Genomic DNA, 71351 nt, shown 5'->3' with positions numbered 1-71351 from the left:
CAGGTTTATGGCCAGGACCCCTCCCACCTCTCCTCTGCCTGCTGAGGCCAAGGAGGCTGCACATGGCTGTCAGGCCCCAGGAGGCATGGCTGGGAGATTGGCTGAGAAAGTGGGGAAATTACAAAACTGGGAGGTGAGTGTCCACTCACCTGTGGTCTGTGTGATTCCTCTAAGGGTCTGAAAGTCGTGCTAACTTCCCGGGTGTGGGGGTATGGGCTACTGAATTCTGATCAATGTGAGATCCTGCAGCCAAATCATTTTTAGGTGCTGTCTTAACCAGGGGTTCTCACTCAGCGCAGGAACCAGGAAGGAAAGTAGCTTCTCCCTCCTTGTTGCCAAATGATGGTGGCTTTTCTCTTCCTCCACGCATGCATGGCCACCCCGAGCCACTTCCACATGTTCTTGATACAGGCCACCAGCTTTCTGCCTTCCCCGTGTCATTCATGCCCCTCTTCACTAGAACACCGGCCCACTTTTCTCTAGCTCCAGAAGTTCTACCCGTAGCTCCAGAGCTGGCTCAGGTCGTGCCTTCTCTAAGATTCTATCAATTTTGTCCCCCAGGGAACATTTGGCAATGTCTGGAGATATTTTTGGTTGTCATGACTGGAGAGGGTGCTACTGGCATCTAGTGGGGAGAAGCCAGGAATGCTGCTAAACATCTTACAATGCACAGGATGGCCCCTCGCAACAAAGAATTATGCAGCCCATAGTGTCAGCAGCGCCGAGCCTGGGAAACACTGCAGGTGAGTGTCCAGCGCATTGCCGCTCCACAGAGTCATCAGTTCACTCTGGCTGAGCCTCCACCCTAAAGAAGGCTGGTTTACTCGGGTTCAAATCCCAGCTCCTCTGCTCACTAGCTGTGTGATCTTGGACAAGTAACTCAACCTCTCTGTGCCTGTTTCTCATCTGTAAAATGAGGCTAATAATAGTACCTCCCTCAAAGTGTTGGGAAAATGTATGTCTTTGTATGTACAGGGTTTAAAATCATGCCTGGCTTGTAGAAAGCATTCATTATATGCCAGCTATTGCTATTCTCATCAGTGGTTCTCACGGTTGACTCTCTCGTAGGGAGAGTTCTGGAAATGTGTGTGAGCCTTTCATGGTGATAGTGGTGGGAATATGATCTTCCGTTGTAGTTGTGCCTAAGCATTTACATACCAAATGCAGTCATTCATGAGCATTCACATATCGAAACATGTTGTTTTATTGTAAGTTACTTTTCTCCATTATAATATAGTTTAGAGCATTACGCTGATTAAAAAATATTATTATGTCTGCAGGTCATAGTATCCACATTTACTTTCAGGTTGTAAAATGCTTATGAAATATTTAAAAATAAGTTTTCAAAGGAGCGTTGTTGGGTCTCATGGGATTGAGACCCACAATTCTAGATGACCGCATTCATATTGCTGCTCTTGTTATTTTTAAGTGGGGGCACCGTACCCCCCAAACTTGGCACGCACACACACATTTACACAACTCTCCCTGGCTCTCCCCACCACTTCCATACACACCCAGGACCGACCTGGGCCAACTCTGTTCCCTCCTCATCCTCCCACCTGCCCCCAGCTGGCTGGTGCCCCAGCCTTGCAAGCACAGGCTCACGCAGCACGTGTGCATGCAGAGCCAGGCAGGGGTAACCAGCTGGTGCACGCACCCAGCCTCTCCTGCCTGCTGTCAGATCTAGAAAACAGACAGACGACTTCCTAGGAGGGGCGTTGCTTCCTACCACAGCCCCCTGCCCCTCAGCCCTCATCTCAAAGTGCCAGCCTTGACACTAACCTTCCCCATCCCCCTACAGAAATGCAGCTTGGGGTCTTCTAGGTTGGGTTTGTCTTTGTTACAAAATGATCACTGTAAGAAAAAAGAGACAAAGTCATTGAGTAGAAACCACACCTACTCCTGTTATCCAGAGAAAGCCCTTACTAATAGTTCGATTTTTTTCTTGGAAATCATACCTCTGTGTTTTATTTTATTTTTTAACAACCCATCTGCCCATGCTGTTTTGTAACCTGCTTTTTCTCCCCTCTCACCCAACCACATATCTTGAACATCTTTCCAGGCTATTAAATATTCTCTACCAAAAAATGTCAATGGCTACCCAGTATTTCATAAATAAAACATTGTTTATTTAACCAGTCTATTGATCGCTGGACATTTTGTACCTGATTTTGACCTTGTCTGAATCCTGGCTCTGCTACTCAATAGCTGTTGATAACAGGAAAGTCACTTCTGCTTCCTGAGCCTCAGTCTGCTCCTCAGTCGGTTGAGCAGTCCAATGCCCCGATGCCTTTGGGCTTTGCTTTGAAGGTCCCTGAGTTGTTGCATGATGCAGCTCTTGGCACGGTGCCTGGGATATGTCCCCCAAAGTGTTTTCTAATGAGTTTCTCTGCTGTACCTTCTTATGCTAGTTCAGGAGTTCCTGTTTTTTCTTGGCCACCCTGAAAGATCGCCCCAGGGTCTTCCCGTGACTGTCATTCTCATTGTACAAGTCTCTCTGCTGGTTCCTGGCAACAGGGCAAGAATGAGAGCTTTCCTTGGACTCTGGACTGAGAACTAGCGCCCAGTGGGGACTGGACTAAGATGGCCAGACCAATTCCTTCCATGGCTGAGTTTGGTGTTCAGACAGATCAGATCTCTTAGGGCAGAGCCTTTGGGAATTCCCATGATGTGAATCTCCTGTACCAGCAGGGATGGCTGCCCACTCACCTCTGCCAAGGCGAGTATGATGTCTGCTCAGGTCCCTGGGCACATGCCAAGCTGTGTGCTTCTACCTTGATGTCCAGAGATGGGACTCTCCTGGACAGCAGCCATAGTCCAGGAGCCTTACACACCATCATGGGCCATTCTTTCCAGGGATTCTCTGTGTGAAGGTCTGAGCATAGCTGCACTAGACCAGTTCGGGGATCCTGTGTCCCCAGCCAGGCCTTCCCTATATGCAGCCTCTGGTGTAACCCATCACAGTGCCCATTTCTCTGCAAAAGGAAATGCCCAGGTCCACACCCCTGATTACAAAAGAGGCCTCTTAGCTAAGGATCTGCTTCCAGCAACGGGAATGCAGACCCTAAATAACCCCCAAGTCAAAACCCATGTGTAGAACCCATGTGCACATGCACACAACGTACGTTTCCTTGCATACTTCCCAGCTCACGTACTCACTTTCCAGCGCTCCCACGCTCCCTCCACACGCTCACACATCTGTGCCATGCATGCCACCCCCCTGCGCGTGTGCCAGACAGCAGAAAATCTAACTCGGTGGTGGTTTTGGTCATGATGTTCTGAGGAAAAAGAGTAGAATCTGACTGGAGAGACCCCAGATGCCACATTGCAGTTCTTTTCTAATGATGACTCATAGATCAGATCTCGGTCTTCCCTACCCCTGAAGGGGTGAGAGAGAGGGAACACCACTGCAAACAGGAAATGAGACAGAGACCTCCACCTGTGACACCCTGGCCACCTGATCGTCTGCGTCATGTGCAGGGCTCTGAGTGGGATACGGAGATTCTTAGCTCCTCCTGACCTGCTTGATAAGCTGGAAGGGGAGCGGAGGGGTCATGGAAGAAAAGACCCACAGGCTTGGAGACGGCCTTGAGGTATGGGGAGGATCTCATCAGAAAAGGCTTCAACCCCCATTCCCTGCCAGTCCAAAACCAGTACAGAATCAGCCTAGAAACCTTTAACATCTAATTGAACTCAACAGGTATTTAGAGAGGGTCTCCTATGTGCCAGGCACTGTCAAAGGGTGCTAAGGGAAGAAAAAAGTCTCCTGTGCTCTGTCCTCCCCAGAAGGCATTGTCGTCCTTTGGGTGTACATTTCCCATGCTTTCTTTCTGAGACAGAGCCTTCTCTCTCTTTTTTTTTTTTCCTGCAGCTGGCCAGTACAGAAATTGAACTCGACCATGGTGTTATCAGCACCACGCTCTAACCAACTGAGCTAACCAGCCAGCCTGACTGGGCCTTCTTGGATGGGGTGGTCAGTATCATTCTGCTGCTTCTTGGGGGATATCCTCAGGGTGGTAGAGGGCAAGAGAGCCCTCTACCAGGAGTCGGTCAAGGACCTTGGTCCCAAGCCTGGCTTGAGACTTGGTCTCAAGTCTGAGAATCTTGTCAATCCTCAGTTTGGTCATCTATTAAAAAACAACAACAACAAAAAGATGGGGATAAGACTTTGTCCTGCTTTCCTTGCAGATGGAGGAAAGTTTCAGGTGATAGCGTACAGGCTAGGCAAGCCCTGGGTCAGCATGACACTCCTCTCTGCAGTACGCAGCTTACCCCCAGGGCCACTGACATGCACTGGGCTCTGTCCCTTAACTCACTGGCCTAGGCTGTTGCACTTTTCTGGTTCTTGTGAATATTTTTGAACCACTTCTCATTCTCTCGCTACAGGGCAGTGGTTCTCAACCTGGGTAATTGTGTCCTCCCAGGACATGGGGCAATGTCTGGAGACATTTGTGGTTGACACAAATGAAGGGGGTGCTGCTAGCTTCCAGTGGGTAGAGGCCAGGGGTGCTGGTAAACGTACTGCTGTGCACAGGACTGTCCCACAACAGAGAATTAGCTGGCCCCAAACATCATAAGGGCTGAGGCTGAGAAACCCTGCTGTGGCAAAGCAGTTCTGGCTGCTATTATTGCAGTTCCTTTGATAGCATCTCTCCCCAGTTCTTTCTTTTTTTGACAATTGCTGTTTATTGAATACAGCACTGTGCATTTTGATACTTTCTTTCATCTTTTTACAAAATTTGAGATGAGTTGCTTACTATAAAGTTCAGCCATTTATTTATTTATTTATTTATTTGATTGCTAAAAAGAGTTGTGTTTATTAATTTTATTTTATGCATGGTTTGTACTCCCAATGTCACAATGAAAATGGCTTTCTTCAAACAGTGAAACTTATCATGGGAATCATTGAGCCAATTACTGGATTTGATTCATTCTTGAGTAAACAATTAGAAATTTTAAAACAAAGTGACTGACTGATCCAAAACAGTTTACAAAATCGTAACTAGAATACCTGGAAAATGTGTACAAAATGAATCAGACAATCAAATATGAAAACCAGCTACTTCCTCATTATTGTAAATTCCACATTAGATATGACAAATACTTATCAGTTGGTGACTATTGTGTATTATAGTCTTATAACCTTCTGTGTGGTTTTTAACTTTTTTGCCAATTGAAAGCCATTTAAATCTGTGACTTTATTTAATAAAATGAAACAAGAAAATTCAACAATTTAAAGTGAACAATTCAGTGGTTTTTAGTATATTCAGAGTTGTGCAACTATCACCACTACCTAGTTTTTCTTGATCCAATTGGGCTGCTGTAACAAAATACCATAAAGTGGGTGGCTTATAAACAACAGATATCTATTTTTCACAGTTCTGAATGCTGGGAGTTTCTCCCCATTTCTATTGTGGGAATTCCAATCCACTGTGGGCTGGGAACTGGTTGATCAAGCTTGCTAAGGCTGGCTCTAAAATGAGACAAAGAGGTGCTGAATCCATCCCCAGGGACTAGTCTGAAGTCAAGTGCATGAGCTTTGTGATCCTGACTTAGATTTGGTTGGGGTTCAGGACCTGGGCTTATGGCTCAGTGGCTCTAACAAGGTGGGAGGTGCCAGTGACAGAGGCTGGGCTTTCAAGAGGGGTGTTCATACACAGAAAAACCATGCTGGGATGTTACTCAGGGCTCTCTGGTGGCCAGAGGACGGCTGCCTCCCACCTGTGGTTTGTGCCTCTTCTATTGGCTGTTGCATCTGGCATCTCTGGCTTCTGGTCCTCAGTGGTCCAATTCCTGGCCATATCCCATCTTCACTCCACTCCATGATTTGGCTCTGATACTCCGTCTTTCCCCCTGGCTCCTCCTGGCCCTTCCCTGCAGCCAGGCAGATAGAACAATAGGCCCTCTTTCCTCCTTCTGGGTTTTCTACAGTGTTCTGCATGGGCAAGGGGGTCACACTCGTGACCTCTGGGCCAGTGAGGCTTTACCATATTTGGTTGGGAATGTACCATGAATATGATGTGCCAACACTCTGTTCTTGGCTTGGGCTTGCTCATTCCAGAGTTTTTAGGACTTCTTTGGTTGCGAGTGATAGAAATCAACCCTGGCTGTGTAAGCAAAACAGGAAATCTACTGGAAAGACCCCAGAGGTATCTCAGGAATTCCAGGGCAGAGTGCCGCTGGGTCTCAGGGATGGACTAAAACCAGGGATAGGGGCACTGTGGGAGCACAGAGTGTCCTCCCTCCCCTCTCTGCTCTCTGCTTCCTGCTTCTTTCTGCCCATCTGTAGCCCTGCTTTCCAGGACATTCAGAACTTGGGGTAGAAAATGTCCATTGAAAACAATAGCAGCTGAGTTTACATGCCTTTCATTCAAGGAAGAAACCAGCCTGGGCTGGAATCTCTTGGTCCTGATTCAAAATTCCTGGGGAAGGACTTCAATGGTAGCTATGCACACAAACTATTAGGTATCCATGGTGACATTTATATTGATGGCCAAGAGGGGACACTGAAAGAGAGCTTGTCAAAGACGCAGAAGGAGAGCTTCTGTTTTGGGTAATGAGCTGTGAACAGCTGGGCTGGATTGAAATGAAATCAGAGACAGTTAGAACAAGTCTAAGATGGAGAGGGCTAAGCTTAATTCTGCTCAATATAACACACTTTTAGGAGAAACTGCTATAGCTCTGAGCCCCAAGAACCGCCCCCTGTAATGAGGGACTCAGACAGACAGACAGACAGAAAACCACAGTACCAAGCTGGGGCATCTAGAATAGTGCCATGGACACTATGGACAGAGTAGCCTGCAGGTACCAGGCAAGGTAAGACTTAACTCTGCCAGACTGGGTTAGCTCAGGAAAAGCTACCCAACGGAAGTGACATTTGAGCTGAACCTTGAAGAAGCAAACCTGTTGCAGACTGAGAGGACAAGGACATGCTCAGAGTCATGGAAAGGCCCCCTAGGTCTTGAGTGACTGTGCTATGGTTTGAATGTCCCCAACAAAACTCATGTTGAAACTTAATTGCAAATCTAACAGCATTAAGAGGTGGGGCCTTTAAGAGGTGATTAGGCCATGATTCATAATCTCACGAATGGATTAATGTCATTATTTTGGGAGTGGCCCCCCTTTTCTCTCTGTCTCACTAGTGCATGCCTCCTCTCCAAGTGATGCCTTCTGCCCTGGGATGACCCTCCCCAGATGCCAGCACCATGCTCTTGGACTTCCCAGCCTCCAGAACCATGAGCTAAATAAACTTCTGTTTTTTGTGAATTACCCAGTCTGTAGTATTCTGTTAGAGCAGCAGAAAACAGACTAAGACAGACTGCAAATGCAACATCCTTATGAATGATTTCTTCTTCTTTCTTCATGGCTCCCTCTCTTTTCAGCCTGTTTTAGTTTCCTATGGCTGCTGTAACAAATTACTACAAACTTAATGACTAAAACAACACAAATTTATTCTCTTACAGTTCTGAGGGTGAGGAGTCCGAAATGAGTCTCACGAGGCTAAGATCAAGAGGGGGAATCTATAGCACTTTTCCTGCCTTGCCCAGCTTCTAGAGCCACCTCTGTTCCTTTGCTTGTGGTCCATTCCCCATCTTCCAAGTGTGTCACCCCAACTTCTGTTCCTATCATCCCATCTCCTTCTTCTGCCTTTGCCCTTCTTTTCTCCTCTTATAAGGACCCTTGTGATGACATTGAGCTCACTTGGGTCATCCAGAATAGTCTTCCCATCTCTAGATCCTTAAATTCATCACATCAGCAGAGTCCCTTTTGCCATGTAAGGTAACATATTCACAGGTGCCAGGGCTTAGGATGTGGATATCTTTGGGTAGAGAGGTCCATTATTTGGCCTACCACAGCCTCCTTCACCACCCTTCTCTCTCCTTCCTGCTGAGGCAAAGCCACCAATCCAACTGGATTGTCTGGGGATAGCAGGATGCTCCTGGCATGGGACTGCTCGGCTGTGGTGGTGGAGAAGGGATGTGTAGCTGGGACTCCACTTTGGCTGTCCTGGATTAAGCAGACTGATCTGGCCTTCTGCGGCTGGCAGATCCAGGAGGGTCCTTGCTCCCCTGGTTCCAATTTCTCTGGCTGCAATTGGAAGATTCAGTAGGATTGTGCAGGGACCAGATTTGAGGAAGGAAGTTGGAAGCCCTGCCAATTCTGCATCCAGCTCTTATGAGTAAAGCCTGATGCTATGTGCGAGTCCCTGTTTAGCTCCTTCTGTCTGTTCTTGGGGGCCAGGAGCCCTATGAGGAGGGGAAGTGAGTGGGGAGTTTCCCATACCTGCCACAGTCTGGGCTCACAAGACCCCTTAAGGCACTGTCTGGGCCATGCCAGAAGCAAGTACAACGCCCAGAGCAAGGGAAGTGGACGGCCCGTTGTCCTCCACACAGCAGACACAATGGAGTTTTGTGTTCCATCCTGGGGCTGCATTGAGGAAGTGACATTAGAGCAGAACCTGGGAGATGTCCAGGAGGAAAAGATGAGAAACATGTCACATGATGAGCAATTACAGGAAGTAAGAGAAGAATTAACACTGTTGAGTATCTGAAATGTTAAGGCATTTTGCACAGAGGTGTTCTAATCATATCAGAAACCCTCGGGAAAAGTGCATTTATCCTCATTAAACAGATGAGCAAACACGAGGTCAAACAGCTTAAGAGTATCCCCTAAAGTCACACAGGCAAGGAAATGGTGAAGCTGGACTTGGGGGTGGGGGGCTCTGTCCGATCCTCCCGGCCAAGTCACAGCTTCAGTCTGGCTTCAACGGGGCTGCTCCATAAAAGAATTTTGTCTGCAGAAAGCTTTTGAAGCAACTGTTCGTTGTTCACCCAATGCCCTATCTCCTTTTCTTGTTTTAACAGTAACATCATCATTTGCTTTGAGATGTGTCCAGATTTCAACAAATAAACAAAAGATATCCCACACTTCTTTGCAACTTGAGGAGGCCATGTGACAAAATTCTGGCCTATGTGACATAAGTAGAAGTCTGCTGGGTATTTCTGGGAGTGTTTTAGTTCCTTGTCGCTTTTCCTTTTTTTCTTCCTGCTTGGAGTGTGGATTGGGGTCTGCAGGTGGAGCAGCTATCCCATAACTGTGAGGATGACAGCTACCGATTGTGGATGGTGGAGCAGAGACAGAGCACGGAGCAGGGATCCCAGGACCTCACAGAGCTGTTACACAAGCACTGGCTGTCCAGCCCCAGCCTTCTTGTAAGGTGAAGAAATATCTATCTCTGCATTCGGTTAAGTCACTGTAGTCTGGTTTCTGTTTCATGTAGCTGATCGCACTCTCTATTAGTAAAAAAGAATATGACAACTCTCCTTAAAAACACGAAGAGCTGTCTTTGGAAGTGGGTTTGGACTTTTTTGGTGTTGCTCAGGAAGGCAGACCTAAAGATTGTGCAAGGTGCAGGGAAATAGAAAGTGACTCAGTCAGATGGAGTGAGAACCTCCTAGCTATGCTCTTGGTTCTTGGCTTGATGGAAGAGTTGACAGTGAGTCAGGGCAGTCCTCACCCGTGGGATGGCCCTCACAGGGCCAGAAGGGACAATGCTTGCATCAGTTAAGGGCTACACTAGGTGACATTTACATCCTGAGCATGTGAGCTGCTCAGGCATGTCATCACATTACCCTCCTAATTAGGAGCCCTTGCAGGACTGTGCAGTGGACCCTTTTCCATATGTACATGTAGGTGAATAAGTCTCCCTTGATAAAACAAGTCCGAGCACCAGGTTATTCCTGGAAGGAGAAAACGGGCTGAGACATCATGGCTGGATTAGATAACCTGGTTATTTTAACTTTGTGTTTTGCCTTTTCCTTGAGTTCTCCCACTTCTGTCATGTTGTCTCCAGGGAGGAGTATCACTTAAGACTCTGGCAGTTATAAGTGGCACCAAGACCCCAAAAGAGAAGTTGTTGACTCAAGTAACAAAATTATAGGGGTTTCTATTTCAGGCATGGCTGGATCCAGGTGCACAGATGATGTCATCAGGAACCTCTTTCCTTTCATCTTTCTGTGCTGCTTTTCCCTGAGTAGGCTTCATTCTCAATTTTTCACCTAGTGGCAACCAGATGACTATCAGCAACTTCAGACTTGCAAGTCAGCAGCAACGCCAGCAGTGAGGCAGCACCTTTCTTCCAGTAGTTCAGCAAAAACCCCGAAGAAGGCTGTCATTGGTCCAGCCCAGCTCACATGCCCACTTCTGACCAATTATGGTGACCAAGGACACACAGTGCTCCCATTGATCAGGCTTGGGTCATGTGCTCCCCCTTGGAGCCTGGCGGTGGGGTCAGCACCATATGAACTGGGAGTGGATTCCCACCATGAAGAAGAATTAGATGCTGGATGGGCTACTAGAGAGGTGAGTCAAGGTAGCTCTCTACTAGAGAGGTGTCACGCCCCCTTTCCCACGCAGATCGAAGGCTAGGCCCTCACCTTGGTGCCTGTTACCATGGTCAAGACTGCTGGGCTTTCCAAGGCTGTCCTAAGTCTAGGGGAGAAAGGGGGACTCTATCGCAGACTCTTTAGTGAACTTATTAAGTAAAACCTTATGCCTTGGATAGACAGTTCAGCTGGGGCTTGGACAGTGTTCTGCAGAAACCTTAACTGACTTCCTTTGCTCTTAATTCTTCACCTGCCACTACCTGGAGGGCACTGATGTACTTTCCCAAAACACAGGAGTTAGACCTTTTGACACATAGATCTTTGGCGACTCAGCGAAGATAACTTCTGACTCTGCCACCCACTTAAAACCTGCTTGCTGAGTTCTGGAGCCCACCACTGCTCACTTCTCCTCACAGACAAGGAGAGAGTTGTCTAGGTGGGCTGGCTCTCCCTTCATCCCAGCCATCCTTTTTCAATTTTTAAAATTTTTATTGTTTTAGTCAAACTAATAAATGTATGTGCTTTACTAAATTAAATATATTATAAGGCTTATAATGAAAACTCCCAAGCCCTATTTCTCCTCCCAAGAGGCAACTACATTTAACTTTTTAAGTTTTTTCTTATGCTATTTACCTCCAGATTTCTAAATAGTACACTTGTACCCTTATTTCATGTCTATGTGTGTATACACACACACACATGTGCGCACGTGTGAGGAAACTTTAAAAAGTTATGGAAAAATAGAAAGAAAGAGAATACAAATCTTTCCATGAACTTTTTGAAGTACCTCTGTGTGTGTGTGTGTGTGTATACATATTTATATTAGACATTATCAATTGACCTTCTAAAGTGAAATCTTAGGATTCAGCTCTCTGACCACACAACCTATTTCCCAGCCAACACACTCCCTGTGCACCCACCCTCCTATGACAGTTTTGGTAAAACCATTATTTAGTGTTTACAAGCGTTTATGTAAAACTTGTTCACAGCTGAGCCCTATCACGCACTATGATTACATTTCCTCTCTTAAACAGCTTGGAGTTACTCATTTTTCTCTTTTCTTGACTGCTTAGTAGATTTGTTTTTAGACCTCCCTCCTGGAGCCTGTCCTGCTTCAAATTGAATTAGTCACCTTAGAGTGTTCCTTCCCCATTTTCCTGGGAATTCTCTCTCCCCCTTGTGGCACAAATCTTAAATGTCACCCTGAGTAAGTGTGCATTAGAAGTAGAAATTTGGGGGCTTTTCATGTCTGAAATGTTTCTACTCTCTCCTCATACTGATTGATAGTTTGGCTGGGTATAGAATTGCAGGATGGATGTAATTTTCTCTCAGAATTTTGAAAGCATTGTTTCATTGTCTTCTAGCTTTTAGTGTTACTGTTGAGAAGACTGGTGTCATTTTAATTGCTAGTTTTATTCTCCAGGTCCTAACAGAATGCCTGGGACATGGTGACTTGCAGCAAATGTTTGTTGATTGAATGGGTGAGCACACACACCCACTTGCCACATCTAGGATGTTTGGCAAAGCTTCAGTCATTGACGTATTGACTTAGGATGTGTTGCTCTGCCTTGATTATTGTTCGCCAGTGGTTTCAGTCTTCTGTATGTGCGTGTGTGTGTGTGTGTGCATGCGCACACGGGAGGGTCCTGTTTTCACTCTAATATTATTCTGGAGAAATCAATCCAAAAAGTTCTCACCGCTGGGGTCTGGGAAGTTTCAGCCTCATTTGCACTGGTTTCACTCCCCAGGCTGCTGCAGAAACCTACCATGATGCAAGCACTCCTGGGGGCTGTTGATCAGGCATTGCCCACCACCCTCTTCCTGTCTGCAGATGGAGGTAGTTCAGACCACCCATGGATGTGTGGGTCCTATCTCCAAAGTCTGCTCCTGCCAATTGGCCCTGACCTTTCGCAGTTCCCTGCCCCACATAAGCGATCTTTGTGATAATAACTCTTAAAGATGCCCCCTCCTCTTTATTCCCATGCCCCTGCCTTGGTTCAGGCCGTTGCATCTCTCCTGGTATACTGTGTAGTCTCCTGACTGCTCTCTGCCTATCCGCTAACCACCCATGGCAGTTTAAATATGTCTGTAAATCTTCAACAGTCCTCTCTCCAAAAGGTGCAGGCTAATTCCTCTCCCCTTAGTGCAGACTGGACTCACTGACTCACTTCTAACAGACAGAACAGAAGAAGTGACTGTGTGATTAGGTCACAAGGGCACTGTCACTTCCTTCTTTTTCCCTCTCGGGTGGCTCACTCTGATGTTGGCTGCCGTGGCAAGCACAGCCCCAGGAAGAGGCCAGCGTGGTGAGAAACAGGCCTTCTGCCAGCAGCATGTGAGTGGGCCATCTCGTTTTTGTTTTTTTGGAGGCTGGCTGGTACAGGGATCGAACCCTGGACCTTAATGTTATCAGCACCACACTGTAACCAAATGAGCTAACTGGCCAGCCCTCAAGTGGACTGTTTTGGAAGCACGTCCTCCAACCCCACTCAAGCAAAGACGACAGCTTGACTGAAACCTCACAAGAAACCGTGAATGACAACCACCCAGCTAAGCTGCCCCAGATTCCTATGAGATAATAGATGGTCATTGTTTTAAGCTGCTGTGTTTTGGGACAATACGTTATGCATAACAGATAACTAATACACCACTTTTCAAATTATCTTCCAAACCACTGCCAAAGCAATCTTTCTTACATGAAGATCTACTCGAGTAACTTTCCTTGTAAAATCCTTCTTTGCTTAGCACACAAGGCCCTCCCTGTCGTATGTGGTCTCTCTGCCCAGCTCTCAAGCTTCATTTCTAACAATCCCCCACACTCCCTCAGATACAACGACTGGCACTTTCCCAGGCCATGCTCTCTTTGTGCCCTTGTCCATGTGGTTCTCTCTGCCTGAGTTGCCCCAGGCTGGTACGGGGATCGGAACCTGGGGCCTTGGGGTTACAAGGCTGCTCTCTAACCAACTGAGCACACTGGCCAGCCTTTGTTTTTGTTTTCTCTTCTTTCTTTAGATAACTAACTGACTAACTAACCAACCGGCCAGTTAACAAACAAGAATGGCAGACATCCCTGCCAACCTTGGGCCCGTGGCAGACAGACTCCAGGTGGCCCTGGTTAGTCCACGCCTCCTGGCGTTCACGCCCTGTGATCCCTCCCTCGAGTGTGAGTAGGATCTTGCTTCTAACCAAGAGGATATGGCAAAGCGGGTGGAAGGGGAAGGGAGCAAAGGTACCTGGACGTGAATCTCTGCTCAGAAACCCTTTGTGATTTGCCCTAGAGATAACCAGGAAATGCTGGCTGGCTTGGAACATGCTGACACTTTGTAGCTGCACTTCAGTCGGCTCATGTCTGTGCATCTTATTTCATAAGCCAAGCTCCACGGTGGTATCTGTTGGTTTCATCCCTTCCTCCTCTGCCAGGCCCAACTCACTCTCTCCTCCCCAGGGTGCCCTGTGCCGAGGCGGGCTCACCCAGTTGATGCTTGCCTTTCAGGCTTGTGGAGTGAGGGCTGAACGAAGGGGAGGGCTGGGCAGTCTGCTGACTCAGAAAGGAGAGCCACCGTCGCTGGTTACCCTACCTGTCACACAGGACCTCTCTCCCTGACTGTTTTAGGGCAGGTTGCCTAGAAGCAGAGTGTGAGGCGGGGCTTCTTGTGCAAGTGACTGTTTGCAGGAGGGCTCTGGGGTGAAACTGGTAGGGGCGCGAGGGAAGCAGGAGAGGGCGGGAGATGCTGGGCACACACGTGGCTTCAGTGGAGGTCTAGCCTCAGCCTGACCCCGTGCGGAGCTCTGGAGCAGACTGGCCTCACAAAGTGTGTCCCACCTTGAGGCAGCAAGACAGGCATTTTGTACCCTTTGGTTCCCCAGTATCATGCGATCATTGCCATTTGTCTGGAAATAACCAGCATGCCAGGCCAGGCAGCTCTAGCCGGCCAGGGCAAGTCTCAGAAGAAGCAGTCAGCTGTAAGCAGCTTGCACTCACAGCAGCTGGAGATGGGTGCACCAGCCTGGAGAAGGGGACCTGGGTCACCACATCCAATGACTCGGATGTGCCAGCTCCTACCCTGAAGCTGCCCTTCTGGGTCCACCAGCACCCAAGTTTTAAGGCTGCCAAGAACCACTGAGGCTGGAGGTTGGGAGCCTCAAAACAGGCCTCTAGACTGCCCGCAGGAACTGTTTATGAAGAAAGGGCTCTGTAGTGCGTTGCATAATGTCAACCCAAAATGCATGTCCGCCTGGAACCTTAGAGGCGACATTATTTGGAAATAGGGTCTTTGCAGATATAATTAGTTAAGGATCTTGAGGTAAAATCATCCTAGTTTTAGGGTGGGCCCTAAATCCAATGACTAGTGTCCTTGTAAGAAGAAGGAAGGACACACAGAGACACACGGGAAAGAAGGCCACTTGATGGCGGAGGCAGAGATTGGAGTGATGTATCTACACAGCAAAGAACACCGACAGCCACCCGAAGCTGGAAGAGGCAAGGAAGGACCCTCCCCAAAGCCTTCAGAGGGAACGTGGCCCTGCCAGCACCTTGATTTCAGACTTCTGGCCTCCTGAACTGTGAGAGAAGAAATTTCTGTTGTTTTAAGTCACCCAGTTTGTGCTAGTCAGTTGTGGCAGTCCCAGGAAACTAATACAGGCCCCAAGGCCTGGTGCAGTGAGAAATGTACACACCAGGCTTCGAGTCAGGCACTCTGGGTTTTTCTGGGCTTCTCCCTGCCACTAACTTCCTCCTGTGTGACTTGGGACAAATCACTTCCCCTCTCTGAGCCCATTTGTAACAAGACAGTAGTAGACAATCAGCCAGCCCAAAATATGGCAGGGTAGGAGACTCACTGCGATTCCCAGGCTGGGAAGCATTTAAGAAATACAGATTCCCAGGCACTCTCCACACCCCTGGGTGTGGCATGGCCCCAGATCCAGATGTCTCAGGTGACCATGACACAGCCAGGCAGGCACCCCACTGGAGGCCCCACTGGGACATCACTGGAAGAGCAGGTTTCTGAGGAACCTGCTAGCTCCAGATCTCTGAGAAAGAAGATTCTCAGTAGAGCACATGAGAATGCGCAGCCAGCTGCAAGATCTACTGTTAAAACAAAGGAGGCTGAGTGCAGAACGGGCGTGCGGTGTGTGGTGCATTTGTGCTCACATGAGAACAATGGGCTAGACCCATGCACAAGCGCCTGTGTCTGCAGAGCACAGCTTTGGAGGGAGCACAGGAGTAGCTGTCTCTGCAGAGGGGTCCTGGGCTGGGTCTCTATTGTCTGCTCCTTGTGGGTTTTGAATTTTTTACCTTGTACCTGTAGGTCTTTAAAAAATCAATATGTTTTAAAGCAAAAAGCCCTGGTGCTTAGAAAGAAAAATGGAAAAAAGAGGAGTTTTTGTGTCTCCCTTTTCCCATGCACTGTCAAACACTGCCCCCCACCCCTGCAAAGGGGACTCTGCCACCTTCAGTGCCCTGTGCCCAGCAGGGACAGAAGCTCGAAGCTAGTAGGGGAGGATTCCACACACAAAAACGGGGGCTGCAAAATGGCCACAGGAGGAACAAATCACGGGTGAGCTCAAGGAGGTTCATGCTTAATTTCATACTGCAAAGCCTTGTGCTCAATTATTAGCTTTTTTTTTTTTTTTTTTTTAATTAGGTAAATTGGCAAATGAGTGGTGGAGACAGAAAAGTCCTATGGGTTCCAGGGGAAGAGACAGGGCTGTGAACTGGGTGACAGGGAGGGCTTGTGGAGGGAGACAGGTCTGAGCTGGCCAGGGTTGGGGGAATGGGGGCTTTTTGCATCCCCTGAGTCCTGTGTCCCTCAGTGGCATATTTTAATGTACCATGTTGACATGAAGGTTACCAAGACCAAGATGAAAAGACATCTGGAGCAGAGCTTCTCCAACTCTGTGTGGTCAAGGGCCAATCGTTTTCTTTCTAATTTCTAATCAATTACAGGCTGTTCCTTTCATAAATAGAATACAAAAGAATTGCTAGAAAAACAAAAGGGGAAAAAACATAGACAATACAAGCCAAAAAATATTTATTGTTAGATTAAACTGACATAAAATCAAATTGCTAGGAAAATAACCACTTCCTGTCAGTTTCTGGACTTATCTCATCCTGGACCTCCAGCAAGCCGTTTTCAGGGGGCAGGCAGTAGAGCAGGCTCTGAGTAGCCCTGCACTAGAGAGAGCCCCGGAGAGCAAGATGGTGAAACATCCGGAGGAGGTGGGCTTTGAAGACATTGCTTCCCAGACCCTCCCCACCTGTGCCCCTACCCACTTCTGGGCTTGCCTGTTCATATTGGTATATAACCACACTTCTGCTGGGAGAGGCTCCTGGGGAGGCACGTGGGCCGGGCTGGGGTAGGAGGTGTCCTGTTATTTAAGGATCTGTTCAGCACTTGTTTGGAGGAGAAGCTGAGCCCTGCACATGGAGCACAGGATAGAGGAAGGGATACTGGCAGCAGCCTGTTTCTCCTCTACTGTCTTCAGCAATGTGGCTCTGCCCCAACTTGCTGACCCCTCTCCATAAGTGCCCTGCTGGAGATCAGACCATCCTCCTTGGAAGGTGGTTCAGTAAGCTCTTATACTGAGCATATTCCTTGGCGAGGGTCACCTCCCCCACCCCAAGCAGCTTGTCAAAGTGGGTCTTCCCCTGGAGAAGTGCTGCAGAACAACCTTCTCAGTTCTGTTACAGGCCCAGCAATGCTCTAGCACCAGGTGTCTGAGCCTCCCTCGGGTTAGTGTCCTGGACAGCTGCCCCGCAGGCCTCCCTTAATCGGCTCAGCTGGGAACAGCTTATTAACTTGCTTCCCTGCTGTGCTGGGAACACTGGTGATGATGACTTGGAGCCAGGCACTGCAAGCTCAGCCCAGTGCATTATCTTGTCTGATTCTCACAACAGCCCTAGGAGGGAAGTGTGAGTATGGCTCCCATTTTCCAGATAAGCAAATTGTGGCTCAAAGGTTTAAGTCAATTACCAAGATCCACAGGTGGTCGGTAGAGGAGGCAGGGAAACCCAAGTCTATCTGATTCGAAGCTCATCATCTGAACCAGGGCATGGAGGCCTTGAGGGAGCGGGGAGGTGCGGGGAGGTGTGGAGCTAAGAGAGGCCAAGTCTTCTCTATTTCCTTGGAAGAGGAAGGAAGCAGCTTCTCCCGTCTGTAATTTACAATTCGGCTCTGGCCAAGCTTGCAGCACCAGACACTGGCTGGTACTGGCCCCCACCAGGTGGTTTTACACTCAGTCCCTCTCGCTGGGTTGCAAGATGACAGGTAAGTACTAGCTGACGATTTAACCCTAGGACAACTCCTTAGTCATTAGGCTGCAAGATGATGAATAAAGATGTTAAACTTGGGGCTTTTACATTATTTTTTAAAGGCCAAAGATGGACTGATGTGGGAGATATGATCAAGCAAGACTAATTACTCCCTTCCATTCCCCCTTTTCTACCAAGTCCCAGGAGAGGTAGGACTTCAGGTCAGGGAGGAAGAAGGAAGTGTGATAACTAACTTCTGGCCCGGGTGTGTCGTGTGGGGAACTTCTCCCCCACCCCCTAGGCCCCAGCTGGGCTGAATCTTTGCAGGCAGGGACACTCATGTTTGGATAACTGATAGAGGGGCCTGTACCCTGCTTTCTGGCTGTGACTCTGGGAGGGCAGTGGTCCTGGAGAATTCCCTGTGCCACTACCAACTGTGCCATGTGAGGTGCAGGGTAGGGCTTGGGCAGCCCCAGTTCAAAGCTTCAAAAACAAATTGCTACTCTGGCCATAGGGAAGGACAGGCTGAGGCTATGGATCATTCATTATTTGGTGACATGGCCAGGTGTCCAGAGGCTAAAGGCTGGTACCTGTCTTTTGGTTTTCACTGCCTTCTGCCACCCCCTCCCCCACCTCAGGTACAGAGGTGCCAATTGCACCTGGCAAGCCAGGGCCTAGCAGTTTACAGAGAAGGAGGAAGGGCTGGTTCTTACCCTCCCAAGAAACTTGTTTTAAAGGGGAAGGAGGTCTCTCGTACTCTTGGCTTCTTGGCCAGGGGTTTCCTGGCTTCAGACTGTCATTCAACCAATATAGCACTGTTAATATATTGAAATACGTCCATCCCAGTTGTCAAATAGCTGCCCCTAAGCCGTCCAAATACCCCTACTGTCCCAGCCTCCTCTCTCTGGGGTCCCCAGAACCTCTCCCAGATCCAGAAACCAAAGGGGCATCTCAGGGGGCCTCCAAGACCCTGACCTGAAACCAATGCCCATTCTGATTGCTAGGGCTGTGCTGAGCAGATTGTTAAAATTTTTTAATATCACCCCTCGTGAGGCCCATTACTTCAGTGTTGAGAAAAGACCATTTGGGGGGAAGTAAGGGGTTCTAGGTTTGAGCTCTGTTACCAGCAGGCTGTGTGATCTTGGACACATAGTCCTCTCTGGGCGTTAGTGTCTTTATCTGTAGAATGCAGGCTCTGAGCCAGGTAAGCTCTGAAGGCTTTGATAGGATCCTGTGATTCCATCTTCTTTCTCCAAAACAGGTGTGAGCCTCTGTGTGCGTGTGTGTGTGTGTGTGTGTGTGTGTACACATCTGTGTGTCCGGGTATGAATTTTCATGTTTCTTTGCCACTGAGCCTCATTTCCAAGAGTGACAAAACCTGCTCCCTCCCATGCCTTCAGGCTGCAAATGCCTGATGTTTCCTGAGTTGGTGGGGTCTGGAGCCTCTGCTCTGATCCGCTCTCCACGTCCCTTCCCCCTTCAGCCTGGGCTATTCATACAACACAGACCTCAGCCAGAGCCCCAGCCACGCCCGCCTCCCTGGCTGAGCTGTGCGCAGCTGCTTCCGGCTCTCAGCCACTCCTCTCCCTATTGTCGTCCACCTTCCTCCTCCAGCCCCAGTCCTAGCTCAGTCCTGCCAGGTCCCAGCATGGGAGGCCCCAGTGAGCACTGGATGTTCCAAAAGTCCAAGCATAGATGAGGGTGGGGCCAGCCGGTGCTGGCATCTGTCACAGCTGGGGGGAAAGAGGTATGAGGGGGAGGAGGCAGCCCCTTCCCCAGCCCTGGGGAACGGGTGGGGTGCTCTGGGGTGCTGGCAGTGAGGGAACCCCTCGCTTTTACCCTGTTCCCTGAGTGCAGGGCAAGCTCAGTCCTCCTCTCCTCACCTTCCCATCAGAAGCCCCAAGCCCTGCAGGCCTAGAGGTGCTCTCCTATGGGGAGAGGGGACATGATTGTGTCTGTGCCATATCCAGGTAGGGGCTCTGTGATTTGAACCAAGAGGGATAGGGAGCCCCGTCAGATGAATCCCTCTGGATGCAGGAGCTTCCCTAACTCAAAGGCCACGTACATGTGGTCTGTGGATTAGCCGCATCACTTGGGTGCTATAAAATGCGGATCCTGCACCATAGAATGGGAGGGGAAGGGCATATTTCTGCCCTTCGAGCAAGTCCCTCCTCCCCCTGCAATTTTTATGCACACGGAAGTTTGAGAAGTCTGGATAAAGCTAACGTATGCTCAAATAAGCTTTCCAACCTTCTCCCCAAGGCCACCACGACAGAGGTATCTTTCTTTGCAGCCACAGTTTGGAATTCTCTAGCCCTGTTGGAGTCTTCAGGGCCTGTTAGCTCCTGCTTTTCTCTCAGCTTGGAGTGAACCCAACTGCTCGACAGCCTGGGCCTGCGTTCCGGCAGCCCTTCCATTCACCTGCTCAGCTGCCAGCTCCTCCCAGAGGAGCTCCCCATCCCCTCAGTGGAGACTCAGCACTCCCCCCACTGCACTGCCAAGGCACTCGGTGGCTCCTTATCGTAGGCCTGGCTTCACTTCCATGTTCCTTTCAAATTGCCTGTTGGGCAATTCTTCCACAGATGATTGCGAGCTTCCTTAAGGAAGGATTCCTCATCTTGGGTCCATGCCCCCTAGGAGGTCCATGGATGGGCTGCAAAGGGCCAATGAACATCCTGAAATGTACATAGATCTCTCTGTGTGTGTGCACGTGCTGCATTTTTCTGGGGCAAATTCATAGATTTCATCAGAGTCTCTAAAGAGTCTATGACCTAAAACATTCAGAGAACTTTAAGGACAGGAACTTCATCTTAGATAACTTTTGTTCCCTGTGGTACCATCTACAGTGGTGATTTTCATAAGATACATATAAAAACAAACCTCTTCACTGAATTTATTGCTGTTGAGGGATGGTTGTCTCCACCCTCTGGATGCACCCACACAGGAGGCACCATCTCCACGGCAGGGCAAGGACAGCACTTTCTCTTTAAAAATTCTCTCTGTCCCACTGGGGAGCACACACACACCACGCCAGGCTTGGTAGTGGCATGTTCTCTTTCACCAAGATGGGGGTGGGGGTAGAGTAGGGGGACAAGAAAGAGACCATAATATCCCATCCCTCAACAGGTCTTAAATTTAATTCACCACCAGGCAGGAAGAGCCATCTGCCGACCTAACAGCTAGCCTTCTGCATTAGCCTTCCACTCTGCACAGGAATGGATGGTATGCTTCCCTTATTTCTAGAAGCAGCTGGATGTAGAAGGAGACAACGTGGGACAGACAGGAAGATGGGCAGGAGGTGCAAAGGGGGATGCCAGGAGGTGTGGGGGATCTGTCATGTGGATTTCCAGATCTCAGTCGTGTTTGGGGTAGGGGAAGGAATAGGAAATATCTCAGACGGTGAAGAATCAAGGCTGGAGCAGGGGCAGAAGGAATGGACTGGGGGGTGGGGGTGTGAGTCCCAGGCAGGGGGGGAAGGAGTTGGGTGGGGGAGGAGCACACAGCCTCGGAGGCAGGCTGGGCTGACGGGTGTGTAGTGGGGTCCCCCCTCAGGCCTGCGTCTGTGCACAGGAAGGGCAGGCCTTCTCAAAAGCTGTTTGCAGGAGCAGTGAGGAACCGCGTGAGATGCCACTCATCTCCAGGGAGAGGGTCAGGGGCACTGGGGGAAGGCTGATCCACCCAGGGAGTGTTTCCAAGACTCCTCAGCTCCTGTGGCTCACATTTGAGCCGTATGGAAAATATAAGCAGAAATGCAGGAAATATAGTAAATTAGATGAGAGGAAGAATTCGCTCATGAAAAACTGCCTGTGTCACTGGGCCCAAGCTGCCCTGCTATGGGGCCCCCTCACAGAGTAGGATGCGACAAGGGGAGAGATGTTGTCTTCCTGCAGCAGGATGTGTGGACATCACAACCGTAACGGCCGCAGGGCAGTGCCCACAGAAATGGGGCAGGACAAGTGTCAACGGTGTGCCCAGGGCAGGGCAGGAGGAGAGTCAACCCACAGGTGCCACATGGTGACAAACCGGTCTGGTCTGCAAGCACAGGCCAGATGCCCTGAAGTTTCCAGAAGTTCTTGATAAGGCCAGGGGGGCACTTTGCAGAGGCGTTGGATCCTGCATTAGGGACTAGAGGCAGGTATCAGGGAGACCAGGTGACAGGTGGGAGAAATCAGCAGGTCCCTGTGTAGCCAGATGTGTGCAGCTCATGACTAGAGGTCTGGGGCTAAGGTACAGGGGACTAAACAGGAGAGGAGGAAAACTTTCTTAGGGGGAAACCAAGTCATCAGAGAGTGCTGGGGTTTCTGAGAAGCAGTCACTGAGGGCAGGGGCAGTGGGGGTCAGAGGGCCAGGTCCAGGGCCATGTTAGTGGAGGCTCATCTGGCCAGGTGGGAGCAGCTGGCAGAGCTGCCCTGAGGTGCAAGCAGAGAGGACAAGATTCTGCCTTCAGACCCCAAAGAGGCCCGAGATCTCTGGGGGACCCCTCTTGTTCTTAAAGAAGATGATGAATGAAGATGTGTGTTCTGTAGTTTTTGTGGATTTGGTGGACCTGGAGGCAAGTGAAGGTACTTTTAGGTTCTTTCACCAATGGAAGGCAGCTGAAATCAGGCCCTACAGAGTCCATGCACCTGTCATCTGCCTGTGGTGCCTGGACCCGGTGCCTAAGGAAAGGCACAGGTCCAAAGCTCCAACTGGGGCCTGGAGAGCTTGTCCAAGGACGCATTTCCAGATCCCTTCTAGCCTAAAAACACCCTGAGTCTGAGAAACGGGCTTGGGATTGCTACTGGGCAGTGGGAACGTGGGGGATGCAGCTTGTGTTAGGGGTGGACCACTGATGGAAGGGGACAGTGTCAGATGACTGAGAGCTTCCTATGAGCCAGGCCCCTCCTAATCCTCAGTGAAGCCTGTGTGCACAGTCACCCTGGGAGGGGCAATTTAGTTTCCCCCTTTAGAGGTGAGAAAGCTGCAGGGTTTTGCCCAAGGTCATGTGGCCTGTAAGTGGCAAAGCTGGGAATTGACTCCAGAGCTCTGCTGCCCTGTCCAGGGAGGGCTCTGGGAAGCTGGCAGCAGATGCCTTGTCTGTGGGCTGTTACCCTGTCACTTTGCGTTGGCCTCACCTAACATTTCAGGGCCTCCGAAGGACAGCAGTGAAAGAGAAGCAGACTTGGCAAGGCTGTGAAAGCCACAAGGGGCCTTAGAAGGGCAAAGAGCCCCAGAGAGCCATAGTGCCACGCCTGAGCTAGGAGGAGGGGGAGGGAAGGGGAGGCTGGCATGTGGTCGAGACGGGATGGCAGGGAAGCCTGCCTGCCCGGGCCACGACTTTGAAACTGGTAAGATCGTCTCCCCTTTCTGCCCCTCCCTTCCCCCTTGCAGAAGCAAGTCACTGCTGCCAGTTTCACCAGATCCCCTCTCTTGCCCTTTTCTCTGGGCTTTACTCAAAGTTGGCTGTCCACATACCTCCCACAAGTGTGAGGAATGAAATTCTGATGTGTGCCAGCCCTTTCCCAGCCTCCCAGGAAAATCCACATTTTAATGAAGAGGGGATTAGCAACCTGGATCTTGGGAGAAGCAGCGAAGACGTCTCCTGTGGCTCAGTTCTCAGCCTCAGAGACAGAAGGTGGGGGTGTCGAGGCAGCCCTGCCAGCAGCCCCTGGCTCCCGCCTGCCTGCTCTCTGCCAGGGAGGGCAGGCTCTGCTGGCCTGGCATCCAAGAGCCGGGCCAGGGTCCAGGCCGAGCCTCAGGCAGATCCTGGAGTCTGAGCCTCCACTTTGCCCGCTCTAACACATGCAGGGTGGGGTCCCCTTTCCATCCTCTTCTGTGGAGCCTGGATCTTCCCCAGCCCTGGCCCAGGACCCAGGGCCCATTTCCCTCCTGCCAGCTCCTTTCCCGGCACCGCCTGACCCCGAACCAGCTGTGAGTGACGGGGGAAGCTGCAGGAGCAGCTGGCCGGCATCTGGGGGGTGGAAACCAGGAGTCTTCCGGCCCATCGGGCTGGCTCAGGCTGGGCGGAGTAGAGCAAGCAGGCCCCAGCAGCCTTCTGGAGGAATTTCTGAATTGCCTGCTGGCTGGAGACCAGAGGCCAGAGCAGGCCTGGGCTGGTCCTGCTGGCTGAGGCCTGACCAGCCTTTCTCCCGAGCCTTTCTCCCAGCTCCAGACCCCACCCCAGCAGCCTCCCTGCCCAACAGCGCCCTCTGCCCGACAGCCTCAGAACTGCAGTGCCCACCAATGGCAAGTTCCAGCCAGCAGGGATCGTCAGCTTGCCCCCCACTACCTACTTGGTGGAGGCAGCTGAGGGCCCTAAGGGAAGGGGTATGTCCTCCCCCTGGTCCCCACCCTTCTTTCTTCCCAATCTTACCTGCGACCTGTTGAGGCCAGTGCTGCTCCTTATCTCCCCTCTCTTCCCGAAACCCACGTTCCACCTGGCCACAGTCAAGAGGCAGCCTTGCCAGACTCTTCCTCATCAGAATAGCTGCGGGGAGGGCGTGGGCTGGGGCGGTGGGAGGAAGAGGGCTAGCTGCTCCAACACCTTCCAGTTCTGTTTCCCAGACAGGAAGGTCTACTGTGTATCAATGTCCTCAACCCCAGGCAGGACCAGCCACATAATTTGGGGGGCCATTTGTTAAAAAGTTATTAAGAATTTCAAGACGGTGGCAGTAGAGTGTAAAACCGGACACTTCTGAGAGTGGGGCCGTGTGTGGCAGCACAAGCTGCACACCCACAAAACCAGCCCTGTCGCTACAAAACGCTTGGCCCTCCCTGGCCCCACCCCGTCTCTCCTGGACTATAAAATGCCTTTGAGACCTTGGTTGGAAGGCACGTTTGAGCAGACAGACATCTTCCACACTCTGCTCCTTCACTTCTAACACTGCCCTTGATGCCCTACCCCGACCTTCCTCCCAGGGAAACTGAGGCAGCAGAAAGGCCTGGGACCTCTTGATCCTGTGCAGCATCACCCATCCCAGTTGACCAGGGTGGTAGTGGTGGCAGCTGGGTCCAGGGGCTCCCCTCGGCTGCCCATGGTTTGCCAGCTCCAGTGCTCTTGGTTGGGGGTCAGGTGAAGGAGTTCCTATCCTGGCCTCACTTCTCCTGGGGGTGAGGAGCCAGGGCAGTGCAGCGTTGCTCTGCCAGGCCAGGCCTCGCCTGGGTTACTTGTCCTTTGCTGCTGCTACACAGCAGCTGGCTTGGCTGCCACTGGGCAGGGCAACTGACCTTGGACTGTTCAGTCCCCTGAGCCAGGGGGAGCGCAGGGGCCTGGGTTGAGGTCCAGGAGTGGCCTAATTTGGGAGATTTGCTTGACTCTGACAACAGGAGCTGGGCCAAGGAGAGCAGGCAGGCTCTACCAGGGGTCTGGAAACTTTTCCTCCAATAGCTGAGAAATGCCAGGCCCAGAGGGAAGGTGGGCAGCTGCTCTTCCCTGACAGGACCCTCAGGCCACAGCCAACGCTGAGACACTCCTTTCGCAGCCTCATCCCAGGTTTCCAGGTCTGTCACCAGCCCCCTATTAGGGAGCACTTAGCCTGGCGAGGGGCCAAGGGGTCCGTGTGCCCTATTCCATCTGTTCTCGCAGGAGCATGGGAGGTGGGTCCTACTATTGCAGTAACGAGAGTCAGAATAATTGAGCCGCTGGTTCTGGTCCACACAGCTGCTATGTTGTCCCCCATGCTGTGCTCTTCATTCATGGAAGTCATCACAATGGGAGTGGTTGGGTGACTGTTCAGTGTGCACCTCCCTGGTGAGGGCTTTAAGGTCCACATCACTGAGTAGGGCTGCCATTTGAACTCACGTCTGACTGATGTGAAGTTCAAGGTTGCCACCCTGCTGCATTACACAGTGCCTGGCACGTAATAGGACCTCCATAAATAATAAGAGAAGGAAGCGGTTGTGTCAGGATTCTGACATAGGTCAGCCTGACACAAGCCTGTGCCCCTAACCACTGGGCACCACCTCAGTGTCACCCGAGGACTGCCTTGACAAACTTCTGAGAGGCTGGTGAAGGTCCTGGGGTCAAATGGAGCCCTGTGCCGAGCCTAGGTTGGAAAGGGGGCAGGGCTGGCCTTGGCTTTATGGTAGGAGCTTGGGGACAGGAGGAAGGAGGCCTGTCAAACTCCCCTACTCCCCGTCAAGCGTCCTGAGACTCCTGAGGCTTCAGGTAGTTCCCTTCTTCATGGGAGCCCCCATTGGTCCAGCTGGTTCCAGGGCGACTTATTGCCTCCCCAGCTCTGTAAAGCAGGGGTCAAGGGCAGCTGGAAGAATCTGTCCTGTGTGGAATGGGTAACAGGAGGGCACGTTTTCTGGAAGAAATACCTGCATTTGTAGCATGTTTCCAATTTTGCCCAGTGGAGCAATTCAGTCCTCGGCTTTCACGGTGCAGTTGGAATAACTGCTTCCATAGTTTAGCTGGAGCCTCAGCCTGTGGGCCAACATTTCTGTCATCTCAAGCATCTGAGGGCGTTCACCCCAGACGTGTTTACACCAGGCACTGCCAGCCTGCTGGGATGGTGTGTCTGCGGGAGCGGCTCTCAGGAAACCCCACGGCTGGGATGCTGAGAGCAGGAGACATGCTCTCTTTCCTCATCTTTTAAATGTATTCGCCACATTCTCCCTGAGCTCCTCCTCTGTCCTGGGCATGGTGCTAAGCATGGAGACCCATGGATGAGAAGCACAGCCCCATCCAGTGGGGCAGAATGATGTGTCACCAGACAATGAACACCCAGAGTGATGTGTGTGTACACGGAGCACGAGGAGGTGGGCCCTTATTTTCTAGGATGCTTTTGGCTGCAAGTAACACAGAAGTCAACGAAAGTAGCCTAAACATAAGGATGTTAATTGGCTCACTTCACAGGGAGGGCTTAGGGCAGGGTTGCCTAGCAACTTAGTGAGGTCTTCCAAGACTCTGGCTCCCGCAGTCTTTCTGCCATCCACGGTGCTTTTGGGGATGCTAGCTTCAATCCACACGATGGATGCCATAGCAACAAGCATCACATCCTCATGTCCAAAATCAGAGTGGAAGGGTGGGCTCTCCTCCTGCACCTGCTCCTTTTATCAAGGAGGAAAATCTTTCCAGAAGCCCCTAGTGGACTTCCCTTTATACACTTCATTGGCCCAATGGGGTCACATGGGTGTGACTAGCTGCAAGGGAGGCTGGAAAAGTGAGTACCAGGCATTCTCAGTTCTATCTCACTAGAAGACAGGAGAGGAGTAATGGCCATTGAGTGGGAAGGAGGTCACCTGCCCCTGCTCCATCTAGAGCAGGAGTTCTCAACAATTGACATTCTGGCTTGGATAATTATTGTGAGCGATCTCCTGTGAATTACAGGATGTTTATCAGCATCCCTGGCCTCTACCCACTAGATGCATTCCTCCCCCAAGCTATGACAACCCAAAACACCTCCAGACATTGCTAAATGTCCTCTGGAGGGGGGAAAGGAAAGCGAAAGCACCCCATCCCCACCCCAGTGGAGTTACACTAGTACAGAGCCATGCCGAGCCACCCTGAGGAGGCAGGGAGGGCTCCCCTGGAAGAGGTGCTGACTGGATTGGGGTTGGAAGAATGAGTTCTATAGCTGGCAGGGGGGGTGGAGAAGGCCAGCCACCTCCTTTCCTGTGTCAATTTTTCAAAAATAAACATGTATTGCTAATCCCTTGCATTTTTATACAGCTTGATAGTTCAAAATGTGCCTTTGCTTATATCATCTTATTTATTCTGCACCATGGTCCTGAGAGGTAGGTGCTAGCATCCCACTTACAGATAAGGAAACTGAAGCTCAGAGAAATTAGAACCTTGCCCGGCCGGCCCCGTGGCGCACTCGGGAGAGTGCGACGCTGGGAGCGCAGCAGCGCTCCCGCCGTCGACACCAGGCCAAGGGTTGCAATCCCCTTACCGGTCACAAAAAAGACAAAAAAGACAAAAACAAAACAAAACAAAACAAAAACAGAACCTTGCCCCATGGCCAGAGAATGGTGGAATAAGGGTTGGAGTCAGGTCTATAAACTTAGTGTTCTGTCTGCCTTACCTGGTGCTTGTGAGGTAGTGTAGATAATGGCATTGCTACGTGGCTGATGACATCACTACAGCAGATGCCATTTTCCTGAGGAAGCTGGCACTCAAGTGGAAGGAGCCACCTAGTCTCGGAGCTGTGAGATTGATGACTTCTGCCCAGAGCCTCCTGCCTCTGATTTCCTCCCAGGGGGACAATCGTTGTCTACTAGTGTGACAGCAGCAACCAAAGGCTAGAGTGGGGAACTGTTGGGGAATTCGATGTTTAGTGCCCCCTCCCTCCCTACCCCTTTCTTCCTCTATGTCATTTTTGGTTTTTTTGGCAGCTGGCCAGCACAGGGAACCCAACCCTTGACCTTGGTGTTACAAGACTGCGCTCTTACCAACTGAGCTAACCAGCCAGCTTATGTCACTTTTGTCCTCAACCAGATACTCGGGGCCCACCTGTGCTTTCCTCGTGCTGCCCACATGCCCACGCTGTTCTTGGGAAAGGCCTGGGGTGAGTGTTGTCTGCTCGGCTGCTTCCCTCGCCTGCGCTCCAGACCCCACGCTCTGGGGCCTCCCACTCACTGGTCTCTGCTCTGGTCCCCTTTGCTGGTTCTTCCTGTCCTCGCAGACCTCTTAATGCTGGAGTTCCCCAGGGCCCAGGCCTGGGTCCCTTCTCTTCTCTGTTTACACTGAGACCCTCAGGGACATTAAACACCATCTGTACTCCCAGTACTCCCAAGTATACACCCCCAATACACCCCAGTCCAGACCCCTCTGTCAAAGCCTATTCTTGGATTGCTAATGTCCACTGGACTCCGATCTGCAATATCCAATAGATGTCCCCAAATTAGCTCCTGGTTTTCTTTCTCTCCACCACCCACCACCCACATCTGCTCCACCATAGCCTTTTTCCATCTCGGTTGATGGAGTTGCTCAGACCCCAAGCCTTGGGGCAACCTCAGCTCACACCGTCCACATCCCTTCTGTTAGGAAATCTGGTCGACTCCGTCTTTAAAACACATCCAGGCTCCGCCCACATCTCACCACCCCCACTGCTCCCACCTTCATGTCCTCCCTGGATTATTGCAGTCGCCGCCCAGTTGATCCACCTGATTCTACTCTTGGGTCCCTAAAGTCTGTTCTCAACACAGCAGCCAGAGAATCCTTCTAAGAGTTGTTGGCGTATGCCACTCCTCTGCAGGGACCCATCTCCCTCAGACACCCCCATTTTACAGTGGCCCCCAAAGCCCCACCTGATCCGGCCCTTCCCTCTGACCTCAGCTCCCAACACGCTCTTCTTCCCGCACTCCCCGGCCACACGGGCACCTTATTCCTTCCCAGCCGCACCAGGCAGTCCCTGCCTGTTCCCTCTGCTGGAAAGCTCTTCCCCCAGACAGCCACTGGCTCCCCCAAGTCACCTTGAAGTCTTTGCTCAAATGTCACTTCTCATCTGTTTAATTGTAACCTCCCCCACGCCGCTACTACCAAGGGCCGTCTTGAACCTCCTTTTCCCAGCTCTGTTTTTTCCCCGTGGCGCTTCTAACATACATTACTGTGTAATTCGCTTATTATACAGTATTTATTATTTGTTGTGAGTCTCCTCCTGATAGAATGTAAACTCCATTTATGGGACAGATTTTGTCTTTTTTATTCACGGACGTATCCCAAATGCACCCACAACAGCACTGAACACATAGTAAGCCCTTAATAAGTATTTATTGAATTTAATTGAAATAACTTACACTTTAGTATAAATAATACATATTCTCTGTCTCTCTGTCTCTCACATTGTGTGTCTCTCTCAGAGGGTTTGCATTCTAAGTTTTCTCCTTACTAATCTCAAGAAGGGATTATTTTTTGCATCACAGTGCACTTGGGAAAGGCATTTTAAGGGCTGTGGGTTGCACAGTCTTGAAATAACACCAAATGGATCAAGGACCCACTGTGGAGTCGGGGCTCAGGAAAGAAGCCCCAGGAACTGCCTCATGTCCTGCAAAAGCAGGGAGTAGGGATCGCAGCCTCCAGGGTGTGACAGTGAGGGAAGGGACGGGGTTCATGGTGTGACCACAACTGACTGCTCCACAGAGGAAAGAGGTATGGAGGGCAGAACCCTCGGAGTTGAAGTCCTTCCAGCCTTTCCTCTTGGCACGGTGGGCTAAGGAATTAGGAAAGTGTCTGGTCGCTGCCCCAGGCTTCCCTTCCTGCAGCAGAGCATGGGGTGCCGGAGGAGATGCAGGCGGGGCAGAGTGACTGCAAAGCTGAGAAGCTCGAGCTGCAGGGACCCTCACTTCAGCGAGGCCTCCTTCCAAGGCCCTGGGAAGATTTGAGGTTTGTGGCATGGTTATTTTTTTTTTAAATGTGTCATTTGTTGTGATTTCCCCCCCTCATTCTAAATAAACATCCGCTTTCTATCATTAACATTGTATTTGTAAATTTGTTTTTTTAAAGAGGGCCCTTAAACTGTATAAGTTCAGTCCCTACAGAACCTCAATCTGCCCCCAGGTGGAGAAGTCTGCTCCCCAGGTAGGTTGAGGATTCTGGCTCGGGCTCCCCTGGTGTGGTGTGTCACTGAAGCCAGCCACATTGCTGCCTTTTTCCAGCACCTTGAACTAGTGTAGGGTCCTATCTTCTATTCCTATGTTTCCTGAAACAGGCCTTAGAGAGCGGGTAAAGCTTTGCAGAGATGGAGGACTTGTGAGGTTGGAGGGTCCTCTGCTGGGAAAACAGAGGTACAGCTGGGAGCAGGTGGGTCTGGGGCTTGGCTCACAGACAAGCCCCTACTTTGGGGCATGGACACATTGACGCACACACACCACATCTCTAAAATTCAAATGTGAGCATGCTTTTGTGTACACGTGTTCTGTTTCCACCCAACTTGGACTAACACCAACTGGGGTGTACTGCAACTCAATTCTGACACTAACCACCCTGGAGTTAGCATCAGACTCTACTGGTTTAAGCACTCAGTCCTCCATAAAACTGCTCCTACTTCAGATGCCAGTGCAAGTGGGATCCCCAGGACACCTGTACTCTAAGTGGCCAGCTACAAATTTGGGGGTTCTCACTACCTCCTCAGGTTCGATAATTTACTAGAATGACTCACAGAACTCACCGAATGTACTATACTTAAAATTACGGTTTTGTTATAAAGGGTGCATATAACACCAAGGACAAGCGTTCAGATCCCCATACAGACCAGCTGCCAAAAAAAAAAAAAAAAAAAAGATACAACGTAGGAATAGCCACATAGAGAGACACATAGGGCAAGATCTGGGAGGGGTTGCAGACATCCCAATCCTCTCTCTGTGGAATCAGGGCACACTGACTTGTTCACAAACTGGGAAGCTCCACCAAGCCTTGATGTCCAGAGTTTTTATTGGGGTTTCATTATGTAGGTGTGACTGATTAAACACTGGCCGTGTGACTGACCTCCATCTCTAGCATCTCTCCTCTCCTTCCTGGAGGTCTGTCAGCTGAAAGTCTCAACCTTTACTTACATGGTTGGTCTTTCTGGTGACCAGCCCCCATCCTGAAGCTTTCTAGGGGCCTACCCCAAGTCGCCTCATTAGCATAATAGATTTCTGTCACTCAGGAAATTCCAAGGGCTTTGAAGCTCTGTGCCAAGAACTCAGAAAATGACCAGTGATATTCTTTATTATACCACAGCACATCTACACAAGCACAAGAGTTACACCTCAGGTATCTTGTAACCCACAGCAGCCAGCCAGTCACCCTCCCTCCAGTTCATCCACAGATGCCCTAAGGTGGCAGCAAAACAAAACAAAAAAAACCCTTCTGTGGGTCACACTGCTGTCCTTCCATAAAAGGCACCACTGGACCCCAGGGCAGCCTTGCAGCAGCTGCCCTCGGTTTCCCTTCCCCTCCAGGATGTTGGCTTCCTGGAGAAGAATGGTTGCTTTCCTCTAGCTCAAAGCCACTGGTCAGAAGCCAGTGTTAGGACACAGGCTGGCCTTACCAAGCATTGTTTTCTTTTGTTTAAAACAAATTCCAGGCCCTCACTTGGCAAGGCAGGCCTGGTCCCCTGAGGACACCATAGCTACCACCACAGCCAGACACCAGACGCTGCAGCTTGCCCCACAGATCGGCAGGCCCTGGGCCCTGAGTAACCCCACCAGCATCGGCACACCACTGCTCCAGAACGTTGAGCTGCAGCTGCCAGAGGGAACTCTCTGAGGTCCTCGGTTCCTTGGATCATGGATCCTCGGTCCTGGATCTGGAGTAGATATCTTGTGTAAGCATGATCCTATGTCCCAGCTACAAGTCCCAGCTCTTTTCCTAAGACTGGGGACATTCCCCAGTCCAAGAAAGATGCCAGATATCCACTACGTCTCCTGTTCTAGCAGGCCTACGAGGCAGCACTGCCTGTGCCACGTCCACCAGGGCTGCTGGCTCCTCTAATTCTTCTTATGACCGTGGACAAATGCTTTTGTTTTTACATAAGGCTTAAGTCAAGGCCTGAGATCAGAACACCTCCCATGGCATTTCCAACACCCGGTACTCAGGTGTTTTAAAGACTGCTGCTTGGTTTGGTGCCTACCGTGCCCTGCTGGACCTACAGCTCCCACTGTAAGGACATCATACTTATATTAGGCACTTATTGTATGCCAGGCCTTGGGCTTGGTGTTTCATACACATTTCATTAAATCTTCACAGCAACCCTATAGAGAAGGGGGGATCATGATCATTCCCATTTATAGATGAGGAAACTGAAATTCAAAGAGGATGAATGAATTGCTCAGGGTCACAGAGCTGATAGTTGGTGACACCAGACAGAATACAGACCCAGAACAGCCAAATGCCAGAACCCACATGCTTAACCACTTGACGGTTCTGGCACACAGAGATATTCCAAGCACCCTCTCTTCTCCCACCCTACCGCCCCAGTACACTTGCTGAGCCATGCAGGGGGTGGAGAGGGCTTATCAACCTGCCCTTGGGAATTTGGCCACAACACAGCATCACTGTTTCTGCCTTTGCCTTCCTCCCATTAGCCAGTCCAGCCCGGCTGGGAGCTCCTGCCTGCTTATAAATTTTTTATTCTTCACTGTTTTGCAGAAAGGATGTCAACAGAGCAAATGCATTCAAACAGGGAACCCTGTTGATACAAAGCTGCGTGGAAGCCACAGAAGGGCAGGAAAACATCGTGGTTAAGAACTCAGGTGCCAGAAACACATGGCCAGCGTCTGAATCTAAGCATTGCTAATTACTAGCTGGGGGACTCTGGGCAAGATGCTTAACTTCTCCGTCCCTCTATTTCCCCATCTGTAAAGTGGGGATAACAATGATCCTCACTGCGCAGAATCACTGTGAGTGTGCAAAGAGTTAGCGCATAAAGCCAGATTGAGTTGGGTGTGGAAAGAGGGGCAAGCCCAAGGTGCCGATTCCCTGGGCTGCGCCTGACACCATCCAAGGCTGGGCCAATGCCTCTGGGCCATCTCTGTCCCTGACAGCTTCATCTACTCCTGCAAGGTCCCTCTACCTCTACTTTGGTCCATGGAAGTGCTGCAGCTTATGCTGGGGTCCTCCTGCCTACTAACCTCCTGACTTATCAAGCCAATAAAGTGCTTATGCCGTCCTGCCCTAATGGAGCACGTCTTTTTGTGGTCCTGCCCAGTTCTAGGGCAGTCTGACTGGGGATGGGGACTGGATGTTTATGGAGCTCTTCCTGAGTGCCTGATCTTCCTCCTTTCAACAAAGGGGCAAGGTAGTCCTTAGTAACCTTGATTCACAATGAGGACACGTAGCCTTGGGGAAGTCTGCCCAGGTGTCCAGCTGCTGGACCCCTCAGGGCTCAGATTCCAGGCCAGTCTCCTCAAGGGCAGAAGTTTGGAAGATCAGAGAAAGTACATGGCAAAGACTCCAGATTTAGGAAACTTCCTTAAAAGCTCAAAGCACAGTTCTCACAAGAACTTTTGGAGCTGCCCTGACACCTAGTGACCAAAAGCAGGAATTACTCCACCTTCAGGGAGGCTACCAGGGCTGTTGCAGGCAGGTTTGGGGTGCGGCTCTCCAATCTTCACTTACCTGGGAGTGGCAGTGTCAAGGGGTGACCTGGAGTCCAGAAGGTGTGGTGGGGGGACATTTTTGCTTTCCCATAATCTCTATTATTCTCCCAAAGCCACCCGAACAAAAATAAGATTTGATAAGAACAATTGCTGCCTTTTCAGTTTTATGCAGACGATGAACAAGTGTCTTGAAAAAATTTGCTGTTTTTATTGATGTATAACCACTACGAATTTGTAATTTGTCCCTTACACATTTTGATTCATCAGGGCTTCTCTTTCTAGCCCACACGTAATCCTCAGGGTTCCACCTAGACACCAACATTTACTGGATGCTCAGTTGCAGGCAGGGCACTTGGAGAATTGTATGTGTCATAACAGATTTAAAAGACACGATCCCTGACTTCAAGGGGCTTCACTTTATTTGGGGAGATAGACCAGACATCTACAGAGCACCCTGATGTGTACCGTAGATGTCAGTCCCAGCCCATAAACTCCTTACTGTATTTATTTTCCCTTTGTCATCCTAATTTTAACACTGAGCCCTATTTCACCCAGAGTGATGAAAATTCAGTTTCAGGAATATGCTCAGGGTCAAGCCAATGACTTGAAACTTTAGCCCTCTGGTCTTTGGCAATCTGTCCACACTGATACCACTGGGGGCCTTTGGTCCCAGCCCACAGGGACCCTTCACAGCTGCTGCTCTGCTCTGTTCATGCCATGCTTGGGGCTGGGAAGCTTTGGTGAGCCTGGGAGCCCAGCCCAAGAACGGCCCCCACACAGCTCAGCTGCTTGCCCTGAGGTCCTGCAGGACTCACAGGCCTCCTTCGCCTCCCCGCAGTGCTGGGGCAGCTCCTCTCAGAGCTCCTGTGACCTTCCCTTTCCCTCCTCCCGCCTCTCTCCTCAAGTTCTGTTCTCCCCAGTAAGCTTAGGCCGTGGGAAATGTGAGCAAAGGAGGGACAAGTCTTGTTAGACACCAGGTTATAAAGCTAGACTTGTTTTTAACCTGGCCCTAAAACCCACTGAGGCTAAGACCTCGAACAAGGAAAGGAACAGGGGAAATATGGCACATGAGGGGAGACATAAATTATTTCAAATAATGACTCTGCCACATGTACAGAGAGGCATCCAAGTGTGGAGGTGAAGCAGAGTGCAGCTCAGGCTGGTGACTGGATTCCTGGATCCTCCATCGGTGCCCCGAAGTGTGGGCCTGGAGAGCAGCCTGCCTTCCGCCCCAGACTTTCCCAGCTTTCCACAACTTGCCCCAAACAATCACCAGGTGAAAGCATTTGTTCATGCCACAGGTTTTTATTGAGCAACTACTATGTGCCAGGCACAGTGCTGGTGTTGCCGAGGGGCACAAGACCGGTCCTGCCCTCATTTGTCCACGATGGTGACTAGTGAGGCTAATCAAAACCCTCGAAGGTGCCGTTGCACCCACCTGATCAGCGTATGCTGTTCTCGACTATTCCTTTCCTTTCGCTCAGTGCTTCCTATCTCCCCACCTTCTCAAGGACTTTTAAAATGAAATGCAGACTGATAATCTCTTAGAACGGGGTTGGGAAACCTTTATTTCCGCTGTTCCATTTCTCAGGTGGAACCACTCAGCTTCCAAGTTCATGGGGCCAGGTGCCAGGTCACAGCTACAGTAGACCCCCTTCATCCAGTTTCTCTTTCTGTGGTTTCCGTTCCCCTGGGCAACCAGTCGGAAAATAGGTGAGTGCAGTACAACCGATGTTTTGACAGAGAGACACATTCACATAAGTTTTATTACAGTGAATTGTTATGATTGTTCTACCTTATTAATAGTTATTGTTGTTAATCTCTTACTGTGTCTGACTTACAAATTAAACTATGTCATAGGCATGTCTGTATAGGAGAAAACAAAGTATATCTGGGGTTCGGTACTATTTGTGGTTTCAGGCAGCCACTGGGGGTCTGGGAATATATCTGCTGCAGATAAGGAGGGACAATTGTAGATGCAGGTCTCTTGGTCTCCTGTCCCACACTTTCTCCATATGACTCTCCACGTTTGCCTTGACAGGCCCCTGCCCTCATTTCCTCAGCATCTGTCCCCCTGCCACTGCCTCCTGCCTCAGAAACTTCTCCCCTTGACAAAGTTTACAGTTACCGTGACAACTGCTTTTGTGCCCTGGCCTCCTCCCCACTGCTCTTCTCTTGCCACCGAGGAACCCCCTTATGTTCCCAATTTGTCTTTGTGGCTCTTCACAAGGCTACAACAAGTCCCCAGGTGACCACAAAAACCAGAAGGTGCCCCCGGTGAAAGGCACACCACCAGCAGCCCAGAGTCACCCAGACCAAGACAGACTTTATTTGCCCGTGCACAGACCTCGATGGCATTTGTCCATCAAGGTTTTGGCCACCTCTGCGTCCTCCTGCCACCATCTGACTTGCCAGGATTTCTCTCTCAATGAGACTACTTTCCAGACTGGACTTGTGCCTGTGGCTTCAGCATTCCAAGAAGCTGGCTTGAAAGGTAAGGGAATAATGCTGAGCACCAGGGTAGCCTCATGGCTGATGGCTGAATGCTAAGACAGGCTCAGGTCCAGACGAGACCATTTGTAAACCCATCTCTCACCCTAGCAGAAAGCTGCACGCGGGCAGGTGCAGTGTTGGCGCAGGATGGTTGACAAGGGGGCAGCTGATTTAAATTTTAGAATGTGTACACCCTTTGACCCAGCAATTGCTGGGTCTGCCCCACCAAGCCTATTTTAGAGAAACACATGTGCAAACACTATCTACACAAGGATGTTTGTGTCAGTATTATTTGTAGCAGCAAAATGTTGGAAATAGCTTAAATGCCCATAAAAATAAGACGAAATTACAAGACCGCTATACTATGAAATATTATGTGGCAATTAAAAAGACTGAGATGGATCTAAATGTGCCATCATGGAAAGATCACCAAGGTGCACTGTTAAGGCAAAACAAGCTGAGAGAAACATGATAGTATGATCCTTTTTATGGTAAGAAACCGTGCGTGTGTGTGTGCGTGTGTGTGCGCGTGCGTGCGTGCGTGCGTGTGTGTGCGCGTGTGTGCGTGTGTGTGTGTAAAACCATCTATAATAAAGACATGGATGTATGGCAAGCCCACTTACCATGTGCCAGGGAGTGTTCTAAATGCTTTACAAGCATTAATTAACTCATTTAATCCTCACCAACTCCTATGCTGTGGGTACTATTATTAGCCCCATAGTACAGATGAGGAACTTGAGGTAAAGGAGATGGGGTAACTTGCCCAAGGTCCCACTGGAACTGGGATTGGCACTCAGGTGGTCTGGCCCTAGGACCCATGTTTTTAACATATCTGCCCTCACACGCTCACACACATGATTTCAAGTGCATGGGACAAAGCATAGAAACCTGCACCTGAACTTGTTCCTGGGAGCCCTTTGGGGAGGCAGAGCGAACTGTGGGGCAAGATAAAAGAGGACCTTCATTTTCTCCTTGCTATACTTCTGTGGATTTAGAATTTTTAGATGTAGGTATTATTTGCAACAAAAAATAAAAATAAAAAAGATTCAGGCAACAATAAAAATCACAACTCTGCTCTTTCATCAAAACTAATAAAACGTTGATGTGGATCTGAGGAGCAATGTGAGGTGGCCCTGAGACTCGGGGACCCAGACCTCAGTTCTGCCTCTCCACAGCCATGTGACTTCGTCTGCAAACCTGGAGAGTTTGCTGGACTTGGGACCAGGTCTTGAGACCCCCATCTGGGCACTTGCCACCAGCTTCCCGAGGAATAAGAGACCCCACGTTAGGGAGGACAGGTGAGGAGGCGCAGGACAGAGGCCCGAAGCAGCACAAGAGTGGGTGGCACCGGGGAGTGCGAGCCTGGGCATCCCTGCGGCCCCTTCACTGGATGACAGTGTCACTGCTGAGTGACGCCACCATGCGCCAGCCCCTACCTGTATTTTCCCTGCTCAGTTCTCAAGAAACCCTCTTGGGTGCTGTGATTATCAGCCCATTTTTAAGGACGAGGGAGACTGAGCGCTTCACCCTCACGAGTGGAACAGGTTGCAGCTGGGCCAGTCTGCCCTTCCTGGCTGCTTGGCAGGGGCAGCAGTGTCCTGCACCTGGGCCAGGGGTGTGGCACAAGAGGGCAGGTTCTGGAACCACACAGGCCTGGGAACTAGGGCCAGAGCTGCCCCTTTCCAGCTGAGAGAACTTAGCTTCTCTGCTTGGCGCTCTAAAGCTCAGTTTCATCGTTTATGAAATGGGGGCGACGGCAGTGCTGTGCGGGCACCATGAGAATTCAGTACCGTGCCCGATGGTGGATGGCAGGTACTCGGCTGGGTGAGGCTCAGGGGGTGTCGGTTACTGCCATGACTATCACCCCGGTCCTTTCCTCCCTCTTCAAGGAATTCAGCCAAAGTCCCAACCTGCCTCATTCTCTAAGCCCTGGCAGCACTGAGTGACCCATGGTTCCCCGACATACTGCACTGGCCCACACTTCAGCACTTGGCACTAGTGTCCCTCTGTCCTCTTGTCTGTGTCTGTCTTGTCAGCCTCAGCGGAAACATCACCACCTCCCACCCGAGTGGTACCTCCTTTCTGGGCTACAGGAGCATGCGGTCCGCACCCCATCTCTCCTCCCACCCCACCAGGGCCTGGGGACTTGCCCATCTCACCTTGGATTAGGCTGTGAGCACTGGGCTGCTGTCCTTCTGCTCGTGTTCCCAGCGACTGGTCCAGCAGCTGACAGCACAGGAAAGAGACTCAGACTTTGCTGATCAGGGGAATTGAAGATAAGGAGGAAGGTAAACGGTGGGGCCTGGCCTTAGGGTGCAGAGAAAAGGCAGCCATTCGCTGCAGCATGGGGAGGCTCTAACTAACACAGCGAAGGCAGAGGGGGTGAAGAGCTCACGTCCACCCAGCCGGGGCCCCTTGGGAACGGCCCTGGGCCTGGGCTGACCTGAAGTCCACCTTGCCTGTCTTGTCGTCCAGCCTCTTTATCAGCTCCCTTACTTGGTAGCGGTTGACAGGGACCTTATCTTGCTGAGGAGGTGAACAGAACCCGTGAGGTTAATGCAGCTCTCTGCCCACTCCTCGAGAAGACCCCTCCCCAATACTCACACACAGTCGTGCACACGCGCACACACGCACACACATGCACACACGCCACAATGCCTTGCTCCTCTTGGGACCATGGGTGGTTGAGGAAACTGAACCCACAACCTGCAGGGGCTGCATGAAGTCCCCACCCACGGGTCATTATCCAGACTCCAGAGGGCCCCCATTTCCCGGGGAGTGGTAAGGGGAAGGAGCTCAGGGCCCAGGTGACACAGGTGGCCCTGGGGTGGACAGGAACTCTCCTCTGCAGCATATGAGGTCCCCTCTTCCTGCTGCCGAGTCCTGGCCAGTCCGCTTCACACAGGCCTGGGCACCGAGTGTCTTTTCCGCCCCTGCGTGGGCCCCAGAACTTCCCCTTCTGAGTCCTATTCTTGCAGGTCCAGTTCCCTCCTAGGACGCTCTGACGATGGACCCTCCAAGTGTGCATTTCAAGGGGATTTCAGCACCTTGGTCATACGGAGAGTGGGGGGAATGTGGGATTTCAGGCAAGACAATAGGGCCAAAGGTGGAAATACTGGGGCTTTGGGATGAGGTCTCTTCTCACTCCCGTTTTCATCTGCCCAGCAGCCAAATGCAGTGAGGAGAGAGGCCTGCAAGATGGACAGCGTGTGTCTTTAGGTGGCACCTTGGGCCATCAGTGGCATCAAGCCCTACAGCTGGTGGCACAGAGGATGATGTCAGCAGGGGGTCGAGGAAGACTTAGGCTTCCCTCTGGGTCTAGATAATGACACGAGTGTCCTAGGGCCAATCCCAGGAAGCTCTACGGGGTGTTTGTGCCTCTCTGCCTCCCTGCCCCCCTTTCCCTGTCTCTCTGTTTCTGTGTGTGTGTCTCTCTCTCTGTCTCACACATACACACTCACAGCCCGCAGCCACCAGCCGTCAGCACACCTGCACCATGGCTTTTCGGAACTCGCCCACAGGCATCTCCATTGCTCCAGTAGGGTTCAAGTGCTTGAAGAAGTCCACGACTGCGATTTTGTGCTGGTCTGCGTAGCTCTGAGTGAAGCAAGAGACACTGGCAGCAAATGCTTGGCCTTATAACAATGGTCGCAGCTCCCCTTCTTTCCCCAAAAGTGTGGCCCAAGCTCCCAGGTGTAGAAAGGTGGAGGAGAATGCTAGCGGTTGTCTATGCTGGGGCATAAACAGGCTGGGGCTTGGCAGGGTGACATGCCACGATGGTTCCTGGGCGCTGGCCCGGTTCCCAGCAGCCCCACCCCACCCAGCAGGGGCTCCCGATTGTGCAGCTTCCTGATCATAGCAGAAGCAGCAACCATCTTGGCAACCCAGTTGGAGTGTTTTGGGAGCCATTTTTAAAATCTAAACCAAGAGTCTGTTTCTTCCACCCTCCCAATGTTTCCGTGGTCCATCTCTTGTAATAAATCCCTCTGTGCTTAACCTAGCTAGAGCAGATTCTGTGGTCAGTAATGAAGAACCTTGACCAGTTCCAGGGCCTGTTACTTTGGTGGGTGCTGTTGATAAGACACAGCTGAGCCCCTGCCCTGGGGAGGTGGCAGTGTTGCAGTGCAAGGGTACAGCCGGGAGCAGGGACCATGGCAAGGGCATGTACTGTGGACTAGGGAATCTGAGAAGGGTTCCCCAAGGAAGTGACGCTTGAGTAGAGACCTGGAGAACAGGTAGGACTGAGCTGACACAGAGGACCAGGAGAAGCGTGTCCCAGGCACAGGACTGGAGTTAACAGAGAACTGATGCACAGAGGGACAGGGAGCAATCCAGAGGGGCTCGAATGTGGAGAACGGGGGAGCGGCAGGCACGGCCCCATCCGGACTTCCCTGCCTCTGGCAATGTCACCATCTGTCTCTCAGCCTCCTGGGCTTAAAATTTGGGACTGTCTTTGGGTCTCTCTTATCACCACAGGCCTCCCTTCTCCCAACACATGCACACACACCCCTGACCATCCACCAAGTCCTGGAGATGTTTCCATGATACCTCTCACATCCGTCCTTCACGTCCGTTGTCATTCTCTGTCACTATTTCATATTTTGGATACTCCAGTAGTGTCCTCACTGGTTTTCCTACTCTCATTTTTACCCCCTTCAGTTCATTTCACTCCCCATTGCCGGAAAAGTCTCCCCCCTCAGTTCTGCTGCGTTCACACCACATCCACTGTTCTCAAATGCTCTCGCCAGCTTCCTGCTCTCCATGGAATCACACTTGAACTCTGAGCCTAAAATGTGAGGACCGCCACATCCAGCCCAGCCTCCCTGCCAGCTTTAACTTCCAGGTTTCTCCATGGCTGGAACCACGTGGTTGTTCTGTAAGAGCCATGTGGTTCTGTTCACATCCCCCAAACATGCTGCGAGCAGTCCCACCGAGTGCAGTCCCACTGAGTGCAGTCCCACCGAGTGCAGTCCCACTGCAGGCAGTCCCACCGAGTGCAGTCCCACTGAGTGCAGTCCCACCGAGTGCAGTCCCACTGCAGGCAGTCCCACCGAGTGCAGTCCCACCGAGTGCAGTCCCACTGCAGGCAATCCCACCGAGTGCAGTCCCACCTCTCTGCCTTGGCTGGTGGGAATCCCCTTCCCAGAACACCCTCCCATGCCCGTGGCTCGCTGAACCCTTTCCACTCTTCAAGGCCCTTCCCAATCCCATCTCTGCTAGGAAGCCACGCTTTTCTGTTCGCCTGCTCCTATAATCTCTAATTTGGATTCTGATTCTATTTGCTGCCCTCGTCTCTTGTTTATTGTTCATCATATTACACTTTCTATTGGTCATTACTGTTTCTGTCCCATCTTTCCAACCAGATCATTGGGCCCCTGAGGGGAAGGACCATGTTTTACACTGCCAGTCTGGTCTCTACTCCGAGATTCTTTCTCTACGCTATTTTAAAACAAGGGGTGGGGCCCCCACTTGGCATCAGACTACTCCATTCCTGTTCACTGGGGCATCCTGCTCCCCTTGCAGAATGGGTTTCCCTTTGGTTCTATCTAAAGTCATCTCACTCATAAAAATACTTAATACCCCTTTGCCTTCTAGAATTTTCACACAAGAGCTCTTTATTTAGTCCTGGAAACTGAGGCACAGAGCAGACCAATCAGGGGAAAGTAGCAACCTTGCACACACACCCTGCAGAACCTGCACTTGACAGCATCATCCTGTTCCTGCTTCTACCAATAGCAGCCAGTCTGCAACCAGCATCAGGCTACTCACCTCCACCGCCAGGTGAGAGGCCAGTGGTGGACACGCCAGACCTGGGTGTGGTCACTGCTCTGTGAGGCGATGGGACTAGATGAGCAATAACATCCCTTTCAGCTCTAATATTCTCTGATTTTTTATTTCCACTGTTACATCTGCCTCCTGTGATTGCCAGATACAAGCTAAGACTCAAGCCAGGTGCAGGTTAGCACTAGAAATAAAGGACTCAGGTGTTCTTCTTTAGCAAAAGCCACCAAATAGCCATCATGACCACAGGGATGTCTTGGCATCCTTATGAACTGCTGGAGTGAACCTGTGTTTATTGGGTGCTTATTATATGCCAGACATTCTTCTAAGCACTTCGTGCATATTACGTAATTTAATCTTCCAAGCAATCCTACTGGGGTGGGTACTATTATTTTGCCCATCTTAAAGGTGAAGAGACTGAGGCACAGAGAGCTTCAGTGACTTGCCTTTGGGCATATATTAGCAAGTGGAGGAGCCTGGGTAGGAGAATCCATCCTGCGCCAAGCCCCTCCTACTTCAGCCCAATCTCAGTTCTTCCCTTCCTCTGGGAGTTGAGAAGCACTGCTGAGAGATCCGACATTTGCAGGGAATATTCCACGCCTGCAGCCCAAGGGACTGAGACATTCCTTGTCAGAGAGGATTGTGCAAACGCTTTGGGGAAAGGGAAACTCTGGGCAGCTGATTTGCACCCCTAGGCCAGCTTTCTCCAGGGCTCCCTGGAGGCTCCGAGAGGAAGGCAGGAGCTCACCTGGATCAGTTTCATGGGGTCTGTCCACAGGAGGATGGTTTTCTTGGCAGAGAGCACTTGCACTGCTTTGTACACCACGTCTAGCTGGGGGTGAACGGCGTACACTCCATCCAGTATTTTCATGAACTGCTCAGACACCAGCACATTCTGTGGCAGGGAGAGAGGGGACCCAATGGCCAGGACACCGCCATTGTGCCACTCCCTGCTGACCAGTGGGCCCTCCCTATCCCACCCAAGCCCAACTCAGGAAGTTTCATCTTTTCCAGTTTGTTCTACAGTGCTGCTCCTAGTGGGATAGTTCCGGTGTTTTAGAGCTTGTGATTTGACTTGTGTGTTTCCTACATGATTTTGTCCAGAGCTTCCGTTGAGTGCTGGTGACTCGTCACATGCTGCCAACTCAGCTCTGCTCTCAGATGGTGAGCATAAGTGTCTGCGTGCAATGGACAATATACAACTATGGATTTGGGACACTGGTCCTTTAAAAAACATCAAAAGAGCCCTGAAGGCTGATGTGCAGGACCTGGGAGAATATGTGTTCTGTGAAATCGTGTGATCAAACCCAGCCTTTTCCAGTTTGACCAACCCGCTTCACTCCTCAGATGTGGTTCTGAGTACCTTTTGCCTTTTTAAAGAATTAAACCTATGCTTATGGGCTAAAGACTGTAGATATTCTAGAGAAAACTCTAGAAGCATCTACAAAGGAGGAATTCCAACACCGTTTAGAGTTATGGCAGCATCATTGATAAAAGGGAAGGAAAAGGCTAATTCAGACTTATTTGTTCTGGTAGGCTTGTTAAGTGGCAATGTGATCACAGCTCATGGGTTAATGTGCCATCTAGGGCCTACACAGCTCCATTTCTAATGTTCCCTCAAACACGCCAAGGCAGTGCCTGGGTCCGTGCCTCCAACCTGCACTGCAGGGGAAAAAACAAATGCCAACCAAATCTGATCCTGTGGCCGAGGCTCAGAGGCAGGGGTGGTGGGGGCTAAGGTAGCATCTGGGGTGCAAAGTCAGAGCTGGAGTATGGGGGTGGAGGACGGGGCTCTGAGGAGAAAGACCCAGGAGCACAAGAAGGGGCTGGGGCAGAGAGGAGGGGTGAAGAAAACAGTGTAAAGAAAATCAGCTCTGTTTTTATAATGCTTCATAATATGTGGCAAGTAGAAATCCAAATTTTGCTAACTGTTCAATTCTACGGAGCTTGGGTTTAAATGTTCAAAGTGTCATACCTGATATAATTGCAAGGCATTAAAGTAATCTTACTGGGACTGGCTGGTTAGCTCACTAGGGAGAGTGTGGTACTGATAACTCCAAGGGTTTGGATAACCATATAGGCCAGCCGTCAAAAAAAATCTTACAAAACATTATATTTGTGTGGCATTAAAAAATGTAAAAGGACTTTACCATGGTAACTTTATAGGACTCTAGAGTAGAGGCAGAAGCCCCGGGCTTACTCCTTGCTGTGTTTCTCATTTGCTGTGCATCCTGGGCAAATGACCTAACCTTTCTGTTTCAGCTTCCTTACATGTAAAATGGGAAAATGAGAAAAAGTACTTGTTGGGGTTGACTTTCCTTCCTCCCTCCAAAAAGATGTTGAAGTCCTAATCCCCAGTAGCTGTGAATGTGAACTGATTTGGAAACAGGGTTTTTGCAAATGATCAAGCTAAAATGAGGCCATTAGGGTGGGCCCTAATCCAATATGACTGTGACCTTATAAAAAGGGGACATTTGGATACAGAGACAGACATGCACACAGGGAGAAAGCCCTTTGAAGCAGAAGGCAGAGACTGGGGTGATTCTTCTACACACAAAGGAACGCTAAGGATTGCCAGCAACCTGCAGCAGCTAGGAGATAGGTCTGGAACAGGTTCTTCCTCCCACCCCTTAGAAGGAACTAACCCTGCTGACACCTTGATTTTGGACATCCAGCCTCCAGAACTGAGAGAGAATACATTTCTGTTGTCTAAGCCACCCAGTGTGTGGTACTTTGTCACAGCTGCCCTAAGGTATTAATACAATACTCTACCTACCTCCTGGAGTAGGATCAAATGAGATGACATATATAAAAACACTTTTGGGAAAAAAAGAATATAAAATGGTAGACAAGTACAGAATATTGTTATTACCAGCTACCGCTCTATGCTGATTCAGGAAGAGTACCTGGGAGGAGTCTGAAGTCACCTCCTTGGGCTTTCCTCTTCCCTCAAGAGATTTGCACTCTCCAATACTACTGAGTATAATAGGCCAAGTCATGAAATGAAAATACAAGTTTGTGTATGTTTTAATACCCAGATTCTAAAAGTCCTGTGATTCTGGAACCATCCTGGGATCCAGGGCCATTCATTAGCAAAGCTGATGGTAAACAAATTCTGTTGTGGAGTCCTCCCACTTTCTATTTGGTGTTTCCTTATCTCTATGCTCAGGTGTTCACATTCTGAGGTCCCAGGATCTGGTAAATTATTTCTCACTGTCATGTTATTGACTGAATGGCTCCTCCTACTGAAAGGAACCCTGGAGAGGGCAGAGTTGTAGCAAAAGGAGTGACCTTTCCATGGAGCATTTGTGTGAGGGCCTGGGAGAGAGAGCGGATGACATGGCCGACACAGAGTGGGCATGCATGGTGACTAGCTCGCACCCTGGTGCAAGCCCCTACCATTTGATCACTTACGGAAATGTCAAGCTCTTCCATCCTGGATTTGGGGTTCCTCTTGATGGACAGGATAAGTAAAACAGCCCCATCCATACTTATAGGGTTCAGGAAAAGCTGTGGAGAGAGGAGTGGGACAGGAGGAGGCTGAGATGGGGGCAGGAGAGGCTGGCTCAGAGCACAGCTTCCACTTATTATCAAATCACAGCCTGTGTCTTCCTCCCAGACTTCTCTGTAAGTATCTGTCTTCCTGACCATCTACCTGTCCATCCATTCACCCACCTGTCCATCTCACTGTCCATCCATCCATCTATCCATCCATTCATCCATCCAACAAATACTTATTGGAGGCCTGCCATGTGCCAGCCACTGGGCTAAGCACTGAGGGACATGGTTTCTGAGGGACAGGCACTGAGAGAGAGGCAGACATAACAAGGTTTCTGCCCTCAGGTAGCTTAACACTGTAGTTGGGGGAGACAATCAAATGGCATCAGACATGTGATGACTGCAGTGACAGAGGTACACACAGGTACTGCAGGAGCAAGGAAAGGGGAGGGGACCCTGGAGCTAAGCCTTGCAGGACTAATGGGGATGAGTCAGATCTGAAGAAGGTGGGAGGAGGACCAGAGATGGGAATAGGGTTCACCAAAGAAGAAAAGGGGAGAGAAGTGCAAAGGTATAGGGAGGTGTGGAACAGCGTGAGGTGTCTGTGAGCAGGAGCAGGGAGAACGAGGCACAAGGCTGGGAGGGGCCACATCGCAGAGGACCTTGTGGGCTTAGCTAAGAAATGAGGACATTATCCCAATGGTGCTGGGTGCCACTGAAGCATGGATGGAGCGTAAGAGCAGGGAACATGGGGCTTGGTGGCTCTGCTTAGTAGCTGCCCGGCCTTGCATTAATTTCCTGACCACTTCGTACAATCACCTATGGCCGCTCTGAAGATTCAACATGTCAGTTCAGGCAAAGAATTCCAAAGAGTGCCTGGTACACAGCAAGCAGTGAGTGAGCATTAGTTATTATTATGGAAGGTTTCAGGATGGGTGTTTTCATGATGAGGCAGGCTGAAACTTTTAATGAGCACCTACTACGTGTCAGGTACTTCCCAGGCTCTGATATACTACAGTAAGGAAATACAGACTTGAGGCCTGCCCCCATGGAGCTTAGCATCTAGAATCTTTTGCTGGACTCACTTGCCAAGGGGAATTCCTTATTTTTCCAAGATTAGAGGAAGGGGGACTAGGGCTGGATGTGGAGAACAATAGATAATTCTATGGCAAAGTTGATGTGGTCTCCGCCTGTGACCAAACTAAGAGTTTTGCTTTAAACGTTTCTCTTTCACTTCTAAAATATTTTTAAAAATTAAAACACATTTATTACACATGCTCATTGTGGAAAAATTAGAAAAGAGGTAATGTTTTCAATTGCCTGTAGCCCACTAACCAGAGACAACCCCTGTTGCCGTTTTGCTGAGGCAACTTCTTAACGTTTTAAAATTCAGATTCTCAGAACTCTCTTTGGCTTAGGCACTGAGGCTGAATCACTCACAGCCGGGATCAGTCTGTCTTGTCTGAGCTATGCCTGGTCGCCCTCCACCCATGCCAGGGCTTCCAGCTCTCCTGGTCTGCAGCCACCATGCTCCCTCTGCCAGTCAGAATGCAGCTTCCTCTTGTCCCCGTGGCAGCTCCGGGTGGTTGTCCTCCTGGCTGGCAAGCTCAGCCTCACTATTTCCCCTTGGCCCTTTTCCTTCCACCAGGACCCCACATCTGTGGTGCCCCCAACCACCCCACATCCTCAGGGAGCTGGAGTTGCCACAGAAAGCCAGGCAGAGCTGGCTTTGCTCTGCCTCTTGCAAGCTGTGCGGCCTGAGCAAGGCACACAGCCTCAGTTTCCTCATCTGACAAGTGCAGCTAATAGAGGCCACTTTGCCAGGTTGGGCTATGAATGAGGATGAATCACCTGATATGGGAGCCCCAGAAAGGGGAACCAGTCATAGAAGTCCCCGACTTTCATGTTTTTCAAAAAAAAGAAGTTTCTGTGTTATAAATTAGCATCTACAGGCAAATTAATTTAAGATGAAATACGCATTGATTCTTTCATTTAATAAATATTCATCAGGCATCTACCATGTGCCCAGCACTATGCTGGGTATGAGGGTATAATAATGGGCAAAAGCAAGCACAGTCTTTGTTTGCAGGAAGCTTTCATGCTAGTGGAGGGGACAGAAGACCAAAGAGTCCCTCAAATGAGAGTGTAATTACAAACAGCAGCAAGTTCTGCAGGAAGGAGTGAGAGGGTTCTGGGAGCAGATAAGCTAGACAGAGGATTCCCGCCGGCTCCCTGAGGAGCCACTGCCTGAGCTGCTCTCTTAAGTGAGCAGTAATTAAAGCCAGTCAGGCAGAGCAGTGGAAGGAGAAAGGGCAGCAGCCACGACCTTGGGCCAGGGCGAAAGGAGAGGGGAGGAGACCAGGAGGTCTGGGTGGAGAGCAAGGGCGAACATGGGGTAAACTGAGGCTGGAGAGGCAGACAGGGATCAGCGAACTGGATCTGAGCAAGAGGAGGCCATTGGCAGTGTGGGAGGTGGGGGGAAATCTAAGCTGGAAGGGAACAGATTGGGGGTGGAGGGAATGGAAGTCACATTTGTCTTTAAAAAGCACACACTGGCTGCTGCATGGGGAAAGCCTGAAGGAGACCCAGATGGGAGATGACTGTAGTGCACCAGGGAGAACCAGGGGTGACACTGGATTTGCAGCAGAAAGATAGTCAAGAATACATGCATGTATGAAGTACAAGACAGAGGTTCCCAACGATTCTCCAGCAATGTCCAGCCCCATCACCCCCTGCACACAGACGCACGGTGGCCCGGCCCGGCTTAGGTAAAGACTACCTTCAGAACTTTGAGGCTTTCGTTGTATTCCAGTCCTTTGCTGATTTTGGAGGCTCCTTCATTGCTGATGTTATTGCTGCTGACATCTAGGTAGGCCAGGCAGCTGTTGAGTCTGAGGACCTCCCCTAGGGCCAGAGCCCCATCATTCCCAAAGCCATTCATGGAGAGATTCAGTTTCTTCAGGGTCACATTAGTCTCCAGAGAGAGGGGAGAACAGCACCAGCATCAAGGTTGTGTGTCACTCATCCAGACAAATGGGCCCTGATTCCTATCCCCTGCTGCCATCCAGGCTGGGTGCTCAGTGGTCCCCAGGAGCGATCTGCCAGATCATTCCAGATCCCTCCCAGATGGGCTTAGAATCTCAAGTACTCTTGAGATTAATTCCCTTTGGGTTCTGGTCATTCCCCATCTCCTAATTAAATTGCCCTCTTGAAGTGTCCCTGAAGATGCCACCCAGATCTCAGCAGGTTGGATTTATACTAAAGAATAACATATCCAGGAATTGTGGAAAGGAGACCAACAACGTGAAAAACATTTGAGGAGAGCTCAGTGCGCCCTCGTCCATGGTGACCATGCCGAAGAGGTTCAACAGGGTGGACAGGAGGCCCTGGCCATCTTCACCTGGGTTCAAAACACCACCCCCAGAGAGCACCTTACCCGGAGACCATTGCACAAAGCCACAGCTCCCCGCATGTGGAAGTGATTCCAGCTCAGATCCAGCGACTGGAGCCCTACATTGAGGCCTGGAAGAGGAGGAGAGTCAGCCTAGCATCTCCTATGTCCCAAAGAACCCAGTCTCTGAGTCAACACATATCCATGACATTGGGGATTAGGATAACCCAATGGTCATCCAAAGTAAAACACTAAGATAATAATTTTTTTCAGTAATTCATTTAAACACAAAATTGTAAGACGATCCCTAATGCTGGCAAAGATGTAGTGAAATCATCATATTCATATATTAAAGGTGGCAAGAACATTCATATAATCTGTTCGGCAAATATATTATGATCACATATTTTCTCATTAAAATGTGTATATCCTATCACACAACAATATCACCCCTGAGACTCTACCTAAGACAGCACGGAATATGGGAAGAGCCAGATGCTCATAGATGTTTACCATGGCATCACTATAAAAGTAAGATTTGTGACTTACAGGGGAAGGGTAAAGTATATTAAAAATATCCACCTGTATAACATATACCTCCAGTCCTGACCTCTTCATCAAGCTCTGAACTCACATGGAAACTGCCTGACATCTCCACGTAGGTATCGAATGGCCCTCGCAAACAGTATATGGCCAAAGTGCAAACCTGGACTCCTAACTCCTGCTCCTCTGTAGCTGTCACGCCCTGAGCTCCCCCATCTAAGTAAGTGACATCATCCAGCCAGTAGCTGAAGCAAAATAACCACGAGTTGATCTTTATTTCTCCCTTTCCCTCATTCTTCATGTCAGCAAGTCCCCTTGGCTTTACCCCCAAAATGAATTCTGAATGCATCCACTCCTCTCTACCACCACCTCCTGCCTGAGCTCAGCTATTATCCTGTCTTGCCTAGACCAGCACAGTAACCCTCAGTAGGTCTCCCTTCTTCCATTCTTGTTCTACTCCATTGCATTCTTCTAACACTGCAAATCAATGTTCCTCTCCCACTTAACACCTTCCGATGACTCCGTCACACGTGGAACAAAATCCAGACTTTGTCCACATCATGGCTCACAAAGCCTGGCATGATCTGGCTAAGGGACACCTCCGTGACCTCTCCTCATCTGCCCTCCTCCCTGTCCTCTCCGCTCTGGCCACACTGTCCCCTCATGTTCCTCAAGCATGCCAAGCTCTGTTCTTTCTGCCTGGAATGCCACACCTCCAGAACCAAGAACGGTTATTTGTTCTTGGTCATTCAGGTTTCAGCAAAAAGCCACCTTCCCTGTGGGCCTTTCTCTCACCGCCCTGTCTAAATAAGCACCCCTCTCCCACCGTCTAAGAGTGTCCTCCTCTCTTCTACCCATTTGCTCAGGGATGACTATTTACGGTTTCTGGGTTTTTTGTTTTTTGTTTTTTCTTTTATAACAATGCTACAATAAGTGGCTCCGACATCTTTCCATGTGTGTGAGAGCTTCTCTGAGACATGTAGAGTAAATGCTGCATCACAGAAGGCACACATTTTCCATTTTACTGGACACTATCAAATTGTTCTCCAAAGCGCCTTTACCTAGTAGCTTGTGAGTGCTATTTTTCCCCACTGTCTGCAGCATTTGATATTTGCTGACTTTAAACTTTTGCAGTTTGGGTGGATGACAAGGGGAATCTATTTCTTGTTTTATTTTGCATTTCTCTAATAACTAAAGAGGTTGGGCATTTGGTATTTGTAGTGGGTTGAATTATGTCCCCCCAAAACTCCCTGAAACTTGAATTGTGTCCCCCAACTTTTATGTATTAAAAACTTGGCTCCCACTGTGACTGTTAAGAGGGGGGAAATCCTATTATGGTGATTAAAAAGTGGAGCCCTGAAGAGGTGATTGGATTGTAGGACCCTGGAGTAGTGAATGAATTAAAAATGGTGGTCAGGGGCGTGGTTCTGAGGACTTTAAAAGAAGAGGAGAGTCTGTCTGTCTGTCTCTCTGCTCTCTCTGCTCCCACCATCTTGCAATGTGAGACCCCTGGGTCGCTGTCATCACCACCAGATGGACTTTGGACTTCCCAGCCTCAGAAACTGTAAGCAATAAATGTTTTTCTTTATAAACTACCCAGTTCCATGTATTTTGTTATAAGCAACACAAATGGACTAATACAGTATCTTCTTTTGCTATCCATATGCCTTGACCATTATTCTATGGGGGGGTACTTACATTTAATTTATCTATAGGATCTTTTATTAATATTCTGAACACTGATCTTTTATTTTATACAAATGCTGAAAATATCTACTCCCTGTCTGTTGCTTGTCTTTTGAGGTTATTTGTGGGGTCTTTTATCATACGCATGCTTTAGATGTACTATTGTCGGATATGTGAATTGTTGTTGTTTCAGTTCGTGCTTACTGTGCCATGTTTAATAATCCTTAGTGTCCCTGAGGTCAGCAGTTTATTTCTCTACATGTTCTTCTAATCATTGCAAAGTTTTACTTCTCACATCCAGGTGTTTGTTTCATTTAAAAGTATTTTGGGCATGGTTTACATCATTTTTCTAATCAGAACATTCAAAAACAATTAAAAAAAAAAAAAAAAAGGAGATTCAGCTCTGACAAGTAACCTTCCCCAAATCTCGTTCCCTTTGCTGGCCCCTTCCCTCCATGGGAGACCTACCCAGCATCTGTCCCAGGTGCTCTCCTCCCACATCAGAGAATTGGTTGTGACTGAGATCCAGATTCTTAATTCGGTAATTGGACTAGAGAAACAAACAGTGGAAGGAGAAGTTATTTTTGTCTTCTGACTGTAAATGTCTCACTTGTCTCACAGCAATATGATGGAGGTTTCCATGTACCAAAAACTAGGTGGGCTAGCGTTCTTAGACTGGAGACAATTTCTTAGTTACTTTTGTTTAAATATTGATGGCTCTGGGAGAATTTAGTGACATCCAAACAGTCCTGCCATTTGCTGTGGCTTTTGCCAGGGGCCGCAGAGTCCAAACACTCACCAGCTCCCTAAACCATGCAGGGGTCCTCACTTCCCTATGCCCAACGCAGCCCCCCAGTTGCCCAGATCTCCCAGGGCCATCTCTCGCATGGCTTGGCTGCACCTCTTGCCTCTTACCGACAGGGCTTGGCAGAGCAGTTCTGCAGCTTCTTCTTTGAGGTTATTTCCTGTAGTGAGGGTGCTGAGTTAGCAATGTACCCCAGACCACAGCTCCCCTGACCCTCCCATATCTTAGCCCTGCCAGTCCTCTTCCCTTTGGAATAATCAGACACAAAAAAGGTGGCACATACTTAAAGCAAATATTATACGGACACAACAGGAGAAAACAAGGCAACTATTTACCCTTTCCTTTAACGTTCCCTTCTCTCTTTGCCATGATTGTCCAGGAAGCTCCAGGAGTTGGTACACCATACCTTGTGCATCCACTGGCAGCATGAACCTCTAGCCTAGCACCTGAAGTCTGTGACATTATAAACAACGCTAATCCAAGCACAAGCAGCAGGACTGGGACTAGAGTGAGGACTGGGACACTTGCCATGGGTGCAAAATTTAAGGGATGCCAAAAAACTCAGGAATCAAGATGAATAATATCTTAATAGTATATTTTTAAAAACTAAAATTAATGCAAAAACATCTATGATGAACAAAGTTTTTAAATTTTAAGCAAAGACAAGATCAATAGGAAGAATAACTTCTATTGTTTCACAGCACTACAGGGTGTCTATAATTAACTACAACTTATTGTATATTTTCTAATAGCTAGAAGACAGGATTTTGAATGTTCCCATCACAAAGAAATAAATATTTGAGGTGATGGATATACTAATTACCCTGATTAGATCATTATGCATGGTTTACATGTATCAAATTATCACACAGTATCCCATAAATACGTACAATTACGCATCAATTTAAAAAATCGTAACAATTTTATTTTAAAAGGCCCATACAAGATGAAATAAAAAATAAAATAAAGACAGGATCTGACACTTGCTTGCATGACTAGTCCTTATTCACCTCACCCTATTCTATCCCTGTTGGATCCTGTTTTTATTTAAAATGTTGATATTTTGCTTACCATGCATGTTTTTGCATTGATTTTGATTTTTTAAAATATTGAATTAAGATATCATTTACTTGATTACTGAGTTTTTGGCACCCCTTACATCTAGTGACTGAGGCACCTGCTCTTGCCTCATTCACCTTACCTTGTTGTCCCAGCCCTGCCAAGTGGTCTGAAGCACTGGTGGGCTGGGAAATATGTGACACAGAGCCTTATCCTCAAATCTCTCCTTCGAATCCTTAATAATCTTTGTATCTCTAGCACCTAAATGGTGCTTGGCACATAACAGGTGCTTAATAAATGCTTACTAAGTGAATGAATGCATTCACCTTAACACAAACACTTGTTGGCTGTGTCTGGAAGCAGTGCAATAAAGTGAGATAATAAGCAAGTCAATGCACAAAATTAGGTAATCAGTTATTCAAATGATTGTGTTTACATCAGCAGTTACAAATAGTGCTGAGATGTATGTAAAAGAATCATTTGAGAAGTTTGATAAAATAGATTCACAGATCTCTCCCCACAAAGATTCTGAAATTGCAGCTTGGGACAGGGCTAGGCAATTTGTATTTTTACAAGGAGCTTTCTGTATTATGTTTACATTATGTTAGGAGTCTTAGCCAATGCAACCAGAAAAATCATTAGAAGCTGTAAATATTGGGGAAAAAAGAGACAAAATTCCCCATTATTTGCAGATGCTAGAATTAGCAAAATGCTAGAATAAGACAATTTGATAAAGTGGCTAGATATAGAATCAATGTACAAAAATTAATAGCTTTTATACACACCAGTAATAACCAATTGGAAAATATAACAGAAAAAACGTTCTATTCACATAATATAAAATGATAAAAGGCCTATAAATAAATCTAATATGAAATATGCCTAATAGAAGAAAACTATAGAAGAGTTCCAGTCAAGATGGCAGAATAGACAGTCCCCAGTGTCACTCTCTCCCACAAATCAACCAATTTACAACTGTAAAAATGTAACAACAGCCAAGCTGGCGCCACTGGAGCTCAGGGGAAGAGGAGGAGAGACCTATAGAGTTCATGAGGGTGGGAGAAACCATGATGAGAGAAAGAAAAAACTGCTCCAAGTGTTTTGGGTCATGGTTGCTTTAAGGCTGGAGCTGCTGAGCATGCAGAGCAGGAGTTGGCAGAAGCCACAGCTGTGCCCCTTGGACGGAGTTGCTTGGAGGTGGCAGGGGAGAAGAGGGTCTTGCTGGCCCCCGGGACAGCAAGACCACTAATAGGGTTCCCCTGAACCCATGCAGGAGTGAGGAGCCAGAACAGCTGAAAAAGGGAAGCTATGCAGAGGCTGGTGAGTCACCACAAGGGACTGGCACAGGGCTTGTCCCATGGGAAGTGTTTGGAGCATGGGCAGTGGAGAAGATGTGCCCACTGGGAGAATACTGGGACACAGCAAGGACAGCCAATTCACTCCCCAACCAGCACAGGACCACTCAGAGGAGACTGGTCGGGAATGCAGAATTGCATGGGGTGCAGTTTGATGAAAAAACTCAGGCCCAGATCAGAGTTTCTACACAACCCAGGTGTACTGGGTCTCTGGGGAGCTGGAAGTACCTATAAGGTTAACTATGAAATCTTGAGATGCATAAAAAGCCTTCCCTAAGGAAACAGCAGCAAAGCAGCAATTTAGCTCAACCACATAGCTCAAGTACTAGTTCCCCCAGGAAATTCCCCCATTTTAGAAGCAAGCCAAGGACAAAAAATTAGTTCCAGCCCAGACATAGCACCAGTACCTCGGGGCCCTGCCTGGGGGCCAGGGCAAGGAGCCAGGGACTGGACTCCACTCCCACATCCAGGCACACCCAGAGCATGGAGCCAGGGACCAAACCCCCCGCCCACAACCAGACACACCACCAGAGCCAAGGAGCATGCCAAAAACATCACCTCCATGTGGGTGGCCCACCACAGCCACCACAGTAACCATGGCTGCCACAAAAGTGGCTAGACGTCACAACCACGACGCAGATGGTCCACCAGCCACTGGAGTGCATTGACACAACGAGAGTCACCCGTGGAAACCAAAGAAAAGAGGACATCTCTCTCCACAAAGCCCATTCCAGAGTGACAGAAGAAGCATCTGCTCTATGATAATACTGGGGGACCTGAACACGCCTCTCAGCATTGGACAGATCATCTAGGCAACAAATCAACAGAGTAACCATTACTCTTTCAGAGGGAGAGACAAAATCTAGGGTTATCAGTGGTGGGTAGGGAGAGGGAGATAGGGAGAGATTGGACAAGGGGCATAAAGAATAAGTACAATTTGTAACAATATACACACTAGTAATATTGATTTGATCAACATATGTCAACACTGAATCCCCAAAATATGTATCATCAATTATGATTCAATAAAAAAAAAATAAAAATAAAGCACTTAAAACAAAAACAAAACAAAACAAAAAAGAAAACTATAAAACTTTATTAAAGAATATAAAAAAAGACCTGAAGAAACAGAGAAATAAACCATATTCTTAAATGAAGAGACTCAATATTGTGTGTCAATTCTTTCCTAAATTAATCTAGAATATTCACTGTACCCCTAACCAAAATTCCAATGAGTTTTTTTTTTAGTGGAACTTGGCAAAATGATTCTAAAATTCAGCTGGAGGAGAAACTGCACAAGAATATCCAAGATTACTTTGAAAAGGTCAGACTTTGTCCACTCACATATAAAACACATTATATTATACAAGTATAACATATATTAAATTTTATATAATTAATTTATTGTATTAATCACGACCATATTATTATAATATGTAGTAATTATAATTTTAACATTCTAAACAAATATTAAAGTCGCATTGACATAGAAATAGACAAATAGATTAATAAAATGAAACAGAAAATCTAGAGAGAAATCTATATTTATATAGGAGTTTAGTATATGATAAAGATGACATTTCATATTAGTCAGTTGAGGATAAATTTTTCAACTAACCTGGCTATCAGTTTTGGAAATACAGTGTTCGATTCTTACCTCTGCCACGAACAAAAAAATATTGGAGATTTAAACGTGAAAAATAAAATTACCAACAAAATATTTGAGGAAAATATTTTTATAATCTTGAAGTAGAAAGCAGTTTTTTAAGACTACAAAAATTAAATCCATAAAGAAAAAGGACTTATGAACTTGACACCAATAAATATACAAACTTCCCTATGAAAATACCATAAACAAAGTCATATATAACATTCTAACATTCAAGTATAAATATCTATAGTATATAGATAACATGAACAACCCCATACACAATTGACATCTCACAAAAGAGGAAATAATAATGGAAATAAGCATCTGAAAAGATGTTCTATTTTAATAGTGATAGTTATGTGTAATAGTAAAAAAGATAATAATAGTGATTAACATTTAACGGATCCTTATGTATTAATTAAGGTGTTTTAGATTTTATTACAGATGTTTTAGATTTTAACTCACTTCATCCTTACAATCACCATCTCAGGTAGGTAATATAATTATCCTTAGTTTATAATGAGAAAAATTAGGCACAAAAGGGTTAAATAATTTGCCCAGTGTCAAAGCCAGGATTTGAACCCAAATACCTTGACTTCAGCATCCACACACTTAACCATTATGATTCACAACTTGCTAATAACCCTTCTGGAAAGGGTATAGGGAAACAGTCCATTGGTAAAATTGTAACCTGGTACAGTCTTCTTAAAAGGACATTTGGAAATTAATTTTTTAACTTTGCAAAATGGATGTATCTTTATATTCAGTAATTCTACTCCTGGGTGTCTACACAGAAATATCAGAACATGTGCCCAGATGCATGTACAAGAAAGTCCTTTGAAACATTAATTGAAAGATCAAAAAACTGGAAATGACCAAAATACCTCCTCTCCCAAATAGGGGGATGTTAAATAAACTATGCTATATCCATAGCACGGACTACACCCAGATGTTCAGGAGAATGAGATAAATCGATGTGTTTTGTCACAGAAAGAAATACAAGGTATAGTTAGAAGGAAAGAAGGGAAATTAAAGAATAATATCTGACAAGTAATAACGTATTAAAATATACACAAACTATTTCTGCATTTTCTTTCTGGATACTTTTAAAATCTTGTTTCCTAGGTGACTTTCAATGATATATCAAACGTGGATTTTTTTTTATTTACCTTACTTAAGACTTACTGGGATTCCTGTTTCTGAGAATCATAAATTCAGGAAACACGTCAGCTATTATATTTTCAAATATCGCTGTTCACTCATTCTCTTATTTTTCTGGAACTCCTACTAGCTGTGTTGAGTCTACTCATTCTTTTATATTCTTTTACCTTTTATATTCTCTATCTCTTTATCCTTCTATGCTGCAAAGATAGACAAAGTATGCGTTTCACTAATTCTATTCACTTGTGCCTAATGTGCAATTTATCCATTAAGTCATTAAGGTCAATTTCTATATATTTTTCATTTCTAGAAGTTCTATTTTTATGGAGGAGGAGAGGCATTTTTAAAAACATAGTGATTTGTTCTTTTATGTTTTTATTCTTTTTGTTATGTTCCTAATCATATCAAATATACTTTACGTTTAGGTAAAATTTAAGTGCAAGATATCTCAGTTAGCTTGCAGTTCCAGTTAATTAACAGTGCCCCTATTCAGTTTAGATGATAAATTATATGGCCACTCCATTTATTGTCTGTATCTGATAATCCTATTTCCTGAAGTACTTGAGGGTCCAATCCTACTACTTGTTGAGTTTGGCAACTCTCATGGTATTTCATTTCCTTGTTTGTTCTGCAATTTTGGACCATGAGCCCATCTTGAGTGGGGCTTTCTCTGTGGGAATCTGAGCAGCCTGGTTCAAAGCTTTCTTCCTTCAAAGAGGTGTTATGTTTGTTTCTGTCCTACACCCCCAGGGATTACCAGCATAGGACCACTTTTGATGTTAATTTCGTGGTTGAGGAGTTCCAGGACCCTGCAGATAGTATAAATTCAGACCACAAATCTGAGTGAGGGCAGGTCTGTGGGGACTGGAATTCTCAAGTGAATTTTTTTTTTTTCCTGTGGGAGACAAAGAAGAAGCTATACAAAAGGGGATCAGCTATGAGGATACTTCAAAAAGTTCGTGGAAAAATGGAATTAAAAGATAATATGAATCTTTCCATGAACTTTTTGAGACCTCTTGTAGTAATAAATGCTGTTAAGAAAAACCAAACAGAGAAACAGAATAGAGTGACGGGGACACCCTACCGGTACCAGCTGCTGTTTCCATAAGGTGGTCAGGGAAGTCCCCCAAGGAGATGATATTTGAGTAGGTAAACCACCTAAGCCATGCAGATATCAGAGGGAAGCGTGTTGCGAAGCAGATCAGAAGTGGCTTGGGAGGAAAGCAGGAAGCCAGCGTAGCTGTGTCGTAGAGGAAGGACGACCCGGAGGGTTTAGCAGCGGGAGACGCGGTGTTCTGGTCACTGAGACCACACGGACATGGTCTGGGGCTCTCTAGACCCTGGATTTCCTCTGCCTTTCCCTTTCCTCTCTCTTTCATTCCCAATGTCCTCTCCTCCCCTTGCATGAGCTCACCGGAAAGCTGAAGTTTCCAGATCGAAGAGGTATTTCTCATGAGGAAGTCTGAGATGTTCCTGGCCCCCTCCAAACCAAGGTCATTGTTGGAAATATTCTAAAACGCAAGAAAACACTTAAGTACAAAAAATCCCACCAAAGGGCCCTCATTAACAAGTGGTGTCAGGGTGGGGTTTACTTGAGGCTAGCACTGAGGGAGAAGGGATGGGGTGGGGAGAGGGGGCTGTGGTGAAGGGCTGAGGCGTTCAGTAGTGCAAAGGAGGCAGAGAAGAGAAGTTGGAAACCTGGTTCCAGACCTGGCTTTTCTAATGCCTCCCAGTGGGACCCCTGGGCTGCTCTCAGTTTTCTCTGAAGCTGGCTTCCAGGACTCCCTGCTCCACCAAGTTAGTCCTAGTACTTCAGGTAAGTACATTATTTTGTTCGTTTGTTTTGAACATGACAGCTTCATCTGGAGAGTTTGGCAGTGAAATAATTGAAAATGAGTTTAGAGTAGATAATCATTGTAAATTTCATTTACTGAGTCAGCAAGTATAAAGTGTCCTTTTAGGCTAGTGAGAGACTTTATATAAGCCAGCCATTACTGATCTCCCCCTGCCTTTTTCAATTTTTTTTTTCATGGTGGTAAAATACAAATTATGTAAAATTTGCCATCTTAACTATTTTAAGTGTACAATTCATTGGTATTAAGTATACTGATTATTAGGCCTCATGGCCAGTATCAGCACAGCCTCGGTAAGCAACTTTCCACCCTCTTCCCCCTCGTCCCTCCCTATCTCGTGTTAATCGACTTTCCACCCCCTACCCCCTTGCTTTCCTAGAAAAACTGGAATTTGTACAAAACAGATTCTTATGCAAAAACGACCACCAAACACCCTTCCTCTAATTCAAACCTTATAAAACCTTTTTAGTCTGTACAGGGACGGGAGCTGATCTGACTCAGTCTCCCCTCCACGCTGGTGGCTCAAGTCTCTCTCTTTACTCCATCTCACCAAACCTAACACTCATATTGTTGTGCAATCATCACCACCTTTCATATCCAGGCACATTGTATTTATGAAATTATTTCATGCTTTGTTTTCTTTAAGAAAGCTCACTTTAGGGCAACTATGCCGAAGTAAATTTAGCCATTTCGGGGCTTCTAAGGTCCAGACAAAAGTGGTTTCTTAGGGTTTCTTGGAGCCACAGGGAACACAGTGCCCCTGGCCAGACTCAGGTGGGTGGCTCTCCTCTGAGAAGTACGTCTAGAGAAGAGGAGCCTGCAGACCTACTGCAGACAGGCTGGAGGCTGGCCCAGCATGGGCAGGGAGTGAGTTCCCAGCCCCAGGTGGTGAGAGGAGCCTGCAGAGCAGGGCACAATACCAGCTCCTGGAGGTAGTAGTTCTCATGCAGCATCTCTGTCAGGCTCCTGACACCCTCCTCCATGATGCAGTTGTCTTCCAGCTCCAGTTTGGTGACTGTCGTGTTGGACTTCAGCCACCACCAGGGGAGGGGGAGAAAGACATAGAAATGGTTGGTGACCTGATCAGTTCCCTGCCCCCCCTGGTCCAGAACTTGTCCCCTCTCTAGAACATCCCAGCCATGGGAGAGGGTATGGAGATGCAGGCTAGGAATTCTGAAGGAGTAGAGAAGATGAGGAGGAAGACAGACATCCCATTGAGTTTTGCTAGGACAATGTGCTTATTCTGAGAGAATTTAGAAGGGGATCATTAAAGCAATTAAAGCCCTGAAAAGTAAGAGGCAGGAGTCTCAAGGAGAGAGAAGACTGTTACCTCCTCCAAGATTAAGGAAAACTTGATACATTTAAGAACAGTATTTAAATCTAAAGATTCTTGCAAGGAGGTCCTCTAAAGCATTTACTTTGTTTTCTTCAGAGGCCTTTCTTCTAGTTTAGTCTTGAGCCTTATCTGGTACTCTCTTTTAAGAGCAGGCTGCCTCAAGGCAGTTTGGAAGAAAGTAAACATAAATCTTCAATAAATATCTACCTCCAAGCTAGTCTGCATTCTCTCTGGGAACAAGTTGAGAGAGAGAGAGGAAATGACTTACAACTGCAGCATGAAAGACTGGGGTTAGCTCTAAGCAGAACTTTTACTCTTTCCTTCCCCCACCTCATTCCCAGTACAGACAAGCACAGGGATCAGACACATCTTGGATTTAAGCGTTTTCAAAGTTCCCCAAGCAGCGAGAGAAGTAGCAGGTGATAAGGACCTTTAGTGCCTGTTTCTCCCTCCAAGAAAAAGAAGCATGTGATAGTTCAGGCTACTGCAGTGCAGAATGGTTCACCCAGGGGCTTCATGGAATGTCTTCAGGTCTCAGCTCTCTGGGGTGGGCAGAATTCAGTCATGCTCAAAGGTGGGGGAGATGGCCCAGATGGCTTCCCAGTCTAGGTGCTATTTAGCAGTGTCCAGAAACTTAGGCTGAATGACCACATCCAGAGTCACACCAGAGATGGGTGCATTGCTGCGTGAAGCAGGAGGCCCAGTCACCAAGTCCATCCACATTCATATCACTCAGGCCAGTATCTATTTGTCACTCTCTGTACTAACTGCTAGGGGAACAAGGATAAACAGAGAACATCCCTTCTCTCAAGGGGCCCAGGCCCCCCTGCCCCCCGCCACCGCCCCAAGTGCAAGGGGACGGTTCTAGGCAGGTGAGGGACACTCACAAGGATGAAATATGGTCCCTACTATCAGAGCGCTTTTAATCTGAGCCAGGGGAACACAAACATGTGAAATGTTAAACAGTAGAAAAAGCAAATAAAAGTTCAGGGCACCAGAATGTCACAATGATTAATGGTCAAATGGATGTTACGGAGAATCAGAGAAGAAAAAACTCCCCCCAGACGGAAACTGCTGTACTGAGAAACAAGTGGCCCAAGTCCTGAGAGGATTTCATTACGATCTGTTTTTTCCCCAGGAAGCTCACAAGATAATGGTGCATCCTAACACTTCATTAATCACTTTCAACCCTCGTACATTTCAAGAGGACTGTGTTCTTTCTCTGCTCTTTCCTGCTCCTCCCCAGAAAACAGTACAATCTCACCTCTCATGTAACTTCTTGATGGGGATATGCTAAACACAAATGCTGTTATAATGAACAAGGCAGGGGGGAGTGGAGAAAAATAAGACCATGCATGCCAACAGGGGGACTAGACACTCAAATGAACAGCACACAGTCATGTCCCTCGAGAACTCACGTCTAATAATGATTGCATTCTAGCAATGAACAATGACATATTTCAAGGCTGTTTGGAGATTGCCATGTATTACGTGACTGAATAAATACCAATGAGCAAATTGCCTTTCTCATGCATCATCCTCTCGGACTTCTGCATGGTTGAACCTGGCTGCCTAGTCTTCCTGAAGCTTGTCTTTTGCTGTCTCTAACCAGCTTCTCCTACTGCTCAATCACTTATTCTCTATTTAATTCACTGACTTTTTTCCTTCCTTCGGATCCTTTTCTCTTTATCATCCTAAGTGAACACACAGTGTTATGCTGACATAAAGTTGTTAGATTTTCTGGGGTTTTTTTGTGATCGGAGTCATTTTTCTATATAATCAATTCTCATTATATGAGGGTACTTCAAAAAGTTCATGGAAAATAGAATTAAAAGACAATACAAATTTTTCCATGATCTTTTTGAAGTACCCTCATAGAAAGCTTTGATGAATTCAAAGTCAAGTCCTTGTTTGGTCGTGCCACGCCGAGAGATAACATCATCACTATGGGAAAACACGATCAACTCTACAGTCTGGTCTTTAAAATTATAATGCAACAAAAGACAGACATTGAATGGAACGGTTCGGTAGTGAACTCATTTCATAGCAAAGGTGGACTTTGGAATGGAGACCCAGGCTGGCATTTTGTATTGTGTTCTCGCATCAACGCCCGGGCCCAAGCTCAGCCCAGCCCAGCCACTTTTCCCTGGACCCATGGCTGGTACCTTTGCTTCCAGAATAACAAAGAGCATAGACTTCCAAGGCCCAGGTCTCTAGCAGCCTCCTTCTAGGAGCTAACGTGGAGTCACACCTCCTGGGGAAATCAGCTGGCAGCCGAACCCAGAATAGGTGAGCGTAAAGGTTGCTGTCCAGGCTCCACAGGAGGGATCCTCTGCACCTTGGCCTGCCAGCTATCAACCCTCCACCTCCACCAGGCTTCAGGTGCCCCACTGGGATGCTTACCACCAGGGTTATTGCAATAGCCTTGGTACCCTTGGGGCCCAGTCCATGGTGGTTGAGGTTCAAGTAGGACTCCTCTATGTTCCGGATGAAGTAGGACACAGGCACTACGCCCACCAGTCTGCAGGCCTCCAGGTACAGCTCCTTCTGTCCAGTGGTGAAAAATTTCTCAGTGTCTGCAGAGAAAAACAGAATGGAGGAGGGTTTGTTTCCCACCTCTGTCTTACCTCCCCTCTAATGTCACAAACAAGTGACGTTGGCTTCTGACAGAACCGCCCTCCCCGCCAGCGGATCTGTCCCTGTGGGTATGTGCTCTAGAAGCCAACTCCAATCCAGGTTAGCCAGTGGTGGGAGAGGGAGACCCTAACTCCAGAAAGCCCCAAATGGACGTCTCCCTTTGGGTAGGAGATGAGGCCCGTGGCTTTAGGCCCCAAGCTTTCCTGGGAGAAGTGAGCAATGTGCCCCCACACCGCTTTCCTGGGTTGGCTGCATCCAGTGACAGATCATCAAGGACATGGAAGGGCCCAGCTCAGAGGTAGGGTCTGTGGGGCCTGATAGTCAGCCTCAACCCACCCAGTCCTCTTACCAGGTTCTTGACTTTGCCACAGGAAAGAATTCAAGGGCAGAGTCACAGTAGACAGTGAGAACAAATTAAATGCAACAGATGAGAAATACAGGTTCCACAGAGGGAGTGCCGCATAGCTCCAGAGACTGAGCAGGGACCACACCAAGTTCAACACAGAAACAAGTTCAGTACAGACATCAAGTCTAACACAAAAGCAAGAAAAACATACTTCAAGTTCATGCAAAGTGCAGGCTGGCTCAAGAGAGTGAGGCAGCCACTTGCTGAAAGTGAGTTTGATATAAAATAAAGTATACACACCTCAGCCAGAGAAGTGCAGAAGTGCCAGGTTGCCTCCAGGAAAGTGAGCAACAGTGCCGCCTTCCCGTGGGATTAGTCTTTTACAGTTTCTCTATGTAATGAATATCCAATTAAAGGGGTAGCTCCCAGTTAGGTAACATTGTCTTGCACACATACTCAGTCAGTCTCTTCCTGGAGCATGTGCATTGGTCAGACCCTATCACATGCACCAGCATATTCAAGAATGTTCTATGCTGTCTACTGAGCATGCCCAGCCACTGGATTTGCATAAGCCAGCCCCTTGTGTTCTCATTTTCCCCCTCTTGGTGCTAAAAATAGGTCTAACTGGCAGCAGTAACCTTCCTCCAGGGGAGAGCCCAGAGGAGGGAGCCTGAGACCACAGGGAGTGGCTGGAAACCCAGAGGCCTGTCCTGAAAACTGAAGCCAGGGAAACTCAGCATCTCCTGTACAAACAACTCCGAAAGCCAGGAACAGTAGTCAAAAAGCTGATGACTTTTGATGGTTGAGAGACCCTCCATTTCAGTTTTAGATTTACAACCAATATTAAAATGTTGTGAGCCATGAATAAAGCTTTACTAAAAATTTAAAGAAGTACCAACTTAAAAAAAAAAGAAAGAAAAAAAAACTGAAGTAGGAAAGAGCAGGCTTCTCAAGAGGGAGTCAATGCAAAATGGAAAGACTCAAATCAGTCAGAAACAAGCAAACTTGCAGATGACTAGGCTTTCCTCTTTCAAAGACTTGCATGCCATTTTTCCTCACAAAAAAGACTGTCATCTCTGCTTTACCAGTGACAAATCTAGCCCCAAATCATAGACAGCTGATCAGTGCTAAAGCCAGCTGACAGAAGTGGGGACTCCACCTCTCCATTCCAACTCCTGGGGCATTTATTCCTCAGGCTTTAGACCAGCCTAGCCCATGGTCAGTGGGGGTCAGGCCTCTCTGGATTCTGGGTGCCCCACAGCTGTGTCCTCATTAGGCAAGGCCAGACTATGGCAGGGCTTCCTATAGCCAGCTGGCATCTAAGTCTGCATCAGTTTTTACTTTGGGTTCCAGGTCCTTCGACCAACCCACACGAAGCATTTCTAAGGCTGACAATGAGAGCTTTGTTGATGAAAGGACAGTCTACAGGGAAGCTGATTTTGCAAGCATAGCTACAAATTAGCCTTCTCTTTGGCCTCAGCACTATTGGCATCTTGTGTTGGATAACTCTCTTCTGTGACAAGCTGTCCTGTGCGTTGTATTTAGTATTAGTAAATTACTAATTTACTAATCTCACAAGATTCTAGTAGTACTCCCCTCCCCAGACCCCTCGTTTGCTAGATGTCCCCTGGGATACAAAATTGCCTCTGGGTGAGAACTATCCTTGGATAGCCAAACAGTGCAAGGTAAGTGAGCAAACCTGCTTCCGTCTCTCCCTCTTCTGCAGACTCTCACCCCGCCTCATTTCTTCTGTCCCCCAGGAAGCCCTTCCTGCCCCACTCCCAGCATCTCAGCACCAGCTACAGAGGCACTAAGAGCTTCCATTCAGCACAGTTTTTGGTGCGAAATTCAGCCATTAAAGGTTCCCTTTGGCCAAAGCAGGGAACATCACCCTCAGTTTTGTCCTTGGGACTATTCTGCTGTTTGATGCTGAGCCTTTCTAGCTGTATTATGGTTCTATGTTAGAGGCAGCTGCAGCAGTGTTATGACTTGCTGGGGGCAGGGTGAGGGAGAATGACAGAGAAACAAGAGCCTGGGGCACATCCTGCTTCTCTGTCGCCTCCCCCAACCACGAGAAATCAGGTGTTGAAAGCAACCTTAGTAACAGCCTTGAAGTGGACAAGAAGTCAGAAAAAGAGCAACCAGATGCCTGGGGGGCAGCGGGGAGGAGGTCTCTAGGGAAAGGGGCAGTATGTTGAGAGTGGTGGGAGGTTTATGAGCTGACTATGCAGATAGGCGTCACAGTTTGATTTGGCAGAGCAGCGTCCCCTCCATCTGTGCTGCCTGTGGACCACAGCCCACTACCCAGCTGCAAGAGCACAGGAGGGGAAGGGCCACTGGGCTAGCCTTGGCCTGGAAAGTTTGAGTCTGGTGCCATCACGTGGGACCACAGTCATTCTCCTGTTGCTTCACAAATATTCTTTTTGGTACTTCCCTCCGTGGGGAAACTGGGAGGAAAAAGAGGGTGGAGGTGTTGCTTGTGATAACAGAGTCTTTGCTCTGGCTCGGCCAGCCCCTGATACCCAGGCGTGCTTAGGTGCATTGAGGGAAAACACAGGGCTTTCACATGGGGGGATAAGAACTCTAAGGTGAGTGTGGGAAAGTCCTGGGATGCACGATGGGTCACAGGAACACCCCAGGGCCCAGGAATATGGAATATAGAAGGCAGAGCTTCAGTGTGGGTCAAACACGGGATCAGCCAACATGGGCTTGACAAACTCCCGGTGGCCTTGGGCAACTCCCACAACCTCTTTAAGCCTCAGTTTCCTCTTCTGTAAACCATGGATAATAATGCCTTCCTCCTAGGGCTGTTGTGAAGAGTACATAAGATGCCACATGTGGGAACATTTTGAAGACCAGAAACCCCCTGTTCATGATTGGTTCGGCTGTCAACAAGCTGACGTGTGGGCACTGCTCACCAGGCAGGCCACCAGTGTGGGCGGCCGCAGCTGCTGCCCTGGCCAGACTTGAGGAGGATGCAGGATAAAATTGAGCACAGGCATCCCTGCCACCTTCTCAGCAGGATGTCCCACTGGGCAGAGCCACAGCTGACTTTGGAAAGGAGCTCCCAGAAACCAGATTTCTCCAACTTCCCACTCTCACCTTCAATCTCGAGGTCTGTTTCTGAATTCTCCGTGGCTGGTTTGTCTCTTTCGACAGTCGTGGGGGCTTCGGCCTCACAGTAGAGGGTCTCATCACTGTTCTGTGGTGCCAGCACGGTTTCAGTCTCATCTGGAAGAAAAATTCATCTCCTTGATTCTGAAAACGAAACCCCCACCCTCCAACCCCCAGCCCCTTGACTTCCCTGGGCCTCTGTTCCCTTCCTCTGCATCCCAGGTCCTGACTGCAGCCTTTGTCCCCCAGCCTCACATGGTTCAAGGTACCAAGGCCTGCCAGGGGGACCCCATTCTACAAGCCCTCCCTTCCCAACACAGTGCTGTGTCACAGCTGAATCGTCCATCCGTGAGCTCTTATGACAAGCACTCCCTCGTGTTCCCTGGAGATTAGCTGCTCCTGCCCCATTCCCTGTGTGGGGCCTGCCTTGGAGATCAGCTCCTTGCTCGTACTTTTCCCTTCTTATTTCTTGGGGGTGGGGGTGGAGGTGGGGGGCAGGGCTCAGGGTCTGCTGTTACTCTTTCAGATGAAAGGATGCGTCCCAATGGTGCTGGGGAGGGCAGGGGCAGGGCAGCTGGTGACTTGGGGCAAATGTAAAGCAAAATGGACCAGGAGAAGTTCCAGGGAGCCAGAGAGAGAACTTGACTCCTAAGAATTTGACCTAGCATCTCTTCCTTCCAATATGACATTGATTTTATGACCAGGAGGAAGGAGGACCTTTCTACCTTGAGATGAAATGAACTGCTGTGATTAAATACATGTGTTTTGGTTTGATGAGATGCTGGCGAGGGGAACCGAGCTCCCTTCACACCTGTCCCCTGCCCTTGCTAGACATGGTTTTTCCACCACTGGGACGCTGCTCTGGGACCAGCTATGGGCCACACACAAGGACCAGAGCTCAATCCTCCAGCATCAGCAGGACTCAATGCTTTTGGGAAGCCGGGCTGTGCCTCTGGGTGGCCCGTCAGAACTTAGCCAACCAACTGTTTGAGTGGGCTGTGTATTTGTGGCAGGGTCCCTGAGTTTTGACTACCCAAATTCTAGGATGGGTTTCCTCACAAGTCCATGCAGGTCTGTGTCTTTCTTAGTCCTTGTATGTAGACCCAGGCCCCAGCATTTATTTCCCAGCCTGAAAGACAAGGTCTTTGTGATATGGGTTATGGGTAGTGGTGATCTGACAATTAGAAGACATACAACAGGTTAGCTGCCAAACTGCTGGGTGCCCATGGAAAAGTGATGAATTTCTGAGTCTTAATTTCCTCATCCAACAATTTAAGAATTCCATTCAATCAGTAGAATACTGATAAATACTTAACTGGCTCTCCAGAAAAAAAATCCTGATTTATAGGGTTAGCCAATTCATGTGGTGTAAATATTTCCAACATGCTGATCTCAAACTACCAACATGACATCAACCAACCCATGAAATGAAAATTAAAGTTGGCTAGCACCAGTATAAGCCAGTTCCAGCACAGCACTGCATCCGACTCTCTCACCCTGCCAAGCCCTGAGCCCAAGTCAATGTAACACATCATCCCAATTTAGAGGATCCCAGGCCAGGGGAGAGGTGGGCTCAGGGTCTGTGTGATCACTGGGTGTATATTGGGGCAGCATGGAATGGCCTGAGTGATGAGAGATGGGAGGGTGCCTTTTCACCTGGGGTCTCAGGCTCAACAGGGTCGCCATTGTCCATGGTGCCAGGACCTCTTGAGGGCTGCTGCCAGCTTCTTGCCACCTTTCAGCTGCTTCCCTAAGAAGCACACGTGTCCATTCACCTCTGTCTCAAACTCTGTGTATTGCCCTTACATAGGCAAACCCCAGGGGAGCCTATAGTTATCCTTCTGTACCAGCATGCCCTGGGGAGAGTGGGCTTTGAAGGGAAGGAGACATGCATGGATTTGACCCCAACTCTGTGTGGGAGAGGTGGCTACTTTCCCAGCTCATCAGGGAGAGTGGTACAGTTCTATTCCTGGGAGCTCTGCCCAAAGGATGCCCACCCGCCTGCAACTTTGTGACTTAGGAGTCATGTTCATTTCATCTTTAACATTCCATGACCTCATGCAGTCATTGTGATCCACGTGGGTGGACCTGGCAACAGCAGGTCTCCTGCTCTCTTGCAGCTCTGGCAGTCATCTTTTCTCATACATTTGCTGGGGCCAAGCCCAGGCTTGGCTGTGAGTGCTCAGGTACTGTGAGGGGGCCTGTCAGTGGTGGTGTATTTCCCTCTGAGTCAGGACCAAACCCAAGCCCCTTAATCAGGTGACTGTGAAGAGCCGCCACCATGTTCTTCTCTCAAGGTGGCTGTGCTTCAGGTACGAAGTATTTCAGTGATGGGTGAAGTCAGTTTTCTTTTACCCAGTTCTTCCTTTTTTCTTTCCCCCTTGGGAGAGTATCCTCAACATTGGAGCAGAAGATCAAAAGCAAAGCACAACAAACATATGTTCTAACACTATAGTTTGTTGCAGCCAAAGCATTGTTCAATCCGAACCCCTGGGCTGCCTAACTTGAAACCACTCAGCATCACTCCCATGCTTGGCTGTTTTCACATGTCTTGGAGTTGAAGTTCAATTGCAGTTTGCTGTCAAGAGAATCTGGAAGTGTGTTTGTTCCTTCTTGATAAGATTTCAGCACCTCTACGGTCAGGTCAGTGACTGGAGGGCTTGGGGATCAGAAGAATGCTGAAGAGCTATAAATTTGTGAAGGGAAAACATAGAACTATGGATCAAAAGAAATACGTACACCTGAGATGTTCCTTGTTCTTTCAGGCATTCATTCTGAAAAATACTTATTGAGCATCTACTGTATACAATGTACTGAGATAGGCACCATTGTGGGGAGGAGGTGAAGATATAAGACAAGGACCTTTCAAGGTATGTGTAATACAAGATAGAAATTGACAGGGCCATCTCTAGGGTAAGGGTCCTGGGCAAATTCCTTTGGCAGAGTTCCTATTCACAGAAACAATTTGAGTTGCCCTAAATCAGTGTGGCAGCACCACTCTGGTGGCCCAATCTCATATGGTTCCTCAAAGGAAACACCAAACAAGCTGCGGAAGGGATCAAATCCTAGGTAGGCACGAGTCCTGGAGATCCTCAGCGCCTCTGTTCGGCCCCACACTGATACAGAGGATAAGAAAGCATCATTAAGGAGGAGAAAGAGGGGCCAAGGAGTATGTGGGTTCTGGTCTAGGCTCTGGGTGCTCTGCATGGACAGCACCATCCAGTCTCAGGTGAGTTAGAAAATTTGGAGGAAGGTGCTCCAAATGGCTACTAGACAGAGGCACCGCTAGCCTTGGTATAGAGCATCACTGGACGTTGAAAAGGGAAATGCCCTGGGAGTCCAGAGGAAGTGAGGTTTCTTCACACTGGGCTCCAGACAAGTAGAGGCTGGGGAAAAAGCATTTCTGGGAGTGCAGAATGAAGGAAGGCAGCAAAGCCTATGGTGGGTTTGGGGGAGTGCAGGGTGTGAAGAGGGATAGAGAAAGGGGAGGTCATGAGGGCCAGAGCAATTTCAGGAATAGAGAGTCAAATGCAATTAAAAGGCAAAAGGGAGCCACTGAAGTTTTTTGAAGAGGAAAGTGATATCAGAAATTTTCTTTAGAATGGTGGGGAGCAATATTTTTTTGCAAAAGAGTCAATTCTGGAAAAACAAAAATGTTTAAGGACTATAATTTTTAAAATTTGTATCTTTTAAAAAATCATAACATATAATACCTATAACTTTATATATATATATATATATTATTTATTTAATTTTGTCAATTACTGAAGGTTATCCTTTTAAAAATTAACCTTTTTTATTTTGGAATAATTTTATTACAGAAGAGTTACAAATATAATACAGTTTCCATATACTATTCACTCAGCTTCCCTTTATGTTAACTTCTTATATAATCAATGAAAAATGATCAAGGGCTGGCTAGTTGCTCAGTCGGTAAAGCATGGTGCCAACAGCACCAGGGTCAAAGGTTTGGATCCCCGCACCAGCCAAAACTGATCAAAACTAAGAAATTAATATTGGTATAATGCTATTAACTAAACTACAGACCGTAATTATATCTTACCGATTTTTTCAGTAATGTCCTTTATTTTGTTCCAAGATGCCATATGGTATTGTTTATCTTGGCTCTGTTGGTTTCCAATCTGTGAAATTTCCCTAGTCTTTCTTTGCCTTTCATGACCTTGACATTTTCAACGAGTATTGGTCAGATATTTTGTAGAATGTTCCTCAAGTTTGGTTTCTCTGATGTTTTGTCACGATTATTGGGAAGGGTACTATGGAATTGACATGCCCTTCTCAGTGCCTTCCAGGGATATATGATGTCAAAATGTATTGTATTGATCAACTGGTCAAGGTGGTGTCTACCAGCTTTTTCTACTGTAAAGTTACTATTTTTTCCTTTACAACTATAATTAATACATATTTGGGGGGTGATACTTTAAGACTCTGCAAATATCCTATTTCTGCTTAAGCTTTTGCTCTTGAGCTTTAGCATCTATCAATGGATCTTTCCTCAATGATTATTACTGTGGTGTTCTAATGGTGATTTTCCATATCCACAATCCTTCTACATTTATTAATTGGAATTCTTCTGTAGAAAAGAGTTGTCCCTCTTCCCCATTTATTTGTTCATTCAGTTGTTTATATCAAAGCATTTTGTTCTTTGGGTTACAATACAATAGTATCATTTATTTTGCTCTTCAAGTTACAACCTTGGCCATTGGGAACTATTCAGGTTGGCTCCTGTGCCATTTTTTTTTCCCCTTCCTTACTTTCTGGCATCATAGGAATTAATTACGTTTCTAAGGAGAACAGTAGTTTGAAATCCAGATCTGGGAGCTGGTGTGACTATCACTATTAGGTTGTCCCTGTTTCTAATCTTTGGGAAACAGAGTTAGGAAATATACATTTGTGTGTATACAAACCCATCCATAACACACATCTATATTTATTTCTATATCCATCTATATATACATTTTAAAAAGCTCTGAGTCTGT

The 71351-nt window shown here is 48.3% G+C and overlaps 1 protein-coding gene across 1 annotated transcript; it reads right to left on the bottom strand.

Moving 5' to 3' along the window:
* Positions 1–38303: 38303 nt before the first annotated feature.
* Positions 38304–68248, bottom strand: LRRC74A (leucine rich repeat containing 74A). The gene is made up of 15 exons (XM_063090150.1): positions 68161–68248; positions 68011–68058; positions 66343–66471; positions 62661–62833; positions 59842–59949; positions 58483–58579; positions 51953–52002; positions 51506–51587; positions 48854–48939; positions 48197–48391; positions 45334–45429; positions 42668–42814; positions 39628–39735; positions 38534–38664; positions 38304–38364 (listed from the first exon to the last, which is right to left on the bottom strand). The coding sequence occupies exons 1-15, from the start codon at positions 68246–68248 to the stop codon at positions 38304–38306; spliced, it is 1599 nt and encodes a 532-aa protein (XP_062946220.1).
* Between the last annotated feature and the right edge of the window lie 3103 nt (positions 68249–71351).

Source organism: Cynocephalus volans, chromosome 3 (assembly GCF_027409185.1).
Source record: "Cynocephalus volans isolate mCynVol1 chromosome 3, mCynVol1.pri, whole genome shotgun sequence".
Classification (NCBI taxonomy): Eukaryota; Metazoa; Chordata; class Mammalia; order Dermoptera; family Cynocephalidae; genus Cynocephalus; species Cynocephalus volans.
This window is presented reverse-complemented; position numbering and strand designations above follow the sequence as displayed.

Excerpts from the sequence above, each read along its gene's own strand:
- LRRC74A (XM_063090150.1), bottom strand. The coding sequence starts at position 68,248 with ATGCATGTCTCCTTCCCTTCAAAGCCCACTCTCCCCAGGGCATGCTGG. Across the intron at positions 48,940-51,505 it reads GCACCTGGGACAGATGCTGG|GCCTCAATGTAGGGCTCCAG; the intron begins GTAGGTCTCCCA and ends CTCCTCTTCCAG. Across the intron at positions 38,665-39,627 it reads TCCGAAAAGCCATGGTGCAG|CAAGATAAGGTCCCTGTCAA; the intron begins GTGTGCTGACGG and ends TCACCTCCTCAG.